Source organism: Neomonachus schauinslandi, chromosome 14 (genome assembly GCF_002201575.2).
Source record: "Neomonachus schauinslandi chromosome 14, ASM220157v2, whole genome shotgun sequence".
In the NCBI taxonomy this organism is placed as follows: domain Eukaryota; kingdom Metazoa; phylum Chordata; class Mammalia; order Carnivora; family Phocidae; genus Neomonachus; species Neomonachus schauinslandi.
In genome coordinates, this window is record NC_058416.1 from 7,496,759 (window position 1) to 7,561,404 (window position 64,646).

The window sequence follows — 64,646 nt, forward strand, 5'->3', positions numbered from 1 at the left end:
CTGCTTCTCCTCTCTCTCTCTTTCTCTCAAATACCTTTTGGGAAGGTGAAGCTTTTATATTCTGCTTTTCTATTTAAAATCATAACAAAACATTTCCCCAAATGTCCACAGATATAATTTCCACTTGTATAATAGGGACTTATTGCTGTGTGAGATATTTTGGTTCCTCCACTGTTTTACTATTGTCGATAGGGTTGTAATTAATATCTTCATGCTTCTCCCTCTCCCTCTGCCGCTCCCCTGCTTCTCCCTCTCCCTCTCCCTCTGCCGCTCCCCTGCTTCTCCCTCTCCCTCTCCCTCTGCCACTCCCCTGCTTCTCCTCTCTCTCTCTTTCTCTCTGTCAAATAAATAAATAAAATATTTTAAAAATAATAATAATAATCCTGCCCATTGCCTGGCAAGAAGAAACACATTAAATGCGGAAAAGAAGATTCTTAAATTATAAACTCCTATATTTTGAGGGCAAATGTGTCTTATTCACCTTTCCAAGCCCAGGAGCTATTATGCTCCCTAGCCTGTAGATTATACCCTCTGCATCAGTTAAGATGCTTCCCATTACTGGTTAAGGAAAATGCAACTCAAACTCACCTAAATAATAGAGGAATTATGGGCCCATTTGACTTAAAAGGTCCAGATTTAGGCTTCAGCTAAGGCTGCATCATCAAGGACCCAATTTCTTTCTTTATCTCAATTCTGCTCTTCTTTAACAACTTTAACCCCTAACAAATTCCTTCTTGCTCTTAAGACGGTGTCCAGTAGTTTCTAAAGCTACAAGCTTCCTTATTTAAGTCCCTGGTAACTTACTCCAAGTCCAGGAAGTGATAACTCTTGGTCTTTATTGGGCTGAGTTAGGTCTTGCACCAAAACAAAATGAATCGCTGAATCCAGCAGGATGGTGTCAAAGAATAAAGCAGAAAGGCCCAGAGCTAAGAAGTAAAGCTGAGGTACTTTCTTTGTGGGGAAAAAGAGAGCCACTCATTCAAAACACAACTAGAAGAGAAAGGGAGAGAGATACAAGAACAAAGGGGTATTGATTCCAATTAGGAGGGCTTCTAGGCTCTAAGTGCTGATTATTTGGTGGTTGGGGGGTGGGTTGAAAATTCCTCTTTTTGCTGTGTTGTTGTTTAAATTTATGTGACAAAGTGCAGGTGTGGTTTTCTGAAAGATCTCACGTAAGAGACTTCAGACTCTGTAGCAGGAGCTTTTAGGTGCAAGAGTAGAGCTTGACAATTATATGTATATTTTAAAAAACAATGATAAGCACTTGTTGTTTGAAGCCAATCAATCTCACCAATGTGGCTCTTCCATCAGAAAGAATGAAGAAATGGTTGTTGGAGAGGGAACAGTGCATTGTACTTGGAACTCAATCACTGAATGAATCAGAAAGACTACGACAACAGAATGACCCGACAGCAATGTAGGAAGGAAGACTGGCCTGGGGTGTGTGGGAAGCCCCAAATCTCCTGGAGACAGTTTTCTAGGCAGGAGACAACTAAAAATATGCCAGTTTTACCTCAAAATATTCATCCACAGATATTCCCGTCCTTTTTACATTTAGAGATTTGTAGCTGAAAAAAAACGACTGGATGCTGTCAAGTAGCGAGATAATTCTTTACTTGTTAACCAGGGTAAGGAGGACTACATTTTCACAGGAGAGATTCTTTGTCTTGGTGAGAACATAAGAAACCCTAGAGTTCAAGAAAAACTGTCCAGAGCAAATTCCAAACGACTGAAGTCTCCCCATCAAAAGGAGCATAAATGACCAAAATCTTCTCTCTTCATTTTACAACAGCCATCTTGCTTCCTGTTTCTAAGATTTTTCCAAGTGTAAAACTGATTTCTCAATTATTGAGTTTTTTCCAGCATATGGGCAAACACACTAAGAATTAACGAGTCTATTGTCATGCTAGTCCACGACCTTCAGAACACAAGCTCCAGAGAACAAAGCCTGCCTCTGGGGCTCACTGGCTAAGTGACCCGGAGCCTGAACCCTCCATCCTGTCCCCTTCAAAGAGCAGTGACAATACCCTCCCTCGTAACAGGGTTGCACTGAACATCAACTGAATTAATGCCTATAAACCACTTGGTCCCGTGCCTAGAAACACCACCCAATAAATACTGTTGCTATGTTATGATTATGATAGTTCAGAGGAAACGTGTTCCAAACACTTGAAATGCAATCATCTATTTAAACATTATTTAATATCCCCCATGTGGCTCTAAGACGTGTACATCTGAGAAATGAGGCAGAACTTTCCTCATAGATCAGATGCAAAAACTAAGGATAGAAGGGCCACAGATCCCACAAAGATAAATGCACAGCTAGACCAAAGACCTACCAATTGCTTATAGAGGTTAACACTGTCAGCTCACAGGAACGTCAGTTCTTGGAGCCACAGATTGTACTCACTAACTAGTAGAATGATAGAGGCCTGGAAAGTCCAAAGAGGGCAAAAATCAGGCTGAGCAATTATTTAATGATCTAGTCAGTTAAAACAGATCTCACAGCCTCCTTATAAAAGTAATAATGATAAGAGCCCACACACAGATTTTTTTTCCAGCCACTGGAATGATTCATTGCCATGTCTCGACGCATTCCATATATTGACTCAGTAGACTTCCCACATATTGACCCCGTATATTGACTCACGGTCTTTAAAACAGCCCTTCCAGATGCAGACCCCATGGAACCGGGCAGTCGGGAGATTGCTAAGGGCAAGTTTGGGATGCAAACCCTGGCCACATGCCTCAGTGTCCACCATTACCCTCTTACCCTCCCTGTTCTTCACGGCCCATGACGGTAGCCACCAATCACCTGTAGCCACATTTAAAATTTAAATGAACTCACTTAAAACCAAATAAAATTACAAATTCAGTTCTTCAATTGTCCCAGCCACAATTTAAGTGCCATCAATAGCCACACGTGGCCCAGGGCTTCCACTGGACAGTGCAGACAGAACCTTTCCATCATCACAGACACCCCCCCTGCTGCCCTATGCTCTGGACCCTCACCCTTCACTGTCCCAGGGACTCTAGGGATTTCATTCTCTTTGAACAGGTAGCTTATTCAGGGCCTACAGTTTACACACAGCTAACATAGCAAAGGTTGCAAAGCAATTAGAAAACATATTCCCTGCCCCAAAAAACTTAGGATCTACTTGGCTAATGAGTTCTCTGAGGCCTATCACAATTGGGCAATGTTGTCTTCTGGTGGAAAAAAAATGTAAAGTATAGTAGAAAGGCAGCATATTATAAGCAAATCCAACTCATAGTACTAAATTATTTTTTTTTCTTAAAGATTTTATTTATTTATTTGAGAGAGCGAGAATGAGAGAGAGAGAGAGAGAGCACATGAGAGGGGGAAGGTCAGAGGGAGAAGCAGACTCCCTGCTGAGCAGGGAGCCCGATGCGGGACTCGATCCAGGGACTCCAGGATCATGACCTGAGCCGAAGGCAGTCGCTTAACCAACTGAGCCACCCAGGCGCCCCATAGTACTAAATTATTTGCCAGATACTTTCTTGCACTCTTGTTGCCTAGAACTGTAAATGCATTCTCCCACAGAATCATTGACACATGTGGTGGCTGGGTCCTCGTCTTGCCTGACCAGAGCCAATTTACCCTGGGATTCCCCTGAAGCATGGTATCATTTGCTCTTACAGGACCTTTCATCAGCTGTACAATGAGAACATGGAGACCGAGGACCTCTGAGGTACGTTCTGGCTCAAAAATCCTTTGTAATAGTGGTCCTTCTGAGACCAGGATTTTGCATCTAAGTAACGCCAAAACTGAACTCAGGTAGGAATGACGAAAACACGACAGGCACAGGGATGAAGTGGAGGGTCGCCTGTGCAGATCCCATAGCAGAATCAAGCTGCATCCTGTCTGGGATCTTCAATCCTTAACCAAAGTCAAAACCCCCCAAGGTGACAGGAGTGCTGGATGCTGGCCATGTGTTTCCTGTCGGCATCTTTTCTCTCTACTCTTCTTTTCACCTTCCGTTCTACTCTGCTCCTTCCTTTCCTCCACCTCCATCTGAAAGTGGTGCCGCAGACCACAGGATGCAAGTTTTTCATGATCTATTATGAGAATCAGGGACTGTGTGTCTTCCTTCACAACCCCTCCTCCTTTTCTTCCCCCACTGCCTTTTCCTGGTCCTCCAGCTACCATCATGGGGAATTTTTTTTATATGTCAAAGCATCCTGCAACGTGTTTCATTCCTATCACCTCATTTAACCTCAGAGCAGCCCCATCTGACAAAAGCCACTTACAGAGAGAAAACCAAGGTCTAATTCACCCAGGCCACATAATAAGAGGTGGATTCAAGTGTGAGTGTCTCCCAGGATGCTGCCTTGTCACTGCAGTGGGCCCCCTGCAGTATCCTCAAAGAAGGATCGCCTGGGACAGCAGGTAGAGCCTTCCTAAGGAAATTTAAGAACCTGGTTTTCATCCTATTCCAGGATAACTTCAACTATTATTTGGGGGAAATTATTTAATGTCTCTGGATTTCAGGTCTCTTATTTGTAAAATGAGGAGTTGGGGTAGAGGATTTTTGAGGTCACTTCCGGCTCAAAACAAGGATTCTATGATACCACCACACGCATAACTTTCCTCCTAAGTACAATAACTTCTGCCACATTTTAACAGATGACAACTAGTATTTACTGATTTACTGATTGTCACTATGAGTCAGGCATTTTACATGCAGTATCTCATTCAGTCTTTATCACAACCTTATAAAGTAAATACCACTGTGGAGTAAATTCCTTTTATGATTCTGAAACCAAAGCCCCAACTCTGAAGGACAGAGGCCAGACCCAAACTCAAGGCATCTGCCTCTCTACTGAAAGGCCATGCACTGGTTCCCAGTGTTGTCCACAACTCATACCCACTGACCCCGTGGTCAGAGGCCAGATACTGCACTTCCCATAGTACAAAAATATCTAGCACTCAAGAGTCATAATGCATAAGGAGATTAACTCTCAAGGGGGGGGGGAGCAGAACAGAGAAAAAACAAATATACTTTGATGACTAGACTCCTAATAGACTTTGATGTAGCAGGCATACTCAACTTTTACCTGCCTCATTTAACCTACAGAATTAACTTTTATTTATGAATTAAGCTGACTTCCATGAATCTTTTAAAAAAATCATATGACAAATACTGATTGTAGTAGCTCCATTAAGCTTAAAGTCCCTAATATAGTTTTTTTTTTTTTAAAGATTTTATTTATTTATTCATGAGAGACAGACAGAGAGAGAGAGGCAGAGGGAGAAGCAGGCTCCCAAGGAGCAGGGAGCCCGATGTGGGACTCAATCCCAGGACGCTGGGATCATGACCTGAGCCGAAGGCAGACGCTTCACCATCTGAGCCACCCAGGCACCCTATAGTTGTTTTTTTTTTTAAACTGGCATTTCTCCCTACCAGTTTAATATATTTTTATAAAGTTGAAGGCAAATCCTGGCTCAATAATACTATCCACGAATGAACCTTTAGCCTATCCACACCTTAACTGACTAAAGTCCTTGAACATTAACAGCCTCATATGGGACCTGAGCCCCACCCATATTTGGCAAACAATAGTGGTATATAAGGGCAGTTAAGACATTTCTGGAACTATCACTCATAATTCTCTTGGACTAGATCTCTCCTCATGAAATCAGTAAGACTACAAACTGTTTTCTTATTAGCTTAATTAAATGTGTCATATGAAAATCCCTCTTGTCAAGTGAAGACATGGATAGATATTTGATAAAGCAATATAGTAATATTTTAATGATAGAACCAAGGTCGTGAATATAGATGTTCACTGTACAATCCTTTTTTTATATTTGAAAGTTTTAAAAAATATTTGTTACGCATTCTACAAATATTACTGACTCCTTACTATATACCGGGCGCTGGTATATGCTGAAAAAGGACCTTCCAGTTTAATGCAACAATTCTGCAGAACTGGCTTCTACTAGACTTGGAACCCAAAGTAGAGAACCAGATACTCTTTCAGTCGAAACTGGAAAACCCCTATGAGGCTACCTAGCCTGAAAAGGACCCAGTTATGTGCCTGGGGATTGAACCAATCAAAGACGGCCAAATGAATCTGAAAGCCAATCAGGAAGCACCCTGCCCACTACCCATTCCCCCCACCTCCATATCACTTCCAAAAACCCCACCCTAAGTGAAAGTCCCTCCCAAATAGGACATTGGCCAATCAAAGACTGTCTTGAGACTTCCTCCTTTTTCTCTGTAAAACCCATTGTCCTTTTAAGTCCTTGTGAGTCTCTAGCAGAAGGAATGCAGCAGTAGCTAACTCCCTTACCATAGTCAACTCTGGATAAACAGACTTGGATGAACTCTATCACGGCCTTCAACTTTCTGATAATCCTCAACTACCATCATCTACGTGGTTAGTTAAAATCACTTGTGACAATTCTTAAATAACAAATATCATACCTATATTCGTTTTCCCTCATGATTCCCCTCTTCTCTGTATTGTTTTTAAGAGAGAAGAGGATACCAGTAGCTTGACCAGAATGGGCAAGGTACCTCCTTCAGAGCATCTTGCTTGGGAAGGTCATCTGTAATGTCTGTCTCTGGGGGAAAATGCTGAGAATCACTGAGTATTCAACTTTAACTCTGCATCAGTGTGTTAGTAAATGCTTTGCCCTCCCCATAGTAAAGGAGAAGGAAGTGGGAACAGTAATGGTTGTCTGTGGGCTGCATATTTATGAAATAGTAGCCTGAATAATCATGACTGAGTCACTCCAGCAGACTCAATAGAAAATTATTGCAATTGTCCATCTGCCTTTATTCAATCTTTCCCCTCCCATCTGACCAAACACTGAAATACTCATCCTGCAAGAGTAATTCAAGCCTCACCTCATACATGATGCCTTCTCTGGTCATGCCAAATCAGATGGATTAACCTCTCCATAAAATACTCATAGTTATAAGCCTTAGAAAGAAGGAAAGAAAGGGAGGAGAAGAGGGAGAGAGAGAGAAAGAGAGACATGGAGGGAGGGACACAGGGAGGAAGAAGATAAACCTGTTTTATAGTCTTGTGGAAAATGGAGAAGATCCAGGATTCTTGCAAGGACATAACCTTAACATTTTGCTTTTTTTTTTTTTTTTTTTTAAGATTTTATTATTAGAGAGAGAGAGAGAAACAGAGGGAGAGGGACAAGCAGACTCCACACTGAAGCTGATGCATGGTTCGATCTCAGGACCCCAAGATCATGACCTGAGCCAAAACCAAGAGCCGGACACTTAACTGACTGAGCCACCCAGGCACCCCTCAACATTTTACTTGCAAGGGTGACAGTCAGAATGACAAATAACACTGTTCTGTTTCTTTCTCCTTCACAGCCATCACATTTCTCAGCTATTACCCAGAATTGTTGCTGCTCTTCATATGTACTTTCCCTCCAATTTCCTCAAAGAGACTCATGAACTATCAGTCAATTCTGAATCAACAAAGCTTCTACAAAAGGGAAGCCCTAGCCATGTAATGCAATAGCCCTTTCTGTCATTTGTCAAAGGGGATGTTGGAGTTTCACTACTGGTATGAGATTATAAAATCTAATAGGAAAGGTCAGCCTAATACAAGCCAACAGCTTTCTGACACGTTATTCAGAACTGGCTGATGTGTGGGATCGTGAGTGCCTCATCTCTGGATGTCTACGTGCAGAACCCAGATAAGGTCCTCTAGGGATCCCCCAGATGGGAAGTTAGGAAAGGTGACTCCTTTAAGTCTTGCTAACTTGAAAATTCAAATAAGATTTCTAAGACAAAACTTAAATAGGGTCGGGAGAGGGTGGAAGGAAAGAATAAGGAGGGAAAAAGGAGGGAAAAAATGGTCCAATTTGTATTATGGTTGGAAAAGTCTGACTCGGTACTGGGTCCATCAGCATGGAATGCATGTTACACTTTGGGCGCCTGGGATTTGTAATGTGGTCAGCCTGGGCTACAGCATTTCTCTGGCTCTGTTAAGTACATTGCTGAGCTGCTGTCTCTGACACCATAAAAGTGTTCCTACAGGGGCGCCTGGGTGGCTCAGTCGTTAAGCGTTTGCCTTCGGCTGGGGTCATGGTCCCAGGGTCCTGGGATCAAGCCCCACATCGGGCTCCCTGCTCCACAGGAAGCCTGCTTCTCCCTCTCCCACTACCCCCTGCTTGTGTTCCCTCTCTCACTGTGTCTCTCTCTGTCATATAAATAAATAAAATCTTAAAAAAAAAGAGTGTTCCTACAGACCCAGATAGACGGATGGGTTGGGCACAGCAGAAAATGCGCCACTGATGACTCAGAAGCTACTCCTCAGCCCGAGGCTCAAAACACCTCCAGGTCTAGTCAGCATTGGAGGGGCTGGTTCCAAAGGGGAAGCTAGAGTGCTGGGACTGTGCAGGGAGCACAGCAGTCCTGAGATGAGTCCTAGACCCCTCTAACAATCGAATGAATTTGGCCTTTGCAGAATTCATTTCATCACCCCAATGAACCTTCACTTCCTCATCAAGAAACAGAAATATATGTAAAATTGTGCACATAAATTAGAAAACAGAGCAAACACGAATGAGAAGGCTACTACTGCTTACTTGCAAAAGAAAAGAAAATGGTGAATTCTTTTTTGATAGCTGATCACGTTCACCTGCACTCACGATGGCAAGAGACATTGAAAGCAACGTCTGACAGGTAGAATCACAGACGCCATGGTTTGTCAATGATGACGGGTGTGGCGCAGGTTGCTAGTTGCTTAGAAAATGATCACTTCCTTATTTCATCCTCCTTAAGAGAATGTCCACTTTTCCAGCAACATCAGTGTGTTTGGCTAAGAAACTCTACTCACCAGACTCCTTGCAGCTAACCGTGGCTGTGGGAACGGTTCACGGCAACAAGATGCACATTTCCTAAGATTTCTGGGAATGTCCCAAATCCCAATAGAGTCATTTATTCCTCCTTCCTTGTCTTCCTTTGTGTTCCTGGAATGCTGACCTCATTCTTAGGTGCTCAGCAGTTCTGCTTGAAGGACAGCAGAGCAGAAAGGCAACATGAGCCTGACTCTGGAGCAGCACTCTGTACCCCGAAATGACTGCCCCCAAACTCTTTGCAAGAAAAAGTAAACCCTTTATTTCTTTCAACAGTATCAGGGCTTCTCAGCGAAATCCATCCCAAGTAGACAGTATCAATCAAGAAACACCAAAGTTTTCCAAAGTTCTTTGGGTTTTATCGATATCAAGTTGTTCCCTGTGTTTTCAGATCAAGGAGATCATGCTCAGAACAATGTGCTGGTAACCTTCACACATCATTACAACAACCTGACCACACTCAAGGTTTGGGGTCCTGTCATCTTGGTGATAAAGTCTGACTGTAAAGACAGTCAAACTTCATCTCACTTCTCTTCCAAGGTAAACTGCTGAATTGCACATCTTACTGAATACAATAAAAACAAAGATACATGTCCGTGAAAATGATGCCAGTAGATGTTTTCTATATTCCTGCCAATGGGAAACTCTTCTAGAAATAGTACATAGAGTTGGTTGTATTACACATTGCCTTCCTACAAGGTCATCCCATGCCATTCTCCAACTATTTAGAGCCCAAAAAAGACAAATTTTAATATAAATTCTAGGAAATTAAAAAAATAATTTAAAAGGAGAGATCCATCTATTTCAGAGGATTCCAACTATTAATGGACCTAGGCCAACCATGTTGTGAACAGAAAACTTACAGTCCAGGCACCTTTGGTCATTCAGAGCCTAGAAATAAAATTGTTCACACCCAGTTCCTAGAATTAGAACTGCTTCCCCTTTAACTGTTCATCCAGTATTTATAAAATCAGCAGTATTAATGACTGCATGCTGCCTTCACAAGGCAGTTGTAAGAAACAGACCAACACTCACGCAGCTTTCCTCTTGATTCCTCAGCTTGCACAAGTCATGGTGCTTTACTGGGTAAACCTGAAAGCAATGTAAATAGACCCATTCCATCCACTCATGCACAGAAGCTGATTACCTTTCAAGAATAGTGTAACAAAGTTTGGAGCTCCATTCTTCCATCCTCGATGGGATGCATCAGCTGTCATGATGGTAAGTTTGTCAGAGTTCATTCCCAAGATTGTGGTATGCTGTTGGCAGGCAATGACTTCTGTGAGCAGAATAGAAGGGAGAGAAAGAAAAAGAACTTGTTAGTGGTGACAAACACTGGTTGGTCACTCCTCATCCCTTCTCCTTGCCCACCTCCCAATGTAGATATTGAAAAAGCAAAATACTCCTTTTTGCAGCCACCCTTGCTGCTCAGAGAGGGTATGAGACTCTCTTCTGCCCAAATAGATGTGAGATAGGGGGACTCTGGGGACAGATTTTTGTTCCTGCATAAAAAGAGACAGGTATATGAGAAGAGCTTTCTCTTGCCATCTTGATAGACCCCCTACTTCTGCACTCATACAATGCCTTGTGAAGACTTGCTGTCAGTATGGCAACCATTTGGTGACCAGGAAGCATCAAACCTAAGGATAAAAACTAAACATACTAGAGGTTGGAGCAGAAGGAAAGAAAGTGCGTGGGACCCACATGATATTGTCCCTAGCCACTCTCAAAACACCTTCCTCTAAACATCTTATTAAATTTACAGTAAAGTCCTTTCTTAAAAGGTAGATTGTTCCACTCTGCTCTAGTATTCTACATCTAAAAGGACACATATTGACTCAGATTAAGCATCAGGACCTATAAAATTATAGGGATTCTAAAAATATAACACAAAAGTAACTCAAGAACAATGCATCAGTAACAGCCAAGTCCATGAATAACCAGTCTACCACAGCTTGTTAGTTCATGGAAATATTTACCTGGCAGAGTTTGAAGCAGCTGGAACAACTCCAGGGCTCCTCAGCCTCCAGGTCGATTTAGAATGAATGCCAGACTTCTTTGGAAGGAATTTCAAAACGCCCCCTTCATTGAGAAAGTACTTACTTATCCTACAGGCACAGCCACAAAGGGCAAGGAAATCATGAGAACTGTTTTCTGTATATATATGGCAAACACCTCTGGATAGATTGACAATTTCACTTTGTTTTTAATAATAATGAAGCTTTGCCATTTCCTGCTGGGGAGGTGGAGGGATAAAGGATAATTATTGCCGTTTTTTGAAAGGAAAAGCTACAAATAACATGAAATTAGGTGATTACCTATAAACCACAGTCAAAATGTAGCCCCATGTAGAGATAGCCAGTGAGCCGGCAGAGGTCAGAATCCAGAAACTTCAAATCTCAGTCTAGCTTCTGTCCCTCAGGGACCCTCTTTCCTGATGACATAGCAGATGCTGTGGTGAGTCACTCCGTTCCTTGCACCTTCCAGAAGCTGGGCCAGGATACAGAGAGAAGACAGATTAAAAAGGCAAATCAAACCAGCTCATTCAAATAATTGTAATTAAAGTACCCTAGTGATTTTTTACTCTCAAACATTTAGAATAAAAAGGACCTGAGAAAAAAATATAAAGAAGGCACCACTGTAAAAGAATATATGAGAACATTAAAAGTCAGAGTGACTTTCAAATAGTGTCTACAAAGTAAGCAAAGATGGAGTAACTAGAAGTAGCAGAGAGAGAAGAAATGTTCTAGAAATACATTTATTATTCAAGAGTTAACTGGGGCTAAGTCAGCATTTTATTTTCATTTGATAATAAGGCATGCTATGACTTTTTCAAAATAATGTGAGGTGGCTTGAAATAATCTGCATAAACTATAGGGCCTTTAGAATATAAATAATACTGCTTGAGTGCAAACGCTTGCCCAGCGTCATGCTAGCTTTGTGATTTAATCTCTCATTGTCCTGGCCTTGCTGATCAAGTTTACTATGGGAGCAATAATGGCACCAAGTTCAAAGCATTCTTACTTCATTTAAGTGGGGAAGCTGAGAGAACACCAAGCAGGATAAACGCCCAAAAAACTACATTTCATATATCGTTTTCAGGTAACAGAAAATCACAAATTAAAAAAAAAAAAAAAAAAGCCTGAAAGAAATTAGAGGAAAAAACACATTACCTACAGAGGAACGAAGATAAAAACCACATCCATCTTGCCCTCAGAAATCATGCAAGCAAGAAGAGAGTGAAATGAAATATTTAAAGTGTTGAAAGAAAAAAACCCCACCAAACTAGAATTCTGTACCTTGAGAAATTATCCTTCAAAAGTAAAGAACAAATAAAGACTTTCTCAGACAAACAAAAACTGAGGGAATTTGTTGCCAGCAGATCAGCCTTGCAAGAAATGTTAAAAGAAGTTCTTTAGAGAGAAGGAAAATGATGTAGGTCAGGAACTCAGATCTATTAAAGAAAGGAAGAGCATCAAAGAGGGAGTAAGTGAGGGTAAAATAAAAATTTTCCCCAATTGACCTAACAGATAAAAGTTTGTTCAAAAGAACAGCAACAATGTTTTCGACTATGTGTGCTCATGTCTATACCTTGTGTCCATACATACGTGCCTGTATGTGCTTACGTATAACTGAAATGCACGACAGCGATGATTCAAGGGATAAGAGGGAGGATTAGGATTATTTTGTTGCATAAGGCACTCACACTGCCCAGGAAGCAATAAGCAATTCAGGGTTATTTAAAGGCGAACTTGGGTTAGTTGTAAGAGTACATGGCAAACTCTAGGGCAACCACTAAAAAAAAGTAAAAATAATAAAAATAAAAGTAAAAGCACAACTGATGTGTTAAGGATGAAGAGAAAATGGAATTATGGAAAATGCTCAACATAACCACAGAAGACAGAAAAAAGAATGGAAGACACTCTTCCCACCATCTTTCCGTGCAGCCATAATGGTGTGCATGAGTGTCCTGGCAGATGCTCTCAAGAGCATTAACGATGCTGAAAAGAGAGGCAAACACCAGGTTCTTATTAGGCCGTGCTCCAAAGTCATCGTCTGGTTTCTCACTGTGATGATGAAGCACGGTTACACTGGTGAATTTGAAATCATTGATGATCACAGAGCAGGGAAAATTGTTGTGAACCTCACAAGCAGGTTAAACAAGTGTGGAGTCATCAGCCCCAGATTTGATGTGCAACTGAAAGATCTAGAAAAATGGCAGAATAACCTGCTCCCATCCTGCCAGTTTGTTTTCACTGTACTGACAACCTCAGCTGGCATCATGGACCACGAAGAAGCAAGACGAAAACGCACAGGAGGGAAAATCCTGGGATTCTTTTTCTAGGGATGTAATACATACGTGCAAATAATATGCCTCAATGGAAAAAAAAAAAGAACGGAGGACAAAAGTAGGTATAAAAAAGGGATAACAAATAGAAAACAATAATACGGTAGGTATCAATCCAACTATATCAAAAATCACTTTGAATGTCAATGGTCTAAATACACCAATTAAAAAACAGATTGTTGGGGCGCCTGGGTGGCTCAGATGGTTAAGCGTCTGCCTTCAGTTCAGGTCATGATCCCAGGGTCCTGGGATTGAGCCCCGCATCGGGCTCCCTGCTCAGCGGGAAGCCTGCTTCTCCCTCTCCCACTCCCCCTGCTTGTGCTCTCTCTCACTGTTTCTCTCTCTCTGTCAAATAAATAAATAAATATTAAAAAAACAAAAATAAATAAAAAACGTTGTCAGAGTAGATCAAAAACAAAACCTAACTATATGTTGTCTACAAGAAACCCACTTTAAATATAAAGATACATACAGATTAAAAGTAAATGGATGGGGGCGCCTGGGTGGCTCAGTTGGTTAAGTGTCTGCCTTTGGCTTGGGTCATAGTCCCAGAGTACTGGGATCAAGCCCCACATAGGGTTCCCTGCTCTGCAGGGAGCCTGTTTCTCCCTCTCCCTCTGCCTGCAGCTCCCCCTTCTTGCTCTCTCTCTGTCAAGTAAATGAATAAAAACCTTAAAAAAAAAAAAGTAAATGGATGAAGAGTTAATTTATCTGAAGATTCTAGGGCAATGCCTCACCCTGAGGAAGAATTCAATAATATAATTAACATATTTTAAAAAATATATTCAATATATATTTATTTAATATAAACATTTGGAAGAGTTAAAGAATTGATCATATCTTAAGACATTAAGAACATCTCAATAGATTCTAAAAATTACACAATGTAAAACATTCTCTGGCTACAGTGTAATAAGTAACCAATAACTTTTTTTTTAATTGGTAAAATTTAAACATCCTCTCCCCACCACCTAACCCTAATTCTAACCCTAGACATCTTATTTTATGAAGGTGGAGAGCTGGTTGATTATTGGTGATGGTGTTTCTCTTGCCATGGAAACATGAGAAATTTTCCCTGTTTCTTTTTTAAGCAAGATAGTTGGTCTTAAAGTCCTTGAGTTCTGGGTTTCCCTGACTAGAAATAAGGCTAACTGTGTTTTGTGAGATGCATTCAGGGAAATGAGTTTTGCTTGGAGAGTAATAGAAGAAGGTGACCCTTCTTGGAAAGACTATTTGATTCCATAAATTAAGGCTTGGGGGCTTCTATAGGACTTGGTTGTGGGCAGGGTCCTTGGCCCTCAGTTAGGAACCAAGCGCCATGGGTTTTGGAGTTTCAACCAGGATCTGCAAGACCAAATATAATGTTGAGGGTGTGGAAGCTACCATTAGAAGTTGCCTTCTAATAAAATATTTTACAGTCATCTATTATTACATAATAAACTATCCCCAAACTTTAAATTGTTGTTGACTTAAGACAAAAATCATTTTACTATATTGCATGCTTCTGTGGGTCTGGAATGTGAGTAGGGATCAGCTAGGTGATTCTTCTGTTCCATGTGGGTTTGACAAAAATGACTCTGGTATTCAGTTGGCAGATGGGCTGGCCTGGAGGGTCCCAGGATGGCTTCATGTGCATGAAGACTCATGCACACATGCCTGGACAAGGATGGCTGAAGAACAAGTATAGCTAGGTGTATTAAGTACAGCACCACGTGTGACCTCCCAGCATGTGATGTCAGTGTAACCAGACATTGTACCTGATGGTTCAGGACTCCAGGAGTGAATAAGGCAAAAGCAGCATGGTCTTTTATAATCTAAGCCCACACGTCACCTCATGTCACTTCTACTATTGACTGGTAAAAACCATCACAAGCCAGCCCAGATAAAAGCAAAGGGCACATACCCCCCCAGCTCTGACTAGTGCCAACAACTTAACAGCCACTATTTGAAACCACCACAACTACATAGACATGGGCTTAGACCACTGGGAACATCCAAAATGGACTGAAAATCAGGGGCCCTTCTCTAATTTCAGGAACTGCATAAGCCACCAGAATTCATATATAACATGCCTAATGGAAACAGAGCCAGAAGGAGGCTGACTGTGGCTTAGTTATATGTTTTTAATTACATTAAGAAAATATCAACTCTTATTTTACTAAAGCTTTAAAAATGTTACATATTTAAAACAGATTTATTCACTTAAAAAGTAAAATGTTCTACAAAGCTGAAAAAAAAATCTCTTGCTCACTGTATTAGTTTTCTATTGGCTTCTGTAACACATACCACAAATTCAGTGGCTTCAAACAACAGATATTTATTATATTACAGTTCTGTAGGTCAGAGTCTGGCACAGGCCTTGCTATACTATCATCTTAATGTCCACAGGGCACTTCCTTTCTGGAGACCCTAGGGGAGAATCTGTTTCCTTTTTTTTTCAGGTAGTTGGCAACATTTAGTCCTTCAGTTTGTAGAATTGAGGTCCCTGTTTCTTTGATGAGGGTTGTTCCTGACTCTTAGAGGCCACCCATGTTCCTAGGGTCATGACCACTCCCGTGGTCACATCTCTCTCTCTCTCCTCTCTGACCTCAAACGTTCATGTGATTGGATTCACTTAAATAATCCAGGATAATCTCCCAATCTCAAAATACTTAATTAAATCACATCTGCAAAGTCCCTTTTGCCATGCTACTTAACATAGTCATGTTTTCTGGGGATCAGGACAGGAGCATCTTTGGGAGGTTCTGCCTACCACAATCACTACTCTCCATCCAATTTCAAAGTCTTTTTTTGTTATATTACCAGTGTATAGCACAATTTCTGGATTTTCTTTTTTAATTTAAGCCTTAACATTAAGATAATGATTTAACTCTTTTATGTGCCCACACATTCACACACACATACATATTCCTCCTTCCCTCATCCTCCCCCTCAAAAAAAAGTTTTACCACAATTTTTGGTTAAATCATTATCCCCCTGTTTACATTATTTTAAGCAAGTAAAATTTTTTTAAGATTTTATTTATTTATTTGAGAGAGAGAACACAAGCCTGGGGAGATTCAGAGGGAGGGCAGACTCCCTGCTCCGCGGGGAGCCTGCTTCTCCCTCTGCCTCTCTCTCTCTCTGTCTCTCATGAATAAATAAATAAAATCTTTAAAAAAAAAAAAAAAGAATTGGAAATAATTTCTCAATACATTTGAACACAGCAAGAAATCTATCAATTGTTCTCCTTGCTTGAAAACATTCCTCCCTGGCCTTATTCCCTTTCACTGGAACTTGGATTGATTGCTGTCCAATCTATTATAGCTATTGAACTGGAAATATTCTTTTAGTTTCACTTCCAGGATTGCCTTTTCATTTCTCCTATGTTGAGAATCACCTGTCTCTTGGTCTACTCCCTCTTTTTGCTGGAGCACATGCTCCAGCAACTCTCTCAGAAAAGGTGCATGATTTTTTTTTTTTTTTTAGTTTGCATGTCAAAAATCTTTTTTTATTCAACCCTCACATTTGCTTAATGTTTAGGCTTTTTATAGTATGCTGGGTTGGAAATCTTCCTCCCCCAACTCTAAAATGATGTCAAGATTTGAGTGAGGATGGTGTGGGGAGTGGCCTGTATGGTATCTTATAGCAATGGAATAACAAAGAAGGTCAATTGTGAAGGGGGAGTTAACCAGAATGACATCTCCACCACAAGTATGTTCTCAGGCACATCATTTTTAGAAAAGAGCAGATGATATTTGAGGATCTAAGAAATGGTTCCTTTAATCTACCTATGCTTGCATATTTTAGAATAGTTTTCATGTACTTAACCTCTAGCCTTTCATATACTTAACCAATTTGAACATTTCATATACTTAACCAATTTGAACACTGCTGTTCTAAAGCATTAACTCTTACTGGAAGAGGGGTACTTAAGGGGTAGAGAGACAAAAAACACTGGTTGTCTCACTCTCTCCTTTTTCACTTACCATCCCTCAAGACCAGAAACAAAAAGCTTTAGAAAAGTTATTTCTTTCTACTTTATCACATCCTCCTTCCACCCTATAAAAGTGGTTCAATGGGCTCTTTGTGATTCTGTTGCTCAATAACCTAAATTTCTCTAGAGTCAAGACTACTCAAATAAAATCACCAATAATGACAATTTTCATTTATTTTTCCTTTTAAAATTTATATCAGAAATTTATATGGTCCCCTTTCCAAGATATGAAGAATTTAAGAAATATATAAATTATAAATGGTTTTAAAAGACTCATGAGTTTTAAAGATTCAAGACAAGAGAAAAAAGAAAGACTTCAATGATTTTCTAATCACATTTATCATGAACAATTTTGGCCTATGTTTCTACTGATGAAAATTATTATTAATTTTAGTCAAGTTTTAAAGAAAGTAATCAAGTCCCAGACACTGGATATTATGGCAATGTTATAATCTTATTTTCCAGGCTTGTGGAAACCAGAGAGTTTTACAGTGAACAGTTAAGCAGTCTATGATTAATTGCTAAAATGAGAGCTATAAGCATATATCAGTATCATGAAAGACCTAGGCTATTAGCAAATGTGCTCCAGAACTTTATCCTGTAATCTACTTAAATAAAAAATAAAAGTTACTAAGCTGTAAGTTGGTGAGAAATGCAATTGAAAAATTCAGAGTAAAACTCAAACAGATTATCTTAATATATATTCAACCTCAGGGTCCAAGCATATTCATTTCTACCACAAGTTCTGAATAGAAACAAACATTATGATATTAAAATTGAATTTTTACCCTAAAACTAACATGGAAATGAAAATTGGAAAAAATAAGTACATTTATTTCTTTTACCCAGAGTTTTACTAAGAGTTTTAAGTTATTTGTACATTTAGACCTCTTGCATTTTAACTTCCTCTGAGAACAATAGAAATATATTCCCACCCTGTTACAGCCTTATCACCCAGTTCTATTGAGAAATCCTTTCAACTAAAACAGTTAACAAGGTTAAAATCCAGATTCTATCAATTAATGATGAAGGTTAGCAATTTAGTAGTTGGTCAATGTTACATGTTTAATGAACTTAGATGAACACTTTCATGCCTCTGAACAACAACTCATATTAATTAGTTAAATGCAGAATTCACATTGAATCTCCCTATCACATAGCAAATGTAGACAGTTTGAAAAGCCATACTAGAAACAATGTAAATGTGCAGGAATTTCAGTATAGAAAGCAGAAAGGAAAAAAAAAAATCAAGATCTGGTCCAACTTGTTCTAAAAACTAAAGTTCAGATTTCCCTTTCTATTTGGCATTTGCTGAATTTCTGGATTCCACCAATTGTCTTTAAATTCTAAACAGTGAAAAACTGCTTCCTCAGAAGTAGGAAAAAAAAAAGAAAAGAAAAGAAAAAAAGGAAACTAAATCGCTTTTTAAAGCATTCAAAACCAACCATCAAACATCATTGCTGGGGAAATAAGCAGCCAGTATTTGAGTGAGACCTCAAAGTATAAATATCAACTTCTGTAGTCCATGCCTTGGCTCTACTTCCCAGCTGAAGACTCCTAAAATTACATGGTTTCTAGTAAGTGAATTACGTTTATATTTGTCCCATAATCAAAGGATGCAGATCAAAGTTTGATTTCACAATCTTGTTGCTTCCTGAAGAGGTGTTCTCTCATGAAAATGAGGCCATTGCCTGGGTAAATTGAGAGACCAGCTCAGAAAATGATCAAAGCAATGAAAAAAACTCATTTTGTAAATTATTTAAGGATGTGCAAACACATTTTATCGAGAGCCCCAAGGTCACAGCAAAGTACTGATGTATATTTTTGCCTCATGCCTTGCCATATTTTTTTTTTCATTACAATGGTTTCATTTGGAGATCCATAAGGAAGAGCAGTGCTGTACCAAAGGAAGGAAAAAGGGGTTGTGCGTTTTAACCTTTAATGGAATAATTTCAGCAACTTAAATTTCCTTTTAGCTTTAATCTATTCATATGCTAAGACTGGAGGACATATTTTGGGATTGAATCTCTACCCCCAAAAAATCAATTCTTGTTTTTGAAAAGGGACTTTTGTTAGATACTGGAAGATCATGCACAAGTGCAAACAGAATTAGTAAAAATGCTATCTCTGGAATAAAAACAAAGGCTGGGTTGGGGTTGAAAGACTTCTGGGAGGGAGGCCACCAGAGCACAGTAAAAGCAAATTAACTACAGGATGTTTTCCATCCAGAGTGGATTCATCTGCTGACAATGAAAGGGGAAAAAGTTCTCTTGGTTATGGATTGGGTTTGTCTATAATTTTTAAGCAACCAAAGTACATTGTAGGGTCATATGCCCGTGAGAAATATCATTACAACTAAACATTTAACTAAAGGAGAAAAAAATTGAAGTTCTGCCCATTAGGCAATACTAAGTTCTTAAAATTGTTATTATAAAAGTTGCTCGTTTAAATAATCCAGTAAGACAAATACTTTTCTTTATTTCCATGAATGGGTCAAAAGTTACAAGCAATACCTGATATTGTTCTATAGAGTTAATTCTGGGCACAGCAGAATCTTTATACCACTGCAGACAATTTTTTTAGGAAGACAGTGAAAATGGGCAATGCAGATACTATAGGAAATTTTATGCCTAGGGAATCTTGTATCTATTCTGCAATTCATATATCTGAAAATTGCTAGCTATTTAAAGATTGTTAATCAGAGTTGTTCTTAATTAAAATACTTTTGAATTTTTATTTATTTTTATTTTTAAAGATTTTATTTATTTATTTGACAGAGAGAGACACAGCAAGAGAGGGAACACAAGCAGGGGAAGTGGGAGAGGGAGAAGCAGGCCTCCCGCTGAGCGGGGAGCCTGATGCGGGGCTTGATCCCAGGACCCTGGGATCATGACCTGAGCCGAAGGCAGACGCTTAACGACTGAACCACCCAGGCGCCCCAAAATACTTTTGAATTTTTAAATGTTTTAATTTAGACAATATTTATTAAAATTTTAATGTAAAAACAGTAACAAAGTTAAGATAATCTCCCCTCTGTCTGTTCCTCATCTTTATGCTCCTTAAAAATCATTGAATTTTTAAATTAAGAATTCCCAATAAGTGTGTTCCCTTTTCTTCTCACTCCCTTGGCCCAAACAATTAGAAAAGACTTTATTTTGACATGATTTTTACATTTTTTTATCTCTATCAAACTCATGTGCACTGAGTAATATAATCAACAGATTTACAAAGTTAATAAATGGTAGTTGGAGTTCTGACTGGAGGTGAGCTCTCTCAGAATGAGCACAGAAAGGAAACTTCAAATCAGTACATTTTTCAGCCATTAATGAATCAATAGAGTTTTTTTTTTTTAAATCACATGACAAAAGATTTCAAATGTTTTCACCTAATTTTCCAAGAAATAGTCAACACTGGTATATTGTTTCACATCTCTACATTCCAGGTACTTTATTCCTTGACAAGCCAGATAATTTCACTATTCTACAAACAAACAAACAAACAAACAAACAAACAAAAAAAACTAATTATGCCTGTAAGTAGGTATCCTTACTCTATTACCTCAGAAAAAAAGAATGTGAAACATACCACAATATTTAAATATGTCTCATATAAAGTGGTCATATTTAATATGAAACCATTAGGGGTAAAGTACCTACATTTTTATACATATTTAAATGTTTTTATTTTATTAGATTTTCTTTATTCATGAACATATCTACCTAGACTGAAACGTTCAGATACCACCTTCCCCACTCTGAGTAAGGAGGGAGCAATTCTCGGAACAGACTCTTGTTTCCTGACCACAGGAGTAACCGTATGACCCATCATTCTGGCCACAGTGAAGGATGAACATGTGATCCAGTTTAAGCAATTTGGAGTCTTGGCTAGGATCTCTCTGCTGGACCTTAGTGGAAAGAAATTCCAGTTCTCTGCTGATGACACAACTCTAACAATGTGACCCCAGGGCTGCCAGCCACTAGGTTCCCCACCTCATGGAAAAGCTTGAGAGAATAAAGTTGATGCCCAGGACACCACCAACTTCCAGGTTAGAGTTCCTGAGACCCATCCACCAAGCCACAAAATTAGAATCTATAGTTTGGGAAAGTAAGGGCATTCCTTCTTTAAAGATGGAGTAAACGACATTCTCCTTCCTGATAACCACTGCCCCCAACAAAATCAAGTTAGGTCTTGCCAAACCTTATCTTTCCTTGACACTCATCTCCCTTACCATTATTTTTACAGTCCTGGCACATAATAGGAGCTCGATAAATACTCTGAGTGAATGAATGAATGAATGAATCAATGAATCATTAACACTGAACTGTACCATACAGTTAGTGAAGGTGAATTAGTAAACACAGGAACACAGTAATTTAGAGCTCACATTGAGAGGTGTCTTTAAATGGCTTTATAAGCATATAGTCTTTTCTGGATACTATATTCAGCTTAAGCACACAACACCCAAAGAAAGTGAGGGTCCCATGGAGAGAGGAGTCTGGAGCTACATAAATGGGGCAAGAGACTTTGAGTTAAAAAGCTGGAGAAATGGGTCTCCCAGCTACCAAAGAGGATCTGAGCCACCCCAACTCTTATGGACTGAATGTCTGTGTCCCCCTAAAACTCATATGTTGAAACCCTAACCTTACCCAATGTGATAGTATTTGGAGGTGAGAATTTGGGGAGGTAAATAGATTTAGATGAGGTCATGAGGGTGGGGCTCCCATGATGGGATTAGTGTCCTTAAAAGACCCCAAATAACTTGCTTCCTCTCTACCTGCACATATGGAAGAAAGGCCATGTGAGGACATAGCAAGAAGGTGCTGTGAGCAACCCAACAAGAGAGGCCTTACCAGACATGGATCCTGCTGGCACCATGATTTTGAACTGTTAGTCTCCAGAACTGTGAGAAATAAATGCCTGTTGTTTAAGCCACCCAGTCTATGGTATTTGGTTATAGCAGCCAAAGCTAAGACAGATTTTCTTATCAGGATCAGGCCCTGTGTCTCAGAGTCAGCCTCATTACGGAATGTAATGGCTAGTTTCCGCTCCCCCCAGAAGACTTAACTTTATTTGAGGCAAGTTTTACTGTGTTTATTGAGGCTATACAAAGCATAATAAAATTTACATTTTAGGGGTGCCTGGGTGGCTCAGTCGGCTAAGCATCTGCTGTCGGCTTAGGTCATGACCCCAGAGGCCTGGGATTGAGCCCCACATTGGGCTCCCTGCTCAGTGGAGAGCCTGCTTCTCCCTCTCCCTCTGCTGCTCCCCCTGCTTGCGATCTCTCTCTGTGTCAAATAAATAAGTAAAACCTTTTTAAAAAATTTACATTTTATAAAGTGACTACCATTTGTTCACTCTGAATTTTATTTGGCTGCTATTTCTCTGTTAGGTCGAGTTCCATGATTGTTGAATACAGTAAATATTTATTATGTAACTTTTACATATTGGATTCATTCTGGATCAGGGGATATTGGACAAAATGCCTGTCCTCATAGAGTTTATATTCTAGTAGGAGGGATGGGGTGGGGGGAAACAGAATAGACATACAATAAACATGTAAACAAATAAACATGTACTATGTCAGAGAGTGACTTCCAGTTCTGGCCATGACAAACCATTTCATATCTGATTAACTATCTCATCAAAAACAACTACAGGAAAACATGAAGAAGGCACTGGAGAACAACCAAGTTTGACAGATTACAATGCTCAAAGCAGGAGAACACAGGAGGTCCACATTTACCCTGTCACTTTCCCTAAGCACATTTTCCAAAAGGCAGCACATAGGAAAAGTGTCCAAGCTGAATGGCAGTCTTAACCAGGTAAAGAGGCAACAGTCAGTATTTGGAGCTGTCAAAGCATTTTGGACTTGAGGGACAAAACCAAAGAAAGAAGAGAATCACAGAGAAAAAGCCTAAAGATCTTCATACAAATTCCCCCCCAAGTCATAGTTTTCACGGACAGTGTAAGAGAAGAAGAAGAAAGAAGAAAGAAGGAAGAAGGAAGAAGAAAGAAGAGGAAGAAAGAAAGAAAGAAAGAAAGAAAGAAAGAAAGAAAGAAAGAAAGATAAAGAAAGAAAGAAGAGGAAAGAAGAAGAAGAAAGAAGAAAGGAAAGAAGAAAAAGAAGAAGAAAGAGGAAGAAGAAGGAAGAAGGAAGAAGAAGAAGAAGAGGAAGAAGAAAGGAGAAAGAAGAAAGAAGAAGAAAACAAATAAAGAACTCTGGGGAAAAAAAAAACAGCAACAGCATGGCTAAAGAGCCACACAGAGCCTTTAGCAGCTAACACTTACTGGGGAAACAGGTTGGAGTTCAAGAGGGAGTGATCTTGGTAAACATTCAAGCTTGAAGTTGAGATCCTAGAGTGGCCGAGGAGCAGTAGCTATGTCATAAAACTAAGGAGACAAGCTTAAACAGACCAGACTTAACAATGCTCGCAATCAAGTTTCAAAAGAATCAAGACAATATGCCAATTTTCTAGCTGACTTCCAGAAGAAAATTTGCCCTCTTCAGAGGAAGATAGTAACAGTTCAGAGTTCTTAAAATGTTTCATCTATGATGTTCATCATCCAATCAAAAAATTATCAGAAATGCTTAAAAACAACAACAAAGAAACAACAAAAACAGGGCCAAAGGACCCCAAATCACGCAATATGGAAAAAACAGACAATAGAAATGGACCTGGATGAAAAATCTCAGCTGAAAATGGAATCTACCAAAGGGAACCAAGTCGAGAGTGGAATCAAAATGAATACCATTAAAAATTTACTAGGTAGGCCTAGCCACAAACTGGAAATTGCAGATGGGAGGATTAGGTAACTCAAAGATAGATCAATAAAAATCATACAATCTGAAAAGGTGAGAAAATGGTTGAAAAAATAAAGAGCTTCAATGATACTTAGGAAAATATCAGTCTAACAAACATGAACTTGGAATTCTATAGGGAGAGGAGAAAAAGAAAGGGATAGAAAAAGAAATTAAAGAAATAGTGATGAAAAATTTCCTAAAGTTGGCCAAAAAAAGAAAAAAAAAAAAAGACTTACAGATTCATAAGGTACAATAAATCCCAGGTAGGATAAATACATAGAGAACCACACCTCAGCGCATTATTAATTGGACTACTGAAAAATAAAGACACAGAGAAAAACTAAAATATAAAATGAAATAATAAAGAGAAAGGGGAAAATCTTAAAAGCTGTGTGGTGGGGCAAGAGAGGATTACACATAATTTACAGAGAAAGGACAGTGCAAATGGCAGCTCATTTCTCATCCACAACAACAGGGTCCAGAAGACAATGACATGACATTTTAAAGCAGTTACAGAGCAAAAGAAAAAGTCAACCTAGAATTCTATACCTAGTGAAAATATCTTTAAAAAAACAGAGTAAAATATGGGGCGCCTGGGTGGCTCAGTCGTTAAGCGTCTGCCTTCGGCTCAGGTCATGATCCCAGGGTCCTGGGATCAAGCCCCGCATCGGGCTCCCTGCTCAGCGGGAAGCCTGCTTCTCCCTCTCCCTCTGCCCATGCTCGTGTTCCCTCTCTAGCTGTCTCTCTGTCAAATAAATAAAAAACAAAATAAACAAAAAAAATTTAAAAAACAGAGTAAAATAAAGATAATTCGTTAAACAAAAGGTGAGAGAATTCATTGGAATTCCACTGGAAACAGTGGAAAATACCATTGGAAACATTGAAATGTGTTTTTTTTTTTTAAGATTTATTTTTTTGAGAGAGAGAGAGAGAGAAAGAGTGTATGAGTGGTGGGAGTGGCAAAAGGAGAGAATCTTCAAGCAGACTCCCCACTGAGCACAGAGGGGGATGCCAGGCTCGATCTCAGGACCCTGACATCATGACCTGAGCCAAAACCAAGAATCTACACTTAATCATCTGAACCACCCAGGTGCCCCTGAAATGTGTTTTAAATAGGATTTAGCTACTTTCAGTTTCAGTTAATTGTCCTAATTCTCTAAATTTTCTAGGCTAGTCATATGTGCTGATAGGGTTTAGGACAACTATTCAAAGTTTATAACACAGAGATTATTTCTGTTTTAATGATACTGGGCTAGGTATAATATAAATGGCTATTTCCCAGAAGTGGGGAAGGGAATTTACCTTGAATTCATCCTAACGATTACCATAGGAACAGAGGTAGTGATTTTTTTCTATCCATTTAGTTGCAGGCAAAGAAGCTAGAATGTAGAGTGTACGTATAGTTAGAACTACTTCCAGAAGGAAGTTCTTGTTCAGGATGGGCTTACTACAAAATGACAGGAAGTTTAAGAGAACTGGCTGAGCATGGGTATTGGAAATGAGAAGGAAAGGGGGGATGGAGTCTTTTGTCTGCTATAAAGCATAAAACTGTGGCTCCTAGCACAACAAGGCACAATGAATGTCTCAGGCAATCTGATCGAACACATTAGCAAAAAAACAGAAGTAACATTTTCCTTTATGCACCAAACACGTGGAGAAGTCCTCCCAAGAGTTACAATTCAACTCCACCTAATCGTGTTCCTATATTAGTATATCAGGTACTTTTCTTTTAAGTGAGCCTTTCCAAGGCCATGCAAGGGGAACCCATGTTCCCTTCCTCAGGATTAAAAGATGAAGCCCATAAGATACACTATAAGCCAGGCCCCATAAATTGTTACCTGCCAGTGCCTAGACAGAACATCTTTTGTTTAAGCTAGAGTAGTCCCCTGGAGGAGAAAGCAATAGGCAATTCATTTGCTTAGGCTGAAGTTGCCCCCTGACAATGAGAAATAAATACTCTAAATAATAGAAAACACCAAGTAGAGGAAGTATATCATATTGGATGACAGCATGGATTTTGGAACCAAACTGCATGAGTGTGTAAGCTGGTTCTGTCACTTAGTTTCTTTGTGACCTTACAACGTTCACCTTTGCATCTATTTCTTTTTTTATGATGCTAAGGTGCCTGCCTCACAGTGGGCTGTTTTGACGATATAAAATATATGTTAAGGAAGAGTTAGTGGTATACAGATTAGCACAATTTAGGTTTGCTATGATTATTGAGATGAATGATGTAAAATCCAGCTCTTCAGTTTCACCTACTGATTCCAGAACCCGTGTATTGCAGAGCAATGGATTCTTCTGTATTAAAAGATATACATCCCTTGGTTTTCTAGGCAATTGTTACACCCCACAGCCACTATGAGGATGGTATTTCTCTGGGTCAAATGGTGCTCACCCCTTGCCAGCCACAAGAAAACAAGAATGCCAAGACCACAGTGAGGAGAGGCAAATGGGCTGTGGCAAAGGCAGTAGGTAAACAGGTGGCTCCAGAATGAGTTCTCAGTAGAAGGGGGCAGAGATGCCACCTCTTAAAATTGTTAGGGGTGGGGCACCTGGATGATTCAGTCAGTTAAGTGTCTGACTCTTGATCTCAGCTCAGGATTTGATCTGAGGGTTGTGACTCTTGATCTCAGCTCAGGATTTGATCTGAGGGTTGTGAGTTCTAGCCCTGCTAGAACTGTGGAGCCTACTTAAAAATTGTTAGGGGTAAGGCGGGGCCAGAGAGCAGATTATTTGCACAAGGGAAGAGGCTTTCTCTAATAGGATCCTTGGGTAGAATTCCATATATATATTCCATATATATGTGTGTGTGTGTGTGTATATATATATATATATCCCATATATATATTCCATATATATGTGTGTTATATATATCCCATATATATATATTCCATATATATGTGTGTATATATATATATCCTATATATATATATATATAGTCCACATATATATATATATATATATATTTTTTTTTTTTAAGAGAGAGTGTGCGCACGTGCGAGTGGGAGAGCAGGGGGAGGGGCAGAGGGAGAGAGATCTTAAGCAGACTCCACATTTAGCGCAGAGCCCATCATGGGGGGATCAATCTCCCAACCCTGAGATCATGACCTGAGCTAGAATCGAGTCGGTTGCTTAACCCGAGCCACCCAGGCACCCTGAACTCCATGTATTTAAGAGAACATTTTATAATGCTTGTGACCTAGGCCCAGGGCAGGGTTTGATGGCCTGAAGTGACCTCTAGGCAAGGCAACTGGCCCTGTTCATAAACCGTATAGAAATAACCCCTGCTCTGGCCAACCTCTCTGGCTTTTGCAATCTAAGGGAATCTTTCCCAAGAGGACTCTCTTCTAACTCCTTAGAGGAGGTGGCAAAGCTGCCTGGTACTAAGTAGGGAAAGGGCAGTTGAAGACAAAGTGTAACCCCAGGAGTTTGGGTGCAAAGTCAAACATGCTCAGAAACAGATACTTACTCAGATGCCACTAGGACTGGGTTCTCTGCCAGTGTCAGGCCCAGGTATTACCAGGCATGGACTTTGGGGAGAAGGCTTCAGGGGAGGGACAGTGGGAAGAGAGCAACTGGTGTACATCACCCATTAGCAAGACAAGTCATGCAAAAGAAGAAAACAAGAGTCAAATTTTTTTAAAAGATATTTCAGCAACACCTTCTTCCAGTGAAGTTTTATTACCATGCTCATTTCTAGTAGTCTTGGTCTAGTAGATGTTCTGCCAGCTCACTCCCACCTCTATGCTGAAAGCTTTTAGGACAGTAGGAACATTAGCTGATTCCTAATTCATTTCATGTCTCCCATGAGCAACACTATTTCACTTTTTCCTAACTTTTTTTTACTAAATTTGCTGGTCCCTACCCTCCAGTCTCTGCCCAGTTTATGGGGCATCCAGAAACTATCTAGTTAACCTGATTTAATTAAAATCAGACTCTGTATCCAGGTTATTAAATAGGCTAAAAGGCAGATCTTGTGAACGAAATTTTTATTTACACACTGTATCTAGAAGCAGATACATAAATTCTTATACAATTAATTTCCAAAAATGTGCAAGAAATTACTATAATTTGTTTACAAACCAAAACACATATTAAAATCAATGGACTTTGGATAATTCATTCTGTGGTGTTCTCAGTACAAATGGTACACACCTGATTTGAAACATACAGAAAAAGTGTAAACTACAGCAATCTGGATTGCAAGTATTAATTTCATGGCACTCCAACGACTGTAAAATTTCTTTAACCCAACATATATACTTATTACAAAATTCTATAAGAATTCTTCATCATCTCTGGATGTAGAGTTTGCATCACTTTTCAGAAACAGCAACTAACACATTCACCATTTTATGACTGATCGATAAAAAGAATGCTTATTAAAAAAACCCTTCTTAAAAGGATTTTAAAAAGTAGTAAAAGGAGCCAAATTTGTGATTACTAACGTACCAATACTTTATTTTGGATTTTATAGTTATTTATGGAACTGGCAACTGTTCCTTATTAGGGTTTTCAACAGAATGGTCTATTGCTGGTAGTGTGATTTCATTTTCAAATTAAGATTTCACATTTGATGACAAGCCATTAAGATTTAATATATATTATTTTGAATCATTCATGAAGCAAATTATCTCCTACAGAATGTGAAATGTACAATGATTAAAAGTGGCGTTTCTGAAAGCATCGTTAAGATATTTAGATTAGTAGCACTAGCAGGGACACTGCATATACCCTATTTAAGATTTCAGTAATTTTTATCCTGTTTCAGTAATACTGGCTCAGAAATTATAATGTATACTTTATGTTTATTTCCTATATGCCAATGATTTAGCCTTTTGGCACATGATTTTCTTCAACAGCAAGATGGTTGCCCTTGTAGCCGGTTTCCTTATAAACTATTTTTAGTTCTATGATCATTTCCTGTGATATGTTTTTGACCTTCTAGATTTTCAGATTATTGCACCAAGTAGAAAGAGAACAGTTTTCCTTAGAAAGAGTGAGATATTTTTCAAGTACTTTCTATGCTTTCTTATTATTTATAAAAATGCCTAATAGTGTCCTGGTAAGCCTAGAATTAGCTTCTGGCCTCTATCGTGTTTTGTGACGAAATGCTTGATTTAAAAAAAACGACTCTGATTCATTTACTGCGGCAAAAGGATACAGCTTTCCTGTTTTCTCTTTCTTGCCTTGAGCTCAGATTTTTTAGAAGCACATATTTAAAAATCACTTACAGGTTGTGCCCACGCCATCTAAACTGCCATTCAGTAGAATCCAGAAATTCACCCAAATGGTATCTGGACCAAACTACAGGATGGAGACTTCTCTCTCTTCTCCTTTCCATTTTTAAAGACTATTTTATTTTAGGATCCTATAAAGCCAGTCTTTCACATTATGTTGTGCTGCCTACGCCAAATGGTTCTCTCTACACAAAAGCAGAAAATATTGCAATACTCCTTTGTTTGTAAATAATTTCTTGGCAAATACTTTTATTTTATCAACACACTATCAGGCCCTAGCAATTTCAAACTGGATTAGAATAGGGCATTTCACCTTAAAGTATTAAAGCACATAAAAAACTGGCTTTCTGAATTAGAACAGCATCAAGACTTGCCTTCCATAAAACACAAAACACAATTTTAAAAACATGTAGATGAAAATCAAAATAATCTTAACTAGAAACTAAACAGCTAGATCTTGAACACATGGTATCATGAGGAACACGTGGGGAGCAGGCTATGCCCACATGATAAGACAGGGTTCAGGGCAGTCCAAAGACCTCTGTGCACCATGATCTCACAAAGAGTACATGTAAATGCTTCTAGAAACACAGAGAAGCCATCCCAACATTTATTATTAATACACAGTGACTCTGTGACAATACCTGCCATCTAATATAGATGCACAGGGGCTTTTAACTCACCCTAGATATATTTTAAATTGTTTAAAAATAAATAGTTTTGCAAAAAAATAGTTTAAATGTCTTGCATTAATTTGATAAGTTTACAACTCTGTAATAATTCTTAATCCAAATAGCTTATAGTGAACACTTAAATTATATTATTACAGTATACTCCATATTCCATCTTATTAGGTGAAAACATATTAGAAAATGAAAGAGGAGTCTTTGTGACAAGGTACAATCAACATTCCACCAAAATTAAGTACCTTTTCCCCTTTAAGTCAAAATACCATAACACGATATTATTGTGCCTTTTCTTGGTATTTCTCAGTTCTGACCCTAAAAAACAGAAACAACAACAGCAACAGAAAACAGGGATACTCGTGTGTCTGAATGACAAAGCCATTAAGGGTGACCTAAGACCTTTACTCTTACTTTTAATTGAGGGGTAAGAGATAGGAAAACTGAGTGGCAAAGGAAGAAATGTCTTAAATTATATGTTTCATCTGAGATGGAAACATTTTCTAGATGGGGTGCTTCCAAAACACTCACTGAAGCAAATAAACACTGAATTTCAAAAGAACAAAAGTACTGGGGATAACACACTCCTCTCTGTCCCCCAACCCAAGCAACTGAATCAGAGATAAAACAACTAATGATGCTTGCCAATTTACTTAACACTTAGCTAAATTTAAAACAAAACAAAACAACACACCGGTTTTTAAATGGCAGTATATATGGTAGGCAATAAGACTTCCATATACCTGATACGATTTTAATATTCTTCTGACAGGATGCTCCACAAGTCCCACAATTTTTCAACTAAAGTCATCAGGTTTTTTTTTTTTTTTGGTGGAGAGAAGGAAGGGTCAAATCTAGCACATCTTCATAGTGACTACATAAAAGAAGAATATAAATCCAACTCTAAAACAAGGTTTTCTATTCAAATCAATTTAAAACTTTATAGAAACTTAAATGTTGCAAGAGAATCTAGTCCTTTTATGAAAATCAGTTCTACATTAAGTTCACCCAAATAAAATGGTGGCTAAGCTAAAGAAATCACAGATAAAACACTTTACCGAAGGAAAGTATAATTAACACAACAAAATTTCTATCACAGGAAACTATGATCATCTAGAATCTTTTCAATAATAGTTCTAGTCCCATAGGTCTTTTTATGTTATTCCAATTTGTACCAGAGTTTAATGACAGAAAAGGCAACAATTTCTAAATTGGCGGTATACACTTCTTTATGATTTTTTTTCATGTAAGGCCATTTATTAAAATAGACAAACCACAAGATGAAAATGAAGGCAACAGAAAAATTCAACTTTTCACAACCAGAAAAAGCACAACCTCAAAAACAATTTAGAAATAAGTGTTGTAAAAGATATGTTGCAGATCTGCATTCCAATACCCAAGATTATGTCAAATCATAGTTCTAAATAAATCTTTCTGAAGGATGAGATTAAAAATCATTTTCAGTGTATGTGTAAATTCTGCGTTTTATCATACGGGTATGTTTATTCAACACGATCTTTGAAAACGGGCCATTTAAAGAGACATGACAATATTCATTCTTTAAGTTTCATTCAACTTTACTTAGGGTTGAATACACATGAAATGTGCTTTTAATGCATAAAAATCATAGTGGATAGCAGCAAAGGACTTGGTGGGCGGTTAAGGAGAATCTGATAATTCACATTGTGATTATTCTGCACATTTATGAAAGATAATTCACACTTCCAAAACCTCAAGACTTCCCTTTTTAAAGAACCAAAATAAACCCAAGACACCTTGCTGACACTTCCCCACCCCTAAACAAATTGATTACTTTTACACATAAAACTGAAATAATATGCAGCAAAAAATTTTGATAGCAATGAAAGTTTGTAAACTGTATCTCAATCTCTTTTCCTTATTCCCAAAGTGCGAGATGCAGGGCTCTCATAATTTTCAGTAGTGCTTCTCCTGTAAGTAATCCTTCATTTTGTTTGGCAAAGGCAGTTTCTGAATCAAGTCTATTCTGGTATATTGACGTATAACGAAGCGACACAGGTACTGCAAAGAACGCACCTGCATGAACCGCGATACGGGATTGGTCAGTCTGACCGGGTAAGTTGCAGACCCAGGCAAGCGAGATCTCGAGTAACAAAAAGCTCCATTCTCAGAGTCCCTGATTGAATGCTCAATTAGATCAACTATAGATGTATGTCCTTCCACATCTGGCTGCTCATAAAAGCTAAACCTACCATTGGAGTGTTCAATTCTCGTGTGAAGTGTTTTGCCATGGGAGCGAAAGCTCAAGCTCAACAGATAACGGTCATCAGAACTATCCCGAACAAGGAAAGAGCCATCTGGCACATTTGCTAGCTTCCCTTCTGCCTCCCAGCGTGTGATGGGTCCCCAGTACCATCCTTGTTTCGCGAGTTTTTTCAGCTCCTCTGTAAGGCTTGTCACCACCATGGGACCACTGCTCTGCACGGAGTCATATACTCTTGCAACCCCAGGGGCAGAGTTAGGATCAAAATTCAAATGACAGCGCATACTTTCAGCCACGTGGGCATCTGTGCCGGTGAGCCCACTGAAGTTCCTTTGGATTTGATTGGTCTGCATTGGAGGTAGCAACGGTGAGAGTGGGGGTGCGTCATCATGACTCGCTCTGGGGCTCTGCAACATGACTCCCGTGGTGCCAATCAACAAGCCACTCACCGCCTGATCCACAAAGATCTCCGGGGCCACCACGAGGTCCTGGTCTACCTGATTCTCATCCTCGGTGAAGGAGCTCCCTCCCACTGGCGGAGGGACTGCAGAGACTTCCATGGGAGAAGAACTGTCCAGACAATAGCTACGCGATCCTTCCAAAGGGTACATCCCCTCATCTAAAGGCACAGTATACTGAATGTAGTCCTGAGGCATAAGTCCGATAACTACAGGCACATGTTCATCAAGGTGAAGATGCAGGTCTCCATTCTGAGATTCCGAACTCTTGAGGGAATTACTCTGGTCCTGGCACACGGTTTCAGACTGAAGGTCGTGAAAATCCTTCCGAACACCATTCAGGGCCGGGCTCGGACTGGAAGAGTGAACCAAGGCTTTGACTCTCACCTCCATTTTGATGCACGTCTCCTCCGAGTTTGTAGGGCGCAGGGGCCACGGCGTGGGGCTGTAGTGATGGCTGCGGAGCGACGTGGACCTGATGGGCCTCTGAGCGCGCACATCCTTGAAGACCAGGGGCGCCGAGGACGAGGAAAAGGTGTCCTCGTCGGCAGAACCCCCGGAGGCCGCACCGCCCTTGCCCTTCTGCTTCTGTTTCGCAGACAGCCGCCGTTTCAACGTACCCATGAGGCTTTCACTTTTTGATCGGCTTTTTCCACCTTTCTCGTCTTCGTTGTTGATATCACAGCTGGCCATATCTTTACCATAGCAGCTACCAAATAAGGAATCGTCTTTTCCAAAATCGCTGGCGAGTGACGGTTGCTGGACTACCATGAAATCCGTTTCTTCTTTACTTTTATTCAAGTTGAAAGATTTTCGGAAGGTTTTAAGACTGATTTTCTTCATTATGACTAGCTACCTACTCCAAGAGGATCACGTTCTCTCCGGAATACTCCCCTCACACACCTGGTGAGGCTGCAATGCTGCATCTACGTACTGTTCCAGCTTCATACACCCTTTGGAGCCATTCTCTAAAAAACAAAACATAAAATAAAAAAAAAGTCACATTACCAAATATTTCCACAGCAATTTTATTTTAATCAGTTTCAATCCTTTAGCTTCTGAACAAGGCCACGTGAGTGCTCGCAACAAGGTTAGCTCTGTTAGCGCGGGGGCGCTTCCACCCCCCACCCCCCCCACCCCCGGCACAGGAAGAGCTCACAGTCCACTATGTGGTCAGCGTCTGACCAACATCTCATAATGCCTAAAGAACAAACCCTAATCTTCCTCTTTCCTTTTTGCTCCTTGCTTTTGAGCAAGAGTCCATGTTCTTGTCCTTCCTAACACGACTCCGCTAGACCGCCACTCAGCTACTGCACCAACTCGCGCTGTCCCCGGCCTGTCCCCAGCCGCCAGCCTGCATCACCAACAGCACACACTCAGTGAAGGTGACACCGAGTCGAACTGGCAGAATAACCAGTCTGGCTGATGCCTCAACAGTTTATGCACACTTGCAAATATTTAAACATCTGTAAAAATCCATAAGAAGAATCCCATCATCTGGGATAACCTGGAGAAAGTCCAGAGATGGCCCTTTATGCCTCTGAGTTCCGAGAGGAAGACTCTCCGGCTTCGCCCTCCCGGTGCCCAGCACAGCCTGAGACACACTCACCTCGGGGGCACACCCAGCGAAAGCCGGATTCGTCTAAGTGTCGGTCTCTTTTGAAGAAGATGATGAAGCATATTTCCAGAATGATTATTTCTTCCTCTTCTTTTTTTTTTTTTTTTTGTAGTTTCCCCTGGCAAATTTTTACTTCGGATCTAAGAATGTATTTTCTAAACTATCTTGTACAACATTCCACCATTGAAAAGATAGGATTTTAATTCTGCAAAGACTTTCTGAATGTCATCTTACAGGGAAAAATTTTGGTCCCAGAAGTAATACTGATAACAGTTGTAACTGCTTTGCAAAGATCTTCTGTTTAAACTACACATAATGTTTTATTTCCTCTCTGTCCAAGCTCTGCAGTTTCTACAACCATCAAAGTATAATGCCCTAACAGGATGATTAGCTTGACTTGAGCAAAATGCTAATAAAACTAAGAGCAAGCTTCCAATCTCCCCACCCATCAGTTTAGCACCACTCTGTTTCTTGGCAAAAGACTATACCTCTAGGCTTGATGACACTCACGAATTCACTATGCATTTCCTAAGTCCCTGCTACATACCCAGCACTGTACGGTCATATGCAGATTAATAAACCGTTTATGGCCTCATAATCGAGTAGCACAGAGAGATGTATGAATGGATAAATTATAACACAAACCAATTAGTAATATACTGATGATAACACGGTGGGAACTGAGGGGAGAGATATCTTACAAACATTTACTTTACAGATAGATAGGATTTGGTTACTGTGCACATAAAATCTGCATGAATCATTTTTAATAAAAACCACTCACATCAGACAATCTATCAGGGGATCAGCAATAGCATCTCCACAAAGGAAAAAGGAATTTTAAAAAGTCTTACTGTCATGTACCATGTTTTCGAGCAAGTTGTAAAAAATAAAATGCATATAAGTACTTGGAGCGCCAGTTACTTTTAAACACATTAAGTTAAACATATTACGTTGTATATTAGGTGAACTCACTATCCAAGTACCATTATCTTCCACCTAAGCACAAACATGTAATATTTAAGTTATTAACAATTTTAATTTGTTTGACAAAAATATGGCCATTCATAAACATGAAATGGAGAATATAATGACAACACACTTTAGTTGGCAAGTCACTCCTTTTGAGTAGACAGTATAGGTTTTGTGGCCAAAGAGAGATTCCAATATGGAATCTCTTCTGATAAGAGTAACAATCCACACACTGTGGCTGTTATAGGTACATAAGTATAAAACCGCCACGCAGCCGACTTTAGAGATTTTGTTGATATATGATTAAGATGAATTACGACCTGTCATTAGAAAGAGGCTGATATGAAATGCAAGTAAAGTAAAATAAGCTGTTCACTCAGGAATAACAAAATGTGTAAAATTATGTTGAAATTTTAAAAGGTCAAGAAAAAAAATCAATAGAAAGGAGCCAATATTCTGCATATCATGGAAATAATAAATAATAAGTAAAAATGAACAAAATGGCTTTCTGGTAAAAATCAGCATAACGTGTTTGCATCACATGAGCCCAATCCATGGGCTTGTGGATGAGCAAGCCCTGGGCCCTGACCATGGCAACCTGCACTGCCAACTATGTGACCACTCCAGGAGTCGTCAACCAATGATGTCACAGAACCTACCACACTTAGCATTTCCATACTAATTATCATATCAACTTGCCTTTCTACAGAAATATTTTAGGAAGGCAGACGTATGTATCTTCATGAAAATCTGTACATTGCATGTGCACGTCCTTCATGACAGTATGAAGTTTTTTAAAAATGCCTTGAAGTCAGTTATATATTCTGCTGCAACTAAATACTACTCCAGAGTAACATAAAATAATTCTGTAATACTACATATGTGTGTGCCATGGAAATATCTGCAGAAATCTTTGCAAATAAAGAAACACTATCACACACAGAAGCAGGTCCATGCATACATGGAAACCTGACACGTGACAGAAAGCAAACCGATGGCAAAGGACACAATTCAGTCCTCGCATGAAGACGACTGGTTATACATCTGGAAAAATGAGAAAACTGGATGCCATACCTCACCCCAGCAGTGAAAATAAATTTATAAGTAGATTAAAATCTAATTGTGAAAATCTCATTTTAGTTAGAACAAAATATAAAGTATCTTTAAGACTTTGAGATAGGAATAACATGTCTTAAGGACAAGGCACAAAAAGGATAAAGAATAAAATCAGGGGTGCCTGGCTGGCTCAGTATGAAGAGCATGTGACTCCTGATCTTGGGGTTGTAAGTTTAAGCCCCATGTTGGGTGTAGAGATTACTTTAAAAAATAAAAACTTAAAAAAAAAAAAACAACAATAAAACTTCAGTTCAAAAGATACCACAAAGGGACTGAGATCATCTGTCAAATTCTTTTGTGAAGCTAAGAAAAACAGGACAACCTAAGTATACTGAAAGATCTATTAACTTCACTGAATCAAAGAGAACTTCTTTTTTTTTAAGATTTTATTTATCTACTTGACAGAGAGAGAGAGAGAGAGAGAGAGCAAGCAGGGGGAGCTGCAGGCAGAGGGAGAGGGAGAAGCAGTCTCCCCACTGAGCAGGGAGACGGATGCGGGGTTCGATCCCAGGATCCCAGGATCACGACCCCAGCCGAAGGCAGATACCTAATGACTAAGCCACCCAGGTGCTCCCAGAGAGAACTTTTAAGTACAATTCTTCATAGCAGTAGAAATTGCATTTATTTGTCTTAACAGGCTGAAATGGTGACCTGTGGACTAATAAAACCTCCTGTGTTAGTGATAATTTTCTGGCTCACTAGCACAATGAATCCAAGTTTGTTCATAAAAGAACTGGGCATCAGTTCACACAGAGATTAAGAAAATTTAATTACCAATAGCTATAAAACATAAAACTAAAGGATGCAAACATGAGACAAAACAAACATGCTCAGCCCCAGTAACAAGCATGTTGCAAAGAAAGTACTGTTTGCAATAATTATGGAAAATCAGCAAATTCTTGACAAACTAACTAGGTCAATGGATCAACATCCAGAATGGCTTTTATATGGTCTGTCTGGAGTGTCACTCCAACGTCTCTCAAACCCAAAAATGTAAATCAACCTAAAGCCTGACCCATAGGCTCAAGCCCAGTTAATTTTCTAAGAATGGTGTAAAGTGTTAGCTCAGTTTTGATCTTAATAACAAAGGCTTTTGTTTTCCTGCTTCTGTGCCTGCTTATGCTATTCCCTCCTCCTGATAAATGTTCTCTTTCTTTTTCCTAATCCACCTTTCAGATAATTCCTTAAAAAAATATTCTTCCTGAAATCTGTTCTGATCACCCAGCCAGAGGGGAGTTCTCTCTCCCTTCTCTGAACTCCAAATACTCAACTTGCACTTATTTAATAGTATGTCACATAGTGACCTAGAATTGCTTGCATATTCTATTCATATCTTATTCCCCAGATTGTAGTGCTTGAAGATAGAGACCATGTCTCATTCATTTTTATATTCCTAACCAGGAACTACCATTACATATTTAATATATATTGCTTAAATTCTTTGATGCCAAATAAGTATTCCTTGACTATTAAGTAAAGGATAGGAATGATGGGATAGGGAAATCACACTGTACAAAACTGGCTAAATCTCCTCTTATCAAAATGGAGCAACTGATCTTCTGCAAAATCTAAAGTCATTATTACAAATGATGCAGGACTGGCAATTCCATCTAAAAAGGCCACATGGAAAAACACCTGCCAATCAGTGACAAGTTCTACCACACAGAATCTATTCCCACACTTTCACATGGCACGTGTTCCGTGTTCAGGCATGTAAAGGCTACTGAAGAAATCCTACCAAATAAATACCAGTCAAGAGAAAGAAGTAAAAATACTAAATGCCACCCCCCTAATTACTTACTTCCACATAGTTACAGAAGTACATCTAAAAATAAAAAATTTTTTGCTTTCTGAAAGTTGAGCATGGGTGAAAAACAGAGCATTCATGGCATTATCAATATATGAATCATGCTATCATCAGGAAATAAAAGTTGTACAAAGTACCTGAATCTTACAGTAGGTACTACAGACTTCCTTTCTGTTGTAAGCTACTTTTCATAAAGCTCTCTACAGTCTTTCCCCCCTCCACCTGTAAGATACTCCATCAGATCCAAGAGAAGTTAAGCTGTTTGATACAAAACTAAGAGATGATACCTGTGAGCTCCAAGAAAGGTCAAGGAAATGATAGGACAAGGCTGGACAGAGACAGTCTGCTACAGTATCCGTTAGCAGTAAACTCTGAACATGACCAACAATTAAAAGCTGTCAGTCAGACTAGACTGTAAACAAAGAGACAGGGGAGGGCATATGGTGACTCCTAACTTAGCTTCCCAGCTGCACCCTGACTGCCTGATGTTAGGGTGTGGGTAAAATCCACAAGCAGGTCTTAGTGGCTCTGAGAAGCCCCTGAACTCAGACCAAACATTTTGTCCTTGTTCTTTTCATCACTATCATCAGATACTCAAAGGAGTCTTGACCCACAAAAAAGTCTGTCTTCAGAGAAAACCCTGTAAGTGGAAAGAAGAACAGCCCCTGGCAGTACCATAGCCCAGTGGCTCATGCCATCACCGTGGTCACTATTTTGGGAGAGGCTGTCTGGGCAGCACAGACAGGGAACAAGTAAACCAAGGAAGACTTGATAATTAGTAACTGTGATAGATACCATGAAGGAAAAGGAAGCAAGCAGAGAATACCGGAGGTTCCTACTCTAGATCCCATAAACACCGAAAACCCCTCCAAGGCCTCTCTGACAAGCCAGTATTTAGGCCAAGGCCAGTCATGCAAAGGAAGGCTGAGGTGGAAGAACAACTTTCTGGACTGAGGAAAGGGCAAGCTCTGGGCCGAGGTGGAAGTGCAGATGCAAACACAGAAGCCAGCTGTGCCCCAAGTGTATGGTGTGAAGAGGAGTGGGGCATAAGACGGCACATCAAGGTATTTGGGTCTAAGCGCGTTCAGAAGAATGAAAAGGTTTTCAGGGTGCCTGGGTGGCTCAGTCAGTTAAGGGCCTGACTCTTGATTCTGGCTCAGGTCATGATCTCAGGGTTGTGAGATCGAGTCCCGCATCAGGCTCAGCGCTCAGCGGGGAGTCTGCTTAAGATTCTCTCTCTGTCCCTCCCCCCCACTATGTGTATGTGCACGTGCTCTTTCTAAAAAGAAAGAAATCTTTTTAAAAAAGAATAAAAAGGTTTCAAATATCAACATGTTCTAGTTAAAATATGCATTTCCCAGTTTTGAGCCCACATATCATCCTCTTCAACATACATACACATACAAACCCAGTAGGACTGTAACTTGGATGGCAAAAACAAAATCAAAAACAAAACCCAGGGGTCTCCAATTTCCTTACCCAAAAAATAGATGAGTAGTTTCTTCATAAAATGTAAGATATTAAAACAATCACTTGGAACTACTTGTAGCTCTAGGAGAGGACTATCCAAGTTTCCCTGGTAGACTACACACCTCTTCAATTTTTCAACAATGGTTGGGTTGAGAGAATTTCAGGTTCAACATATGAACACTGGAGAGAGTCAAACATAAATCAACTGCATGCAAAGGTTTTATTAATATCTAATTTCCATTTACAAGTCATTCTTGATAATATCCCACTTCATGATGTAGTTTTAGTGACAGTAACATTCAACCTCATTAAAAATTATTAATTGGTTTAAACATGATCTCTGACAGGAAACACTTAGAGCTGCAAACGCTGCTGGGTCCTCAGTTATGAATATACTAGTCATTATGCTAGAAACGTGTACGTGCGTGCGTGAAGGTGTGCAGACACAGATAATACAGTAGAAATACATACAGATTCATCTTGGGGTTGGGTGGAAAACATCGGGAGGACATGCCACATACTGTAAGCCTAAGCTTTAGAGACCCATAATTAGCTAAGTTTTGAAAAGTAGGTACAGAAGCTGAAGAAAGCTCCAGAACATGATGTGGAAAGCAGGCCTGAATAAGAAAGAGTACGGTGGAGGATCGGGGCAGCCTGTATGGAGGCAATATACCCTAAGCCCTCCACGGACACTCTGCTCTTTCTGGAATCCAACTGACAAACTACGAGAAGAGTAAAACCCCAAATGTCTTCCATTTGCCTCCGTAAAAAGCACAAGTCTTTACAGTGGTAAGGCCCGCCATAATGCGACTCTCCCATTCTTACACTTGCCCTCTCCTCCACCTGATGCTCTGAGAATACCCCCAACCTGCTGACATTTAGGGCATTGGTGCTTCTGCAAATACCACACAGCTAACCCCTCACTTCCGTCAAGTCTTTGCTCAGCTGTCACCTTCTCTGAGAGACCTGCCCTGACCGGGCATGTGAACTGCCATACAAACCCTCTTGCTGCGTTGTGTTTTTTTCTAGCACGCGATAACATTTCTCATTTATTATGCTGTCTTTCTCCCCCTCCAGGAGTTAAAGAACATAAGCTTCACAAAAGTAGGGATTTTAACTCCGCATTATCCACTGATGCCTCCCGAGTCTAGGACCATACCAGTGGTGTAGGAGGTGCTCACTATGAGTAAATCCATCTTAGGCACGCAAACCTAATCAGGTATGGTGATCTGATACCCTGCCCACCTTCACCTCCCACACTCCCTACCTCAAGTCATAATTTGCCATTATTTACGATAAAGTTACTAAACTCCTGAACACGGTGTGGCTGTTCTTTACTTGATTTCTGCTCCAGTCACATTGAAAGCATTCGTATTCATCATATTCTCACTCAACACAGAACTTTTAACATACTTTCCCTGTGATAAGAAATTTTTTTTTTTCATTTTCCTCTCAACTAATGACTTCACACCTCAGCTTATCCATCAATTCCTCAAGGAACCACATTCTGCTCTTCCTGAGTAAGTGAAATCCCCCAATTACAGGACCTCAGAATACTGCATACCTCTCCTGCCTAGAATTTTCATCTGGGATGTGTACTCAGATCTGTCTGTTTTAACCATGTGATTAATGACTCTCACCCCAGCAGACTATCTACACTGTACATGAAAGCAAAGACCATGTCAATTTTTTTTTTTTTGACATTTTATCCCCAGCACCTAGTACATACCTGGCCCAAAAAAGGCACTCAATAAAAATGTGCCGAGTGAACACAGCAGTGAAATGAAGGAGAAGGCTGCTCCATGGTGAGAGGCAACATGATGTATACAACTGCCCCAACAGCAGAACTGGTAACTGATTCTGGGGGATATGTATTCACATTTAAATTAACCTCACTAAACTTAGGGTTCAAATGGCTCTGCTTCCCACTACTGCATCCCATTTGTAGAAAAAAGAGACTGACAACCAGAGCAAAAGTACTTGGTAATAATCTACTTGATAATTATTCCATTTTCAACTACCAATCCATATGCAACTCAACATTAACATTAAATAAAAATCAATCCTAGACATTAAAAAACTATAAAAAGTTCTATTAGGCCATATGGCCTTTTATCTCTTCCCTTCATCTTCTAGGCAAAGATCACTCTGGAAGCTTTAAGAGTATCTGTTTTTCTGTTTGCACTTCCAAAAATATATGTCATCTTTTTATAGGATTACCATCTGTCTCATCATGCCTAAGTAAATGTTCTGAATTAGTTTTACCGCTTTTCTAATTGTAAAATTTTAAGTTTACACATATACTTGAAAATGTGTATAAGGGTTCAAGGGAAACGGTTTTAGACATGAATACTTTATTCATATGGGCAGAAGATAACATCTTCAAACAATTTCCCAGTCTCTTTTTTAAGGAATGATTGGAGATAGTCATGCCTGACATTAAAACACCGAATAAAAACATCCAAAATACAACATCAACTACTTAACATTCAACAAGTCAAACAGCTTTATTATTGCCAGTTTACAAGGGAGAAAACCAGGTCTCAGAGAAATTAAAACCTGCCCAACAAAGTTATTTGTCGTGAGGAGAGCGCAGATGTGGAATCTGAACGTGGTTGCTACACCAAAGCTTCATTTCTTCCCCTGTCACGGGATGGCATGCAGTCATCCTGCTGCTAAATCAGCGGTTCCCAACTTTCTGGCCTGGGGACCTCTTCATCCTCTTACAAATTACTTAAGACCACCAAAAGCTCTGTCTATGTGGGTTTTATCTACTGAAACTTACCCTGCTAGAAATTAAAACTGAGACTTTAAAATATTTATTATTTTTTTTTTTAAGATTTTATTTATTTGACAGAGAGACCGCGAGAGAGGGAACACAAGCGGGGGGGGAGTGGGAGAGGGAGAAGCAGGCTTCCCGCGGAGCAGGGAGCCCGATGCAGGGCTCGATCCCAGGACCCTGGGATCATAACCTGAGCTGAAGGCAGACGCTCAACACCTGAGCCACCCAGGCGCCCCTATTTATTCATTTTTCAATGACAATATATTCATTACATGTTAACATAAATAACATTTTCCTGAAAAATAAATATATTTACCCAAACAATACAAATTCAGTGAGACAAGTGGCATGGTTTTACTTTACTGTAAATCGTTTTTCTGACTAAAGACAGCTGAACTCTCATGTTTCCATCTGCATTCAATCTGTTACAGTATGTTTTTTCAGTTAAAGTATAATGAGAAAATCCAACCTCCTACAGATATATAGCTGGGAAAGGGAGAAATATTTTCTTTAATAATCTTTTCATATAACTGTGGATATTCTTTCCTGTGATATTATACCAAAAATCAACAAGTGATAGTTTCTTAACAAGTTAGTTGCACTGGGAAATCTGAAACCCTTTAGATAACTTCTTTACTGCATTCAAATCCATTGGTCTAACCTTGCATTTTGAATCAATCTTCCAGGTATGTATGATTTTATAATATCATACATTAGTGATTTCATTACACAATATCAAAAAATCCCATTTGTTAATATCACCACTGACTGATCCCATCAGGAAAGTCTAAGCACTGGGAAGCAGTAAACTAACAGTGGGAGACACAAGTTTTCCACAATTCTAATTTTTGCTTGAAAGCCTGGATTCATCATTGACACCAATACTGTCAGTGAATTTATGAGACTGTATCTACTGAAAACCAGAAGCTGAAAAACCGTAGTTTGTCAATGGTTCTTTTATTTGTTAAGTTTATTTAGGTTTTTTTTTTAAGTAAATTCTTTGCCCAATGTGGGGCTTGAACTCAAGACCCCAAGATCAAGAGTTGCATGCTCTACCAACTGAGCCAGCCAGGCGCCCCTGTCAACAGTTCCTTGAGGTAAAAGTGTTTCATGAAGAGCAGCTACATTTCAGCATCTCCAGCAACAGCACAAGCGCTTCCCCTGAGACACCCTTCTTCCATTAGGCTGTGGTAGAAAGCATGCTCTACACATACGCATTTCATCACAAGGATTTTGAAAAGACATGTACTCAGGGTCAAGATTTAATAAATGTAACAATTTTAACAGCTTCCTCAGTGACATTCTTAAACGTAACTGTGATTTTCTTTTTACTACAAGTGCTTAGAGGTGAAGAACAGGAGACTGCTATGAAAATTCAAACCATGGCCGTGGCTGGGGGAGGGCACCACCAATTTTATCCACCATTGCTTCTGCACCCTCAAAGAATGGCAAATTATGTTCCAGCCTCATCATCAAAGGGGATCCACAGACCCTACTTAGAACTACCAGCTTAAACTATCTGTGAAGACAGTTTAAAAGAACAAAGAGAAAGACTTTAAGGTAAGCAAGGCATCCACAGAAGAAGTTAGCAAGGTAAGGAGTTTCACTATTGTCTCTCTGCCCTGAAGACTGCCAGTTTCTTAGCAAGCCACAGTTCATGCCCTTCCATTTCAGTTCCCTGGATTCTACTCCATTGTTCCTGAATCTGCCAGAACACTACTTGCCATTAACTTTATAAAAAAGGAAAAATAAAGAACAGATAATAAAATCCTTCCAGAAAGGGAAGAGAGAGGAGGGAAAGTAGATGATATAATACCAAAAAGATAAGGGCAATGGCCAATATTACATGAACTAGGACAGAATTTAGATCCCAATGTTTGTTATGCCAATAAATAGGACTCGGATAAACTCAACTACTAGAAAAAAGATTTTCAGGTCTGGTTTTAAAAATCCCGTCATATATGAAACACACTAAAATCAATGGTCTCAGAATACTTCAAAACACCGTAAAATCTCTATTAGCCACTATCGAACTACCCTTTTCTTCAGCATTCCTGCGATTATCCTACTCTATCTAGTGAATCATATTTACTTGAATTCTACTTGAGATCAGGAATGTTATCAGTCTTTGTCGCTGGCTAGATCCCCATTACATAAAATACGTCCTGGGTATGACTGATGCTCATCCAAATTTTTCTGAATTTAAATTCACTGCATGTTTTAAGCATGCAAACAAATAAATATTTTTTTTAAGTTCTTCCTACAAAAATAATTGATTTGCAAACACTAAATAAATGCAAATGGCTAAAAAAATTTTCTGTGGAATTAAGTGTAAACAAAACCACTCAAAGTCTAGGAAAACAGTACTTTAAAAAAATGTAGGCCTTTGTACAAACATTGCTTTGTAAATATGATTAACTTCTACTTAAAAGAGTGCCAAATTGGAAATCACATATAATATATTATTTAAGGACATCCTTTACATAATTCAGACTAATAGAATTCAGTCAATAGATATTAAAAAAAAAGACTCTGGTCCTACATATGGAAATTAATGAAAGAGTGCATATTTACTAAAATTAAAAATGAGATGTTTAAAAATACATGAGTCCAAAAAATAAAAAATAAATACATGAGTCCACACTTAAGTGAAGTTTTTCAATTAACTAACAAATACCAATCTTAATTGCTTCAGGAAAAATTCTCTAACAGAAAAGAATGAAAAAAGGAATATGCTTCCTTAATAAGAAAGAAACTGTAACAAGATAGTGATACATTCAAGAAAAATGGTCATGCAAATAAAAAAGGGCACATTACATAAGGTATAGTCCACAAAGAAAATAAAAATGGCAAAAATCTTTCCATGCAGGGATGCCTGGATGGCACAGTCTTAGGTTAAGCGTTCAACTCTTGGTTTCGGCTGAGGTCATGATCTCAGGGGCATGAGACTGAGCCGCCCCGAGACAGGCTCCACACTAAGCACAGAGTTCCTTGAAATTCTTTCTCTCCCTCTGCTTCTCCCACTCATGCTCTCTCCCTCTCTTTCTCTCTCTAAAATAAATCAATCTTAAAAAAATCTTTACACATAAAATGGAACATTAAAATATCTTTCAGCCCAAGAAAATAAATGAAAATGAAGAATATAGCAGGTTTAAATTACATAATTACTTTATCTATTAAATATATGGATTCCGTACTCTAAAAAGTGAAAATACATCTGCTTTTCAAGAACTCATGGTATAGTTACCAAATGTGACAATATATTAGGCCACAATGAAAATACCAGTAAATCGAAATATCTCATTAGGGGCACGTGGGTGGCTCAGTCAGTTAGGCGTCGGACTCTTCATTTCAGCTTAGGTCCTGATCTTAGGATGATGAGACTGAGCCCCGCATTGGGCTCCTCTGGGTGAGAAGCCTGCTTGGGATTCTCTCTCTCTCTCCCTCTGTCCCTCCCCCACCTCTAAAAAAAAAAAAAAAAAGAAAGAAATATCTCCTCAAATGACCACAAGACAATAAAAACTGAAAAGGAAAACAGAAAAATAAAAATTACCAAACATCCTCTTGGATCAAAGAGGAAATCTCAAAGAGAACAAAAATGGTATACTCTTCATAAACTAACATAATGGAAATGCGACCGATCAAAAACTATGCGATTCTGCAAGACCCTGTAACTGTGCTCCCAGAAAACTTCAAAACCTTAAAGGTTTACAAAACTAAACAGTAAGGAATTTAAACATAAATAAATAAAAATAAATAGTAAGGAATTAAAAGAAACAAAGTATGCATTCAATTCCGGAAGTCAGCAATGAGAACACCCCCCAAAAGATGAAAACACAAATTAACGAATCAGAAAATAAAAAAATAGCAGTAGTAATAAGCATTATAAGAGTTGATTCTTTGGTCAAACCACAAAAAACTCAACTGATGAACAACTGGCTGTCATAATCAAGAAAAAAGGAACTATATTTATATGAACTAGAAATGAAGTAACTATAGATCCACAAGAAATCAAAATATGTGAGGTACTTTGAAACTCAATAAAAATTTGAAATTTAGATGAAATGGGTAATTTTATGGCAAAAATATATTACCAAAATTGGCCTCACAAGAGGCAGGAATCCAAAAGAGACTAAAAGTTGTCAAAGAACTTGAGAAAGTTCTCAAAGAACTACCATGGCCCTCTCTTCCTTCAGGGAGAAAAAGGGACAAGTCACTAAAAACATGAAATACAATACTCACTACACTACTTCAGGACATAGAAAAAGAAACCTCCCAAATTTATTTCTGAAGCCAAAGAACACTGATACCACCAGTGGACAAAGACAACACATTAAAAACAAAACAAAACAAAACAAACCCCCCCCCCCCCCCGATCTCACTTACGAATACTGAAATACAAATCTTAAATATCAGTAAACACCAGAGTGGTGAGGGGAAACAATTCAACTAGGTAAGGTACATCCCAGGATTGCCAGCACAGCTGATTATTTGTAAATTTATTATAATTTACCATAAAGCAAAGGAGCAAAATCATATGACCACAGCTATAAATCACACACACAAAAAAAATCAGAAAAAAAAATAAATAACATCAGTCCTAACCCTAACCCCCTCAAAAAAACCTGTAAAATAGGGGTGCCTGGGTGGCTCAGACACGGTTGAGTGTCTGCCTTCGGCCCAGGTCATGATCCCAGGGTCCTGGGATCGACGAGCCCCTCATCGGGCTCCCTGCTGGGCGGGAAGCCTGCTTCTCCCTCTCCCACTCCCCCTGCTGTGTTCCCTCTCTCACTGTGTCTCTCTCTGTCAAATAAATAAATAAAATCTTTAAAAAAAAAAAAACTGGGGCACCTGGGTGGCTCAGTCAGTTGGGCGTCTGCCTTCGGCTCGGGTCACGATCCCAGGGTCCTGGGATCGAGCCCCACATCGGGCTCCCTGCTCGGCAGGAGGCCTGCTTCTCCCTCTCCTGCTCCCACTGCTTGTGTTCCTTCTCTTGCTGTGTCTCTCTCTGTCAAATAAATAAATAAAATCTTAAAAAAAAAAAAAAAAAAAAAAAAAAAAAACTGTAAAATAGAAGTAGATGGACATTTAACATGCCATATATAACAAAATTAAGTCATATGAATAATAAAGAAATGTTGAAAGCCAGCAACAAAGATGCCAATTATCAAGTATTAATTAGCATTATTTTCAACATAGTAGCTAATTAATTAGACAAGAGTAAGAAGTAAGTATAAATATTGGAAAAGAGGAGACAAACTGTCATTATTTACAGATGACATGAGGGAGTACCTAGAATACAAGAGATGCAGCTGAACAACTACTAGGGGAAAAACAAAACAAAACAAAAAAATTCACTCTAGTGACTGCTTACAAAATTTATATGTAAAAATCACTGGTAATTATTTTTTAAAAGCTGGTAGGCAAATATAAAAGACTAGATTCAATTTATAATAGTTTCAAAAATGAAAATTTTTTTTTAAAGATCTTATTTATTTGAACGGGGGGGGCGCTGGGGCGGAGAGAGCACAGGCAGGGGGAGCAGCAGGCAGAGGGAGAAGCAAGCTTCCCACTGAGCAAGGAGCCCCAACTGGTGCTTGATCCCAGGACTCTGGGATCATGACCTGAGTCAAAGGCAGATGCTTAATGGACTGAGCCACCCAGGTGCCCCAGATGAAATTAAACTTTATAAAATGTCCACAGCTATATGAAAAACTTTAAAACTCCTCAGAGGATCATAACAGATTTAAATATATAAAAAGACACATCTTATTCTTAGATAAAACAATTAAATCCTGTCAAAACATTACTCAAGATCCCAAGAAAACATCAATGATATTTGCAAGAAACCAGATAAAATTATATTGAAATTAACTTGGACATATAAACAAGGAAAAGAGTAAGAAAAAACCTAAGGGACAACTGAGGGAGAATGAGCTGCATAGGATATTAAAACATATAGCTTAAAACTGGAGGGGAAAAAAAAAGACAGGTTACTCAAGAAATGATGATGAGAGGGTTGGATAACCATTTGGGAGTGGTGGAGAAAGCAAAGCTTTTACTTTCTTATATAAAAATACTGTGCAGAAGGATCAAATATGCAAACATAAAAAAAAATAAAAGTTGGAGAAAAATCTTTAAAATATCTTTGCACTGCAGAAAGCTTTTCTATACATAACATAAAACCGTGAAGCCATAGAGGAAAAGAATGACAATCTAACAATGCAAAATTTATAAATTTCTGGATAGCCAAAAGAATGGCATAACTAAAGCCAAAAGATAAACTGGAGAAAACTGCAAACATGACAAAGGATTAATTTCTGTAACACAGACTGTGCTCTTAGAAATCAGTATGAGAAAGGCACACAATCCTATAAGCAAATGGGCACAATATACAAAAGAACAGTTCACACAAAAAGAATAACAGAAGAAAAGAAAGAAAGAAGAAAGGCAAGAAAGCAAGAGAAACCAAGCAAGCCAGAGAGGGAGAAAACAAATTCAAGTAGCCAATCATCACCCTAGAAGATTTTCAATTCACTCATAACAAAGAAATTAAAAGGAATCCGGGGTGCCCGGAACTGTTCTATATCTTGATTGTGGTAGTAGTTACATGACTGAATATATTTGTTAAAACTCAACAAACCGTACACTATAAAGGCTGACTTTCACTGTAGGTATATTCTAAAGATTTTTATTTATTTATTTGAGAGAGAGAACACAGGCACGCACACATGTGGGGAGTGGGGAGCAGAGGGAGAGGGACAAGCAGACTCCACGCTGAGTGCGAGCCCAACACAAAACTCAATCTCATGACCCTGAGATCATGACTTGAGCCGAAATCAGGGAGTCAGATGCTTAACTGACTGAGCAACCCAGGCACCCCTCACTGTAGGGTATGTTGTATCTCAACTTTAAAAATGCACTAAAAAGGAAAACAAAACGGTAATATCGCTCACCTATGAATTTGTAAAAGTTAAATCAATTAACAATGTTGGCAAGGGTATGAAAAACTGAGCACTCATAACTCACTGCTGAAGTATAAATTGGTACAGTTTGTGGAGAATTATTTGAAAATATTTATCAAAAACTTAAATTTACATATGCTTTAACAAAGTAATTATGTGATCAGGAATTTGTGTTTTAGATATATACTCATGCATATGGAAAATTATGTTCCCTACAGCATTAAAAATTTTAAAAGCTACTATTATTTGATCATTTACCTAGTACTGGTACATATAGGCCACACATTAGCCTAATACATACCAGGCTTTGGTTTAAGCCTTCTGAATATACAGCATCTCATTTAATCCTTAGAACCCTGTGTGTCCCGTGCTGTGCAGAAAGCAGTCTAACACAGTGGGAAGCACTCTGGAACCACAAAGCATGAGTTCATGTATTTCCTGGGTCCACAATTTAACAGTTGTATGATCTTCAAAATAACGGTACCTACCACTCAGGTCGGTTGTGAGGTTTAAATGTGTTAATATATGTGGTGTCCTCACAACATCACCGTGTGGCACGTATTAGGGCTGTATGTGTTTGCAGCTAATAGTAGTAGTCAAAACAGTAATATTCCCACTGTATAGATGGGAAAGATGAGGCAGAGATTAAGGGTGTGCTTAAGATCAAAGAACTGATTCTACAGAATGAGCCCACTTATTCACTACACAATTTACTGAATAGTCTATTTTGGCAAAAATGCGGAGTTAACCTAAATATCAGGCAACAAGAATAATATACAACAAAAATCAGTGGACAAGTTTAATAAATTATAATCCACCAATACGATGGGAATATTATGCAGATAAAGAGATTCAAATACATTGAAGGGCAAGCTACAAACAAAGGTGAAGGGCAAGCTACAAAACAAAATGCAAACATGATCCCATTTGTATACATATTTATATACCTACATATATACAGTAAAAGTCTCAAAGAATATCCAGTATCGATGACTGCAACTCTAGTGACCAGGACAAGGAGTCAGAAACCCCAACAGCCTGCTATTTTCTATACAGGTATTGTCTGCTTTTTGAATTGCGCCTTACGCCATGTTACTTTTACAAAAAGACCTACATCAGTACCTGTTTGTGCTGATCAAAAGAAATCCACAGAGTATTTCTGGCTTTTATGGAAAAGGCAAAAGGCAGAAACAGCATTCAGTGTTTGTCTGGCAGTGAGCAGGGTGGGAGGCCGCACTAACTCAAACAGCGAGCGCGGCGCTCCCCAGCGCCTTCCCGGGGAACTGCACTCAGCATCTCAGCGTCCGGCCCCCAGAGCTTTGAACTGTCTGTGAGCATATGTGCTTTCTCTTGGTTTGTTCTATGCATCCGTTGGCAAGATGTGTTTTAAGGTATCAGAAAAGCCTAAAATAGGTTATTTTGGGGAGTCTGGAAATGCTCAAAACATTTCCCATATAAATTAATGATAACTGCTTCTTCATTTTATATACCATTTTGGCTCATAAAAGGTTTCACGGGAACACCCGGCTTTCAGATAGTGGGGGAATCCTGTATTAGATCTTTCTGTAACCAGTGAGCACATTTCACTTTACTACAAAACAACCACCCCACTGCACCCTGAGAGAAGAAAACACGCAGTCTAGGTAAAATACGTATTTGTGTGTTTCGGTCACCTCTTATCCAGAAAAGTAGGACTCTGATACCCTCAGGGTCAAAGGTCTCAACAAGTTTTCCTAAATCCATCTCTCCCTACACCTTCCCCAACTGTTCCCCATTCTCCCTCGCATCCTCTCAGGATGCAAACTTCTCCCCTTTATGCCCTGTGCCATCCCAGGCACCTACTCTCATGCTTCAGTCTTCTGCTTCCCTGTTCACGAGGGGGACTCTTCTGCTGGCTCTGCTCCTTACGTGCACCAGGAATGAACACCTTATCCAACCCAAATCCCTGACCTCGACAACCTGGGCTCCCTAGGGTTTGCCCCATATAGCAAGTGCTTCTTATCATTCACTGTGATTTCTCTAGGTTTCCTTAACCACTCTGTGCCCCCCTCTCCTGCCTTATTTATCATTCCAGGTGACATCCTTGTCCTGACACTGGTAAGACACTGCACTTCCTTGAAAAGTAGGAGATGCTTCCAGCCCTGCGCAGAGATGAAAAAGACCTTACCCTCAAGGACCGTAGATTCCAGTACAGACTATAAGCAAGCAGACATTTGCACAAGACTGAGGGAAGGGCTGCAAAGGCACAGAGTTTGGATGCTATCCCCAGAGGAGAGATACCCAGGAGGAAGAAGGAGGGGTCCTGCCACCACTGTTACTACCTCTACCCCCCATACGACTTCTATTACCAACACCAGCACAACCACTGCTGAGAGGTGACTACATCCTGAAAAATGTACATTAATCTTCTTAATCCTCATAAGAACTCTATTGGAAGGTACTATCTTTATATCTTTATCTCCATTTAATAGAAGAGGAAGCCAAACCTTAGAAAGTTTAACAATCTGGGACACCTGGGTGGCTCAGCTGGTTAAGTGTCTGACTCTTGGTTTCGGCTCAGGTCATGATCTCAGGGTCCTGAGTTCGAGCCCCACATCAGGCTCTGTGCTCAGGGCAGAGTCGGCTTGAGATCCTTTCCCTCTCCCTCTCCCCTTCCCCACTCAAGTGCATGCTCTTTCTCTTTCTCTCTCTAAAATAAATAAATAAATAAAATCTTTTTAAAAAAAAGAAAGAAAGTTTAACAGTCTGCCCAAAGTCACAAGGGAAGGGGCCAAGTAACAGACACAAGTGCTGACCCGTGGTGCATGATCTAGAATCTACCACCCTTTCTGACTGTATTAGAATGGGAAAGCAGAGCCTAGTGACTAAGATCACAGATCCTGGAACCACGCTACCTGAGTTCAAATCAAGCCAGCATTTCCGAATGACTGTGCACATCCATGCCTCAGTTTTGTCATTTAAAAATAGATATCAAACAAGTATCTACCCAGGGGAACTCACTTCTGGCACAGTGGCCCGAGAAGGTTGATAAATCCTCTCTGCAAAAGGCAACCATAAAGTTGGGTCAAAATGTAGAAAGCAACCATTTCAGCACTTTGGAGATAAACTAACTGCATGCAAGAACTGAGGAACTTATTCGTGAAAACCACCCAACTTTAGGACTTCATTAAAATTACAAACTTTATGCTCCAAAACACGTCAAGAGAGAACAAGTCACAGACTAAGAAAAAATATTTGTATATCACATATCTGATATAACACCTTTAAGCAGAACAAATAAAAAACTCTTACAACTGAATTAAGACAACCTAATTTTTTTAAATGGGCAAAGGACATGGGTGGATCTTTTACCAAAGACGACAGAAGACGTGCAAATGGCTAACAAGCACATGAAAAGGTGCTTAATATTACTGGTCATTAAGAAATATAAATTAGGGGCACCTGGGTGTCTCAGTCATTAAGCGCCTGCCTTCGACTCAGGTCATGATCCCAGGGTCCTGGGATCGAGCCCCACATCAGGCTCCCTGCTCAGCAGGAAGCCTGCTTCTCCCTCTCCCACTCCCCCTGCTTGTGTTCCCTATCCCGCTATGTCTCTCTCTGCCAAATAAATAAATAAATAAAATCTTTAAAAAAAAGAAAATATAAATTAAAGCCACAATGATACACCACTACACACCCAACCGAATGACCAGACCTAGTGTTAACAAGTACGTAGAGAAACTAGAACCTTCCTATGCTGCTGGTGGAAATGCAGAACAGCCTGACTTTTAAACATTTCTCTGCTTTCCTTACTGTGAGAAAAATGTTAAAATGCGTGGCTAAATATATAGAACAAAAAGATTTAAGATAGAGCAGGTACATTTTAGACTCCTAGAAATCAGTGCATATCAGTTCATATAGATCATCTACTTTCTTTTTCCTACAGCTGTAGAGTACTTGTATACTGACTTTATTCTTTGTGTGGCACCTCGAGGAAGTTTCTCATTTTATCTTAGTTGACTTTGTCAGTCTTCTTTTATTGTTTGCTCCTTTTGTTGTCTTAAGAAATCCTGCCGATACTGAAGTCACATACTCTTCCGTATTTCCTATAAAAGTATTGAAGTTTTGCTTTTCACATGTAAGTCCTTGATTAACCTAGTACTGATTTATATAAGGTAAGGATTAACTTACATTCTTCCACATGGACAACCAACTGGTTCAACACATTCATCAAAAAATACTGACCCTGAGGCGCCTGGGTGGCTCAGTCAGTTAAGCCTCCAACTCTTGGTTTTGGTTTAAGTTCAGGTCATGATCTCATGGGCCAGAAAATCCATGGGCCAGAAGATCTAGTCCTGCATAAGGCTCTCCAGCTCAGTGGGGAGTCTGCTTGAAAGATTCTCGCCCTCTGCCCCTCCCCTGACTCACCGGAGCACTCTTCTCTCCCTCTCACCCTCTCTCTAAAATAAATAAGTAAACCTAAAAAAAATACTGACCCTGATAAGAATCAAAGAAACAAAATTAAAATAGAAATGACTTTGCACAACTCAAATTAGCAAAGATTTTTCTAAATGATGATATTCATTACTTGAAAATGTCTTAATATAGTTGTTAAAAAAAAAAAGCTTAGTTCTATGCAATTGCTCACAAAACTTGGTTCTATGCAACTCTTAAAAAAATATTCATACTCTCTGACCCAATAATGCTGTTTTTAAAAACTCGAAGAAATAACATGAAACCAAAGCATAACAATGTCCCCTACATTATTACATATGATAAAAAATAGATTTTAAGAATCAGAAACATTCTAATTTCCAACAGACTGAGAATTGTAAACAAAATTCTAGCACATCTACACAATGGAACTTTAGGGAACCACTAAAATTGATATTTATACAGGGTTATAAATAACATGAAGGAAAAGTTCATATTGTTCATTTGTTAAGTGCAAAAACACAGGAAACAAAATCATATGTACAGTGTGGTCTCGATTATGTAGAAAGAATAGGGAGGCACACCAGACCAGAAAGAAATACAGCAGCACTGCCATCTGGACCACAGAATGCTCCGTAAATACTGTTTTCAATACTTTATTTTCTAAATATTCTATAAATATGGAGTTTTTATAAGAAAAAGGTCTGTGAGTTTGTTTGTTCTTAAGTTACTTTTCTAAAGGGAATGGCTGAGTAAATCCCTCAAGTTAAAGCAAAATACAAGGCCTTTTCTTGGCTTTTGGTTTTAACCACGACTGAACAAAAATATATATCAATAGATAAGGATATTGTATTTTTTTTTTTAAAGATTTTATTTATTTTTTGACAGAGAGAGAGACAGCGAGAGAGGGAACACAAGCAGGGGGAGTGGGAGAGGGAGAAGCAGGCTCCACGCAGAGCAGGGAGCCTGACGCGGGGCTCGATCCCAGGACCCCAGGATCATGACCTGAGCCGAAGGCAGACGCTTAACGACTGAGCCACCCAGGTGCCCCAGGATATTGTATTTTTTTAATGAGAACCTAGGCAGCCTTCTCTTTCTCTTCACCCCACCCAAAACAAGTTTTTGCCAATGTAACATTTAATTTTGATTTATGTATATACAGTCAGGTCTGACCTGAAATATTCAGTCTAAGTGAGTATTATATCAATATAGAGTTAATTAATACAGACTTAATATATAAATATTAACTCTAAAAGAATAAACTCACCAGCTTTTCAGTGATCCTCTTAACTCCTTACTCAGTTTACATTCCACACTCAATCATAATCCTTCCCTAGCATGTAGCCTCAATTCCCTTTCCCACTTTGCTCTGAAACACTCTCTTGGCAAAACGACAACACTGCTTCAATTCAACTCTGCCCACGCCATGCCTGCACCCTTACAGGAAAATGTGGCTGGAGAAACACGTAACCACTCTGCCTGGTCTCACTTAACGCCATGACCATGAACCTCTGCTGGAACCTTAATGCTGCCTGGAAATCAAACTACATTTCCCTGATCCATTCAGTCTCTCCCATTCCTTGTCAACCAACCCACATCTTTCTTCGCACCTGTAACACTTACTCCCCCCATCTTTAATCTCAGCTGATGGCCCAGCTTCCTATTTCACTGAGATAATTAGGACATGAGAAGAAAACTTCGGACAAAACCATCCTGTTACTTTACCAATCCACGCACCTCTCTAAAGGCCCTCCCATCCCAACAAGTTCCCCTCTGTACTGGATCGTTCCTAAAAACATCATTTCTCATATATACAAACTTGTCTTTACCCCATCTTCCCCGCCAACTACCGTTCCATCTCTTTAATCCCCTTTGCAACAAAACACCTTGGGAAAAACATACATACTGGAGGCCTTACTAATCCTTTTCTCCCGTTTTCCCTCTACCCACACCAGAGACCTTCTCTATCCCATCAAACAGAAACTGCTCTGGTCAAGGTCACCAATGATGTCCCCACTGCAGATCCAGCATCAATGCTCAGTTCTTACCTGAGATGCTCTGTCCACAGCACCTGACACAGCTGATCCGTCATTCTCAGACTACTGTGCCTCCGATCTCTTCACGCTGGATACCCCAGCACTCATGTTGGGTCACTCTTTCTGCATATACACTCACGCCCCAGTGACTTCACTCACTCTCATGCCTGAAATAGCACTGATGTGTCCTCCACTCCCAAATCCACATCTTTAATTAGCCTAGTTTCAGTCAACTCCCTTCTTGACACCGCCATTCACTGTGTTAGGGATATCCGAGACTACACATGTTCAGAACTAAACTCTGGATCTTTCCCATCCCAGCCCCACACCTACTCTACTCTCAGCCTTTCCCACTTAGGTCTATGGTTACTCCATTCTTCCAACTGCTCAGATCAATACCTCCACAATCACCCGTGGTTCCCCTCCTTCTCTCACTTACCACATCCAGGGTCATGGCTCAACTACTTGCAAAGTACACACAGAATCCGATCACTTGCTGCCACCACTGCCCCACGCACTGTGCTTGCTATCTCGGCCGCGTTACCTAACTGCCTCCTAATCTGTCTCCCTGCTTTCTCCTCTGGCCCCTATGTTCTCTTCTCAACACGAAGTGTGTTCAGGGAACTGGCACAAATGCTGACAGTGCCCTGAGTAATGAAGTCCTTTATCTCTGACCCAGGAGCCTCATGTCTTCTGGCAGCAACCAGGAAACTGCCAGGCTAAGGCGACAGCTTGAGCAGAGGGTGCGACCTCCTACCCCTTCCAGTTTTTGACAACTACATGCAAATAAAAATAAATGGAAAATAATCAATGTAATAGAATCATTTTGACTTCTTTTAGGGCCTTCAGATCTTACACAATAAGATTTTTAAAAAGTAGTGTGAGGGGCACCTGGGTGGCTCAGTCGTTAAGCGTCTGCCTTCGGCTCAGGTCATGATCCCAGGGCCCTGGGATAGAGCCCGGCATCGGGTTCCCTGCTCCGCGGGAAGCCTGCTTCTCCCTCTCCCACACCCCCTGCTTGTGTTCCCTCTCTCGCTGTGTCTCTCTCTGTCAAATAAATAAATAAAATCTTTAAAAAATAAATAAATAAAAAGTAATGTGACTATTTGCATGGTTACAAAGGTAGATAAAGAAATTTAAAGATAACCAAGTTAAGAAAAATGGACTTAAAGTTGCCAAGTAATTTAAAATTTAACGAATTAAGAATAAATTTAGGGGCACGGGAGTGGTTCAGTTGGTTAAACACCTGCCTTCGGCTCAGATCATGATCCAGGGTCCTGGGATCGAGTCCTGCACTGGGCTCCCTGCTCAGCGGGGAGCCTGCTTCTCCCTCTCCCCGCCCCGCCCAAGCTCTCACTCTCTCTAATAAATAAATAAATAAAATCTTTAAAAAAAGAATAAATTTATAATTACAGCAAAAGCTCTAATAAATTTTCAACTGATTCTCTCGCACTCTGTAGGCTACTGACACAAAAATATAGAGTAGCACTAGTTTGCTGTGTGACACTGAGTGAATCTCTCCTTGGTGAGTCTGTTTCCCACATAAAATAAAGAGGCTGATCTCTAAAGCATGTCCAATTCTAAAAGAATCTGATTCAGGGGAAATAAAAATATGCAGACTTAGAAATTTAACCTGCAGAGAACAAAATTTTACATGAGCATTTCTAAGCATCTTTTTAACTGTGTTCAATACATCTCTATTAAGTTAAATATGAAAATGTTCACAAATCCAATTATTTAAAATGTTAAGGGAGCTGGCTTAAATAAGAATTGATTAATGAAATAAATTCACTCCTCCTTAATTTTTTAATTCAGACTTTAACATTTAAAAATTTAAAAAGTAGATTTAGAAAGTAGAACACTTGGGGTGACTAGCTGGTTCAGTCGGTGGAGCATGCGACTCTTGATCTTAGGTCGTGAGCTCAAGCCCCACACTGGGTGTGGACATTACTTAAAAAATAAAATATTAAAAAAAAGGGGAGCACACCTATATACCAGTACATCACTGTCTGTGAGGTATATGCATATTAAATGTTTAATATATACATTTTTATACCTGTCTAGATACTTACCAATGTACTACACCAGCAAGTTCCCAGACTGTAAATTAGATATTTGGAACATACATGTTTTCTGACAAGGTCTAAACAAAACAAAAGAAAAAACACAACAACCCCACCACCTTTTTCAGGAAGTTACTAGGAGAATGAGCTCCACTAAATCAAGGAAGTAAAGTAAGAAACAGAATACAGGTAACCTCAGTTAGGAAAGAGGAGAAATGAATCTCTAGGTTAGGGGCACCTGGGTGGCTCAGTCATTAAGCGTCTGCCTTCAGCTCAGGTCGTGGTCCTAGGATTCTGGGATCGAGCCCCACGTCGGGCTCCCTGTTCAGCAGGAAGCCTGCTTCTCCCTCTCCCACTACCCCTGCTTGTGTTCCCTCTCTCACTGGTGCCTCTCTCTGTCAAATAAATAAAATCTTAAAAAAAAAAAAAAAAGGATCTCTAGGTTAATATTATAGCTCCTGCTGTTCGGCCTGTTTGAGATACTGTCCCTGCCGCTTATGGCTCTTCCCAAACACAGGTCACCCTCCAAGAGCCAGCTCAACTGTGACCTCCTCCATGAAGACACAAATCCAAATTCCCCACTTCCCAGGAGTAAATGAAAACATCCTGCATCCACAAGAAGAGCTGCACACATCAGACTCCACTCTAAAATCTACTAGTACCGTGGTATGTGACTTTGGGCCGATTACTTAACCACCCTTAGTCTCACTTTCCCCATTATCTACCTAAGGATGAAGCTGGTCAATAATCAGAAGCTTCCTTCTAATTCTAAAATGCAGTAATTTTCCAAATGCACAAAACTACTAAAATCCTAAAATAATTCTATGTGTGTGACATGCTTACATATTCCAACAGTCTGTGACATTTGGTAATAATAATATTCCCTAAGTATATTTTTTTCACTTTTTCAAAAGCAGTTGTCAACAGATAAAAGTGACTATTATCATAGGGATGATATTTCCTTTAAAACCAAAATTAAGCTTTACTAAGAAAGATCTCATTACTATAAACATCAAAACAAAATTCGCAAAAGGAAAATCATGCAAAGTAACAGTATACCAGTGAGAATTCATCTTACTTTACTGGTGTATTAACCCTGTTGCTTCAACCATCCAGTGTTACTGGGGTACTCAAAATAACACCTATCACTATAAGGACAACCATTAGCAGTTCCAAATAACAGGCTATCTAGAGCACGTGAATACACCTTTTCTAAATCGTTCTAAAGAATAACATCAAATTCTTAAAATTGTTTTTGATGAACATCTTTCCCATTGGGAGCCATATATTCCTCTGTTCTCTTAAAAGGGAAACCTTAAACACAAACGTGTATATCAAATATAATCTCATGCTGTCACTGAAGTGCTATATATAGACAGATGCCTCTTGAGACGACCAAATTTACCTGTTGAAAAACTTCAGGATGGCATCTTCAGGTTCACTGATGCTCAGATAATGGTTTGTGTCCCAGGCCTTCAGAGATCCGCCGTCTTCTCTTTCTTTCTTCTCTATTACTCAACAGTCTGCTCCCAAGGACAACGGGATAGCCACTGCTCCCCAAACATAGTCTCCAAGTGTGATGCCCTTTTAATAATTTTAAGAAAACATTTCAGTGTGATGGCTGTTAACAGTGATTAAAAATATATATATTACAACAGTATGAAAACAAGAGCCTGGAGTTTTGCAGAAGGCCAAGTGCAGCACCTTTTTTGTTCTACATCTCCCACCAACTGACTGCAATGACCCAGTGCCAAGCAACTCAATAGCTGCTCACATCTGTAACCCTCACGATCCTAGTAGCTGGCACCATTAATACTTCTGTGAGCTCCCACTGTCTTTCCTCTTTTATTTTCATTTTTCTTGTCCCTTTGGTCTTACACCCTTTCCCACACAGGGCTTCCTTAAGAAAAACCAAGTCTTGGGGCGCCTGGGTGGCTCAGTTGGTTAAGTGTCTGCCTTCGGCTCAGGTCATGAACTCAGTCCTGGGATGGAGCCCTGCATGGGGCTCCCTGCTCAGCAGGGAGCCTGCTTCTCCCTCTCCTTCTGCAGCTCCCCCGCTTGTGCTCTCTCACACACACTCTCTCTCAAATAAAATCTTAAAAAAAAAAAAGAAAGAAAAAGCAAGTCTTATATACCTGTTACTGATTACCCAGAATGCTCTTTTTAACCAATCACAGTATATTTTAAACTGATTGTATTTTTTAAAGATTTTATTTATTTATTTGACAGAGAGAGAGAGAGCACAAGAAGCGGGAGCAGCAGAGAGAGAAGCAGGCTCCCCTATGAGCAGGTTCAATCCCAGGACCCTGGGATCATGACCTGAGCTGAGGGCAGATGCTTAACCAACTGAGCCACCCAGATGCCCCTAAACTGATATTAATATTAGCATTTGTTATATTCCAGGCACTGAATCCATACATTTATGTACATTTTCTTGTTTAATTTCCACAACAATGCTGAGAAAGGCACTATTACATTTTACAGATAAAGCAAATAAGACAGAATTTATTTTAAAAACCTACCCTATAAAGTCACAGAGCTGAAATTCAAACCTAGATCCACATCCCTATGAAAGACTGCCTTCATCAGCCAGTTAGCTATCTAGGCCTCCTACTTGTCTGATTCCAAATGAGGTTTTTCCCTCCTGCTGAATTCTGCATCACATAACTGAGAATGCCAGGGCTTCCAGACAATGAAGGGTTTACCTTATCAAGCTATGTGAGCTAACATCAAGGGAAGTGTGCTTTGGAGTTGTTACTCTCCACACACTATAGATAACTACTCTTCCAGAGTGATGAATGCCTGTGCATCTTCGTGACTGGACAGCTGGACACCTGAATGAGCTCAGACCCACATTCTGGCTCTACAGGTAAAGACAGTTCCTGGCGCACCTGCCTGGCTCAGTCAGTAGAGCAACTCTTGATCTTGTGGTCATGAGTTTGGGACCCATGTTGGGAGTAGAGCTGACTTAAAAAAAAAAAAAAAAACAGCTTTCCCTGTGTAGGGTGACTTGGGCCCTGAAGTTACAAGAACGTTGGCCTTATTAGGGCTATGACTTACTCAGCTGAGCAGATCAGCTCAGATGGCAATGAGCAACACAAAAAAACCAACAGATTTCTACCATCTACACAGCAAATCCTTGCCTTTAGTGTGTAGATAACAATGTAAAAACTACAAGCACTTTCTGTACACCATGTCCCCATGGGATGTATTAGGGAGACAGAGAACCACAGACCACATTCTGCCCACGTGGGACTTGGAAGAGGAGAAAGACCAAAAGAAATAAACAAAATAGTTATACATTGCAGTAAACATTATGATGAAAACATACAAACTGATAAGATGGAGCTCCTGAAGGAGCTATAAGAGGAGTCAGGAAAGCCTTCCCTGATGCAGTGAACCTGGCATTAAGATCGGACAATGAACTAACCATAAGAACAACATTCTAGGCAAACAACTACATGTCAAAGGTGAGGAGGCCAGAAGCAGCCTGGAATGTGAGGGAATAGAAAGGCTAGAGGGTAACTTTGTGGTGAGGAAGACAGGGTTGCTCAAGATGAACGAAAGAACTGGGCAGAAATCTTGTAGCCCATGGTGGAGAGTTTGGATTTTACTTTAAACAAAATATATATTCACAATAAGTCTGTCAGGTGGATTTATTAACCTCACTTGAGCCCCACAAAAGGAGTAAGACTCAGAGGGGATATAAAATGTGTTTAAGGGGCGGGGCGCCTGGGTGGCTCAGTTGGTTAAGCGACTGCCTTAGGCTCAGGTCATGATCCCGGAGTCCTGGGATCGAGTCCCACATCGGGCTCCCGGCTCAGCGGGGAGCCTGCTTCTCCCTCTGACCCTATCCCCTCTCATGCTGTTTCTCTCTCTCTCTCTCAAATAAATAAATAAATCTTTAAAAAAATGTGTTTAAGGGGCGCCTGGGTGGCTCAGTCGTTAAGCGTCTGCCTTCGGCTCAGGTCATGATCCCAGAGTCCTGGGATTGAGCCCCACATCCGGCTCCCTGCTCCGCGGGAAGCCCACTTCTCCCTCTCCCACTCCCCCTGCTTGTGTTCCCTCTCTGTCTCTCTCTCTGTCAAATAAATAAAATCTTAAAAAAAAAATGTGTTCAAGGTCACAAAGCTAGTAATGTATACTAAAGATCAAACACCTCCAAAAGGTCCTCAGTATGCAACACGAGAATTCAAATCTTAAACGACTTTATCTGAGTACATCCATTCTTGAAACATCAATGAGACCAACGGCCACCTAAAAATAATTGCCCCATTCAGTAAAATTTAATGTCTGTCACAGAAACTGAAGTCAGTTTAAAGTAAAATGTGCCCTTAGTTCTAAAGCCTTCACTACTTATTAGCTAAACCAACCTACTGTATAGAATAACAGATTAACCACAAAAACATTAATGACAGTTTCATTGTCAATACAATTTAAAACATGTCCCAATGCTGTTTCGTTTTTACTGTCTGAACTACTCTTTCGATCAATCTAGTCATACAAGAAAGTTCCCCTTTTTATGACATACACTAGTTTTTATAAATTTCTCCCTTGTAAAAGGAGTAATTTTACAGAAATACTCAAGGCACCACAGATGTGCCATTTCCAAAACTGGAAAAAGATTAGGGATGAGGACCAAGAACTGAAATAATCTTCACTTCCCATAAAAGATGCAACAAACAAAATAGCAAACAGTGATATTAGCTTAGGTCATTTACTTACCTACCTACCGCTATTGAGTATTAAAATCAATGCACACACATCCACTAGTTATACTATATATAAATAACATGGGGTTATCTGACTTCATATTCAACATATTTGTGTATCAACCCATTCCACATGACTGCATATTTTTGAGAGAACAGTAATTGCCACAAATTCAGAAATGGACATACTTCCTTTTTTCAGACTATATTGTGACTCTTAAATAAGATCACACAATTACTTCTATGAGCAAAATAAAAGATACTTGCTTTTTTTTTTTTAAGATTTTATTTGACACACAGAGAGAGAAAGAGTGAGAGAGAGCACAAGCAGGAGAAGCTGTAGGCAGAGGGGAGGGAGAAGCATGCTCCCTGCCGAGCAAGAAGCCCCATGCGGGGCTCCATCCCAGGACCCTGGGATCATGACCTGAGCCGAAGGCAGCCGCCCAACCTACTGAGCCACCCAGGCGCCCCAAAGATAGTTGCTATTAATAACACAGAAGTTTCCTGAAAACTGACCACAACGGAGAAAACGACCAGAGTTTTCTCTGAGGAGTGAAGTTACATAACAAGACATAAGCAGACACTTGTTTCTGTTCCCCAGAAAGTGGGCCGTTAAAAGGAATAGTCAATCGGATGGCAAAATGGGTAGAATCCAGTCAGCACAGCAGAGCTTTTCCTCCCAGGTCATGGCAGAGCCCAGGAAGGCTATGTCCCAGGTCAAGGTCACCCAAACCCCTTCTCCACCACTCCCTGCAAGGTGCTGCGTTGGTAGGGTGCCACGTGACACCCGAGGGTGTGCCCCTGGCTTCTGGGGAGGCCGTTTAAGGCCGGCCCTATCTTCCCACTAAAAGAAGGGGAAGGGGCAGTGCCAGGTACCTCCCACCAATTTAGAAGGCATTTAAAGGTCATAATAAAGGGGAAAAGTATTTCAAAAGAGATGCTGAATTGAGACCTAAAAGGGGTAAAGGCGCATCCTCAACCAGATCAAACAGTGGAAAGCACTTGCCGAACCCCAGATAGTAAGTCCTTCTGAGAATCGTTATCAAGTGGACGGTCCGTGAGCCAGCTGCCCCAAAGGCAAGGAGAAAACATCAGGGAAGGCACTGGAACCGAGGGGCTGAGGCGACATACTGTGTTTAGAACAGAGACAGATTCTGAGAGTCACCGCATCCACGTAGATGGTACAGCAGTGAGGAAAAACTAGAAGGCACGCAGGAAAAGAGAAATATCACAGGCTACATTTCCCTGCTTTATCTGTGAAACTTGGTAAACAATACCCCTGATGTTTTTAAATAACGACGCTTCTCCACAGCACTAAGTTTTCCACTTAAAATTCATTCATTCAAATAAGCTAAGTGGATTCCGCGTTATTTGCTGGGTTTTTAAAAGTCAAGGTAAATGTATGTCTCCTATGGTGGAGAACACCTCAGACATTTCGTCTTGACGTAGACGGCAGTTTACTTTTGTTTGATTGCACATATATCTGTATCCCAAGTGACAGAGGCAACTGAAAACGCCCTGGGGAAACGTGTGACGTCCCATTCACATTTTTATTGTGATGACTACGTTCTCCGTCCTCACACACAGGGGCATGCTGCCTCGTCCAGGCCAGACGTCTAGTTCAAGAAGCAGACGCTGAACTGAAGTCAACATTACCTATTTCGTTACCGGAAGCCTGAGTTTTGGCACATATTCCCACCTGGCCCTTAATTCCAAAAAGTGGGGACGGGAACCCCAAATTTCACATTCCGACTAAATGTGAAGTTGGCATCCAGCCTGCTGCACCCCTTCCAAGTTTTGTGCCAGGACCTGCCACCGAGAAATGTCAATAGTTGTGCTACAAAATGAGCCACAATGGTGTCCCTGAAGTTGCCAACTCCTGAGTAAATTGAAGATTAAGGCCTGTCTCGGTTCCAGGGGCAGTTTAAAAGCCCACAGCCCCCACATCCGCGTGAGTAAATCACATCCAGCGGCACCGTCACGCGCGGCACACACGGGGGGCCCGGCGGCGGGGGGCGGCGGCGGCACCGACGCGGCCTGGGCCCTCCCGAGCCCGCCCGCCCTCCGGCCCCTGGACCGCAGCCCG

At 39.9% G+C, this 64,646-nt stretch overlaps 2 protein-coding genes and 1 long non-coding RNA gene across 4 annotated transcripts; 1 reads left to right on the forward strand and 2 right to left on the reverse strand.

Annotated features, from left to right (window-relative positions):
* Window positions 1-10,120: 10,120 nt before the first annotated feature.
* On the reverse strand, window positions 10,121-11,192 carry LOC110577174. Its single transcript, XR_002480102.1, has 3 exons — window positions 11,173-11,192; window positions 10,834-10,936; window positions 10,121-10,133 (listed from the first exon to the last, which is right to left on the reverse strand). It is a non-coding gene; the product is annotated as an uncharacterized LOC110577174 (long non-coding RNA).
* A 1,611-nt stretch (window positions 11,193-12,803) lies between these two features.
* LOC110577173 (40S ribosomal protein S15a-like) lies at window positions 12,804-13,248 on the forward strand. Its single transcript, XM_044921195.1, has one exon. The coding sequence runs from the start codon at window positions 12,807-12,809 to the stop codon at window positions 13,197-13,199; it is 393 nt and encodes a 130-aa protein (XP_044777130.1). The 5' UTR covers window positions 12,804-12,806; the 3' UTR covers window positions 13,200-13,248.
* Window positions 13,249-27,955: 14,707 nt separating this feature from the next.
* On the reverse strand, window positions 27,956-59,426 carry SOCS6 (suppressor of cytokine signaling 6). Of its 2 annotated transcripts, none has more exons than XM_021686412.1 (2): window positions 59,254-59,426; window positions 27,956-33,574 (listed from the first exon to the last, which is right to left on the reverse strand). In XM_021686412.1, exon 2 carries the CDS (start codon window positions 33,447-33,449, stop codon window positions 31,842-31,844), a length of 1,608 nt encoding a protein of 535 aa, XP_021542087.1. In that variant the 5' UTR covers window positions 33,450-33,574; window positions 59,254-59,426; the 3' UTR covers window positions 27,956-31,841. The 2 variants fall into 2 exon arrangements, with proteins under 2 accessions (XP_021542087.1, XP_021542088.1); XM_021686413.1 differs by lacking the exon at window positions 59,254-59,426 and adding an exon at window positions 34,216-34,439.
* Between the last annotated feature and the right edge of the window lie 5,220 nt (window positions 59,427-64,646).

What these genes read in the sequence shown, in the direction of transcription:
- SOCS6 (XM_021686412.1), bottom strand. Translation starts at nt 33,449, where the DNA reads ATGAAGAAAATCAGTCTTAAAACCTTCCGAAAATCTTTCAACTTGAAT.
- LOC110577173 (XM_044921195.1), top strand. Translation starts at nt 12,807, where the DNA reads ATGGTGTGCATGAGTGTCCTGGCAGATGCTCTCAAGAGCATTAACGAT.